Source organism: Anastrepha obliqua, chromosome 6, assembly GCF_027943255.1.
Source record: "Anastrepha obliqua isolate idAnaObli1 chromosome 6, idAnaObli1_1.0, whole genome shotgun sequence".
NCBI lineage: Eukaryota > Metazoa > Arthropoda > Insecta > Diptera > Tephritidae > Anastrepha > Anastrepha obliqua.
In genome coordinates this window covers 15676936-15737883 of record NC_072897.1, presented here as the reverse complement: position 1 = coordinate 15737883, position 60948 = coordinate 15676936, and the positions used below count along the sequence as shown (strand labels likewise).

At 36.0% G+C, this 60948-nt stretch overlaps 2 protein-coding genes and 1 long non-coding RNA gene across 3 annotated transcripts; 1 reads left to right on the top strand and 2 right to left on the bottom strand.

Moving 5' to 3' along the window:
• Positions 1-8133: 8133 nt before the first annotated feature.
• On the bottom strand, positions 8134-8763 carry LOC129250171 (uncharacterized). Its single transcript, XM_054889807.1, has one exon. The coding sequence runs from the start codon at positions 8761-8763 to the stop codon at positions 8134-8136; it is 630 nt and encodes a 209-aa protein (XP_054745782.1).
• Positions 8764-12867: 4104 nt separating this feature from the next.
• LOC129250847 (uncharacterized) lies at positions 12868-13497 on the top strand. The gene has a single exon (XM_054890446.1). The coding sequence runs from the start codon at positions 12868-12870 to the stop codon at positions 13495-13497; it is 630 nt and encodes a 209-aa protein (XP_054746421.1).
• Positions 13498-25902: 12405 nt separating this feature from the next.
• On the bottom strand, positions 25903-27547 carry LOC129250009 (uncharacterized). The gene is made up of 4 exons (XR_008582785.1): positions 27476-27547; positions 26929-26988; positions 26337-26410; positions 25903-26222 (listed from the first exon to the last, which is right to left on the bottom strand). It is a non-coding gene; the product is annotated as an uncharacterized LOC129250009 (long non-coding RNA).
• Positions 27548-60948: the final 33401 nt, after the last annotated feature.

Genomic DNA, 60948 nt, shown 5'->3' with positions numbered 1-60948 from the left:
TTATTGCATTGTCATCGGTCCTTGATAGGTGTGCAAAATTTCAAGTCGATCAGATGTTTAGAAGCCAGTGAAAATTAAGTTCAAAGATTCCGTTACATACATACATACATACATACAACCCGTCCTAATAAAAGTGTGTTAAAAAAGAATGTTACCAGTGTCAGATAGCAATTACAAGTTCCTACAAATTTATTTCATGGCAATTCACCACAAGAAATTGATATACGTTCTTCACATAATAATTCAGAGGTCTATTGCAGAAAGATTACAAACTTTATCTCATGAGCACAATCAATTGATTATGTTGTTTAAAACAGCACTGGATCTGATGCCATTTGATAATCACAAAATTGTAACCAGAGCTGATAAAACACCTGTTGGCCAACATGCAAGACGTCTTAATGCACCAACTATTGTTGATGTTGCCATCGTTGTAGTTGGAGAAAATTTGGAATCCCGTGATATTTCTTTACATCGTCGAAATGATCAATTACAACGTATAAAGGAAACACACCGCTCATATGACGCACTGCAATATCCCATTATATTTTGGCAAGGTGAAGATGGCTATGATTTCTCAAACAAGATGATAAATCCCATTACAGGTAATTGTAATATTAGTTTAGCTATGGAGATATATTATCAGTCACTACATTTTTTTTTTTTAATTTTCAATGTTATGAAAACAAAAATCGCTGAATTGTTCCATATTCACCCATTTCCTCAAATACCTTCAAGGGCACATTAAGGGGGGATTCTACTGTAAAAATCAAATTTTTATGGATTTTGTTTTCATACTTGTATTAATTTATTTAGTAAAAAAAAGTTTAGGGTTACATAAACACAGGTCTTGAGTGTACAAAAAAATTTTAATTTATTTTCATTTCAAAATGGCAGCTGTACAGCCGCTCCCCCGAAACGCCTTTTGAAATCTGCCCACACTGTCGCGCATTTAAAAAAAATCTGAAATGAAAAAAACCAAATTTTTTTTATTATATATCATTATTTTTAGTTGTTAAGCCTATTACTTGCAAAAAAAAAATTTTTTTGTAAAATTTTTGAAGTTTTTTAAAAAATCGACATTTTTTTGTTGTCATTTTGTTATTAAAAAAGGGGTTATAAATAATAAATTTTTTCCCACCATAGCTTTAAAAACTAGTAAATATTGTTAAAAATATACTATCAAAGTTTGAGCTTGATATGTTAATTTTTCACGGAGCTGTGATGTGGGCAATTTTGAAAACGTGGTTTCGAGAAAAACACGCATATGACCGTAAACCGCTCGAGCGCTCAGTTTATACCTGCTTTGCTAAAACTTTTATAACTTGAAAACTATTCAAGATTTCTTTTTAAGATTTTCATGGAACATTCTGGAGTTGTTTCTGAGTATGTTTCAACAAAAAGTAAAAAATCGATTTTTTTTAAGTTTTACAGTAGAGTCCCCCCTTAACGTTGAATTTTGCCATTCAGTGAAATTTATTAAATACATTTGCAAATATGTAACCAAAGGGAGTGATATAGCTGTGATTGGTATTAATGCAGAGAATTCCAATGATGAAGTTACCCAATACCAAAGGGGTCGCTATGTTAGTAGTAATGAAGCAGTTTGGCGAATATTTTCTTTTCCTAGTATAGTTTACCGATGCAATTGGTCGAATTTATTCAGTACATCCAACCAATGATGAATGCTTTTATTTACGACTGCTATTAGTCAATGTACGTGGCCCAACATCATTCCAACATTTACGAACTGTTGATAGTGTTTTGTGTGGATCATACAGAGAAGCCTGCCAACGTTTGCAATTGCTAGAAAATGACGTTCATTGGGATCAGACAGGACTGTGAATGAACATCACAGGAGCAGCACGAAAATAACTTCGAAGGAAAATTAAAAGTACCCCCTGAAAGACTGTAAGGGTACATCACAGAAGAGTGTTTTGAAGGAATATCGAATAAAGGAGAATTTCAATTCCTTACCACCAGGAGCAACATGTTCAAAACCGTACTCTTGATTTGATGAGTAAAAATTGTGATGTGTATAAATAAATATATAATTAAAAAAACAAACCAAAACAAAAAAAAAATTATTACAAACAGGCTTGTACATCCTTAACAAAAAACAATAAACTGAGATTCCTATTGAAGGACCCTCCAGTAAAACTGAAACTCAAGTCTGCGATTCCGTAGCCTTAAAGCCGGACGCTCCAGGTTAGAAGAGCCTATAAAAAGTAAATCAATAAATACAATTAAAAAATTCTTTCATTTCTTCAGGAATTGATTGAAGAAGATCAGCGCAGTTTAAAGACTATTTCCTCAAACGAAATCCTCCAGATTTTAGTAGTGCACACAATTCTGGTTGCACATGAAAAGCTTCGGATAGATTGTCTGCCCTGTTATAACGTCATCCACATAAATGTCGCGAAACAATACTTTTGAGGCTAGTGGGTCTCATCTCTCTGACTCATCTTTACCAAGGTGTTGTAATATCCTGATAGAAAGAAAAGGAGCGGAAGTTGTACCATAGATTACAGTTTTTAATTTATATATTTTTATAGGATCCTTTACAGATTCTCTCTAGAAAATATTTTGAAAATGTTGGTGATCAGGGATTACAACAATTTGCCTAAACATTTTTTCTATGTCAGAGCACATAGCTATTTTATGCCTGCGCCAACGAAGTATTATTTGGTATAAATCGGAATGTAATACAAGTCCGGCCACCAGTTCCTCGTTAAGTGAGCTATTATTTTGGTACTTACTGGAACCATCAAATACAACGCGCAGCTTTGTGGCTGTACTGCTAATCTTTTCTACACCATGGTGTGGCAAATAATATGACTGCAGAGTAAAATTTTTGGGGTACTCTCCAGCCAACTGCATGAGCCCTAAATCTTGATATTCTCTCATGAACTGTAGGTAAGCAATTTGGAAGTTTGGCTTTCTGGCAAGTACCTGCTCCATATTCTTTGGTCTAATTAGAGCACCTATGTGAGAATTATGAAACTCTGGTACTGGTTTCCTATTAAGCTCGGCTCGGAAAGGAAGCGATACAATATATCGACCCGTGAAATCAAGTGCGGTTCAGTGACTATATCTTCAGCAGAATGCGGTCTTGTGTTTAGCAATTCTTCTTGCTCCCAAAAACGGTTAAGCTGATCATCTATATAACAAATATTTGTATTTATTGTTTTAATATTAACCGACGTTGATATTGGTCCGGAGATATAAGATATGAAATATGTGGAACGGCATTGGTACTTTATATAATTGTATTGATTGCTCTGGAACGTTGGAACGCTGAAGTTGGAATAGAAATACAATTTTTTGTGTTGCAGAGAGATGCAGTTGGTGATAGTGAAGTGATTGGGGTAGTGCATTGAGCAGTCCAAAGGAGCGTATCTGTGGGATTTACAGGTGATGTGGCATTGTTTGTTTGTTGACTGCCTATTAAGACGGTAAGAGAGGAGTTTTTTATTCTCACTTGACTTTTTCTGACTACGCGTACTGAGCAAACACGTTTGAGAGGGCGTACTGTGATTGTTTTTATCTGGTGCGAGTTTGTTGTCGATACGAGCACGACTCGGTGTAGGTGGAGTTCGCTCTACTGGCATAATAAGAGAAACTTTATTTTTTTTATTACTATATGTTTTGTTTTTAATTTGATTTATTCTTTTAGTTTGATTATTTTTGTTGACTTAAACTGTATTGCTGTTGGCAATATTGTGATTAAACCGTCTAATTCGCTGCATGTTGTATTGTTAATATAACTTTAAGCACAGATATATGATGTAATATTGGAGCGTAAGAAAAACACGTCCGTAAGTAATTAATAAGGGTTGTAAATTTCAAAAACTCTCAAAATATTCTCTATATTCTTTATTTCTAAAATAAGCTACCCAATGAGTACCAGGACCATCAACATCATCTAAATTAAAAGTTCCACATTCTATAGATTTTGGTTTATTTGGTAGGCATTTCGCGAAAAAAATCTTCTGAAATGTTTAAAATTCTTGCAAAAATTCATTAAATTAACGTCTGTTAAAGGCCTTTTTGGTAGGCTTTTTATGAGTTTTTTGGATAAGGTCGTAAGAATAATAAGTAGTAATTATATGGATTGAGGCATAACCGCTTCCTCATAGCGATTGATTCCATGTATCTGTTATGACGGCTTGCCTCAGTCAATTGTTCTTTTCCATTCCTGATATCATTTAAAACTTTTACTACTGCTGAACCACCAGATGCTATACTACCAGAGAATGTTAATGCAATGAGAAGGTGCAAATGTTACTGTGAGCTTTTTTTAGTACAATTGAGATTTGAAGTAAGGAAATTTAGCACACCGAGTTTATAGACACCTCACTGACTTTTCCCCACACAAAAATTAGAAACACCACACATCTTTCACCTCAACACACAACACATTTCTCACCTCGACATTAAACCAATTAAATTTTTACTATTTTCGTATTTTTGAAATAATAAGCGAATACGTAAAATTTATTACATAATTTTTTTTTTCAATTATATTAAAAAAAACGAATTAAAAAAAAAAAATTAATAAAAAAAGTTTGCGCCGGGAATTGAAATCGAGTCTAACATGTGGCGAGGAAAAATAGGCGGTGCGTTTATTTCTTCGACTGCTTATTTTTTTACCATTTTGTTACTTTCGAAATGATAAGCGGATACATAAAATTTATTACAAATTTTTTTACGATTACATTAAAAAAAAAAAAATACCAGTCTAACGGTTAGACGCGATAGAAGTGAAACCTTCCGTAAAACAAACAAGAGAATAAGACGAAAGCAGCATTAGGAGCGGGATAATTATAGGTTCATTATAATATTGCTATAAAGTTCATATTTTATTTTCTTCATTTTATTATTATTCATCCTCAATGTTTTCAATTTCAGCAAATGATACGAGTGGCTTATGATAGATAAAATATGATACAAATGCTTTGGTTTCGATGTTGTCAACATATCTTTGAAATACCGCGTCAATGGTTGTTTTTGATCGTGTTGTCGATTCAGTGCGATTGTTACACATTTTTAAATTGAATGTTGTATTGAGAACGTCAATTAAAGGAACCGCTGTGTCCAATGCAAAATTTACGTTAAAATCGCCACTTAAAATCATTGGAACTTTATTGTAATCTTTTCTAAGTATCCGCGATACTTCTGGTGTATACTTTATTAAATTTTCGTGAATGAATTCCGTGATGCTATTTATTGATTTTTTTTTCTGTCGATACTCACGACACTTTTCTGTATTATTTTTCGGCATAATTGCGGTAAATATTTAAAAATGAAAATATTTACGAATATAAAAATACACACGCGGTTGCTATTATGAGCGTCCCCAGCAAAACCTGCGTGACCGAAACTCTAACACAATTACATTTTTTTGAATGTTACAAACACATATGCACGCAGGTTTTGCTGGGGCGTGACCGAAACTCTAACACAATTACACATATGCACTCGTATTTGTTTGAAAATCGACTTTTTTTTGAAGTGAAACTTCTTTTGTCTCGAAGGATGAAACGCTGTGAGGAGTAAAACCATAGCGTTTCATCGATATGTGACGCTACGCCAGCGCCATCTGTTAAAAGCGTGGCGTGGATGAAACGCTGTGAGGAGTAAAACTACGCTAAACTACGTAAAACTCACGCTATGCCAGCGCCATCTGTTAAAAGACTGGCGTGGCGTGTCGTCGTGAATGTAATGCGGTCGTTTATTATTGCATTCTTATCGAATGTAATTTGTAAATATGACATTTGATTGACGGCCGCCGTAGCCGAGTGGGTTGGTGCGTGATCACCATTCGGAATTCACAGAGAGGTCGTTGGTTCGAATCTCGGTGAAAGCAAAATTAATGAAAACATTTTTCTAATAGCGGTCGCCCCTCGGCAGGCAATGGCAAACCTCCGAGTGTATTTCTGCCATGAAAAAATCTGCTCATAAACATATCATAATAAAACAAAATGAAATAAATGTATAAAAAAAAAAAAAAAAATTTTCTTGTGATTCGAACCAAGGATTTCGGATCGGAAGCCCACATTGCTAGCCGCTGGGCTATCGCGCTGTGCTGTCGCCGCAAAATAATGTATCATAAATCTGTTTACCATACCAAAGACCATACACTTTGCGAACGCATTTCGGTGGAAACAGTTGACAGTTATCCCAAACACAATATTATTAGTAACGCGAGACGCGTCATAGAGTGTGTGTGTAGTTTTGAGCAAATCTTACAAACATATTTTGTTTTGTTGATTGATTTCTGTTAAATAAGGCATCAAATCAACAAAAACGGAAACCGAAAACAGGTGCTGAACGGCAACGTGAGTATTTGGAGCGTAAAAAATTAAGAGCTACTGTTGAACACCGTGACAGTGAATCCTCCGGTTGTACGATAAGTGATAATTTGTAGTACCAACAACAAGATGCGGAACTACCATTGATGCAGTATTTCATCGATACCTTGATAGATTAGAATGTAGATCATTTTTTACGTATTTCAGTTACCATAAAGCCCTTGTTTCATTTTTGGAAAACGAATCCAATAATGATAATGACAATGCCGAGAACCAAATGTAATTGAGTACAATAAATTCATTTCTTTTTATATTAAAATAAATAAATAATTCTGTTTAATAAAATTCCATTCCATGCTTTCCATGACTTCTGCATGCATTATATTGAAATAATAGTTAAATTATTGATTTGTTGATAAAAGAAGTTTCACTTCAATCGTGCGGGTTCCGTGAACTACCACACACTTTCTTTTTTTGGTTCTCCATCACCTTTGGAAAATGTGTAAACAGTAAGCAAACTTTATTCATATATTTTTCCTCATTTTTGCATCAGTAAAATTAAACAAACGCCGTAGCCGAATGGGTAAGTGTGTGACTAAAATTCCGAATTCACAGAGAGAACGTCAGTTCGAATCTCGGTGAAAACACCAAAATTAAGGAAAACTATTTTTCTAATAGCGCTCACCCCTCAGCAGGCAATGGCAAAACACCGAGTGTATTTCTGCCATGAAAAAAAGCTTCTCATAAACATATCATAAAATAAAATAAAATAACTGTATAAAAAAATTTTTTTTCTTGTGATTCGAACCAAGAATTTTGGATCGGAAGCTCACATTGCTAGCCGCTCGGCTATCGCGCCATGCTGTCGGCGCTGGCCTATAAGTTATTTAGTTCGTCGCTACGTTTATATGTAATATTCGTAGCCAAGAGTGTCGCTTTTTTCGTTTCACTTTTTCTCAAATCACTCCCAACGATTCTAAAGAAGTTTTCACTTCAAAAATTTAAAAACGAAAAAAAAAAAATTTGCGCCGAGAATTGATGGCGAGTCACGTGGGGAGGATAAATACGCAGAGCGTTTATTTCTGCGCCTCTTTTGTGAACAAAAGGTTTGTGATGTCTACGTAGATATGTACGCGCGCGACGCGAATAAGTTTTAATAAATTCTGAAAGTAATTCATGAAGTTTTTCATTACATACATTCACACTCTATATGTACATAAATGATGGTATATGACAATATACATAATATGTATATATGTCATTTGCATTCAGAACGTAAGAACATCATCTTCCTTTCATACCTTCATATGTACATATGCATGTATGCCCAATAACCTTGACTTATGTACATATGTACACATGTCAGGGCACATCACATTCTTACAAGAAATTAAATACACGTACGCACTAGTGAACGAGTTTCATTCTAACAAGTGCAAAAACAATTCTGCTCTATGTATGTATATTATATATACAGTAGACGCTCACAAATTAGAACCACTTTGTTTTTAGGGTGATTCTAATTTCTGAAAAATTCTAATTCCTGGACGTTTTTTTATTTCAATAAAACCTTAAAATTTAAGTCAATTTGCATTGAAAAACTACAATGAAATTTTGTCTTACTAAATTTTATTCATAAAAACGAGAAAACATAAGGTAACAATCCAATATACATATATGTATTTATGCGCTAAGTCAAAAAAAGGTCCAAAAAACAAAAGCTCCAATTACAGTAAATATATTTTTTTTTTATCAAAAATACATAAGAGATCGATAAATATACATTAAAACAGCCAAAAATTAATCAAAAACTTCGTAACTAATTTGCAGGCATGTAGTCTGTTATTGCTGTTTGCTTCTTCCTTTTATTTGTTTCTGCAATAACAATCTCATTGCGAAGAGCTAGCAGATTGCTTGTGTGCTTTGCGGAAAACGATTCACTATAAGTACACCATTTTATTAAATTATTGACGCTTTCAATGGCTGTAGAAGTAGAGACAACTGGTAAGACCTCCCGGTCATCAAATTCGCTGCTACCTGAAGACTCATCATCGCTATTGAGATCATGTGCAGGGTCGTCATCAAGCACATCATTGTTCCATATTTCAATTTCTGGTATGCTAATGTTATTAGTTGGCTCTATTTCTGTTAAAAGTGCTTGAGCTGCCTGAAGAGCTCCATTGCAGTCTTGATCTTTTTGCAGTAGCTGTGCTAGTGGCACATCATCGTCATCACTTTCATACTGATCAGAGTCCCTCCTCAACTTTGATGAGGACTTTTTTATTACTCTTTCTGGAACATCATACCAAGCTTGCTTTAATAGCATGATTGCATTTCGAATTGAAAAGGATTTCAAGCGAACCTTGAGGTCACCTCCTTCAACAATTAATTGAGAAAGAAGCATACTTCTGTAGTTTAGCTTGGTTAACTTAATAGGATTCTGATCCATTGGTTGTTAAGTTGCTGTTACATTTGGTGGAAAGAAAAATGCAATTATATTTCCATCGTCGCTTTGAAGTTTCTCAATTGGTTCATGAGCAGAGCAGTTGTCAATTAGCAAAATTGCCTTCGGAGGCAAATTATTTTCCTGAGAGAAACGAATCACCTGTGAATTGAAAATATTTTGGAATTACTGAACCTAAAAACAAAGTTTTTCTTACCTCATGAATAAATATCTTGTCAAACCAATCTTAAAAAATCCGAGATGTCATCCAAGCTTTTTTTGAAAAGTTGTAATGGAGTGGATTATTGAATCCTTGGAAACTTCTTGGTTTTTTTGCTTTTCCAATTACTAATGGCATTAATTTATGTGATCCATCAGCATTTACACCAAGTAACACTGAAATTCGTTCCTTCTGGATTTTATACCCGGGCGCGGTTTTCTCGAAAAGAGAGACGTATGTTTTGTCAGGTAAACAACGGTAAAATAATCCGGTTTCATCTACATTATATATTTGTGACTCCATTAGCCCCATCTCATCGACTTTTGCACGAAATCTGTGAATAAACGGGGTGATTGAAGCAACATCACTAGAGAAAATCTCGCCACAAATTTTTAAAAAACGTATTCCGTGTCGTTTTTTAAATTTGCTAAACCATCCATCACTTACGCTAAATGTACTTTCATCTTTATCGGGATATTCCACTTTGAATATTTGTTTGGCTTTCTCCTTTAGTTTGGCCCAGTTAATGTACACTTTTTTTCGCGTTGATTTAAAAACCACTCATAAAGACTTGCTTCCATTTTTGGATATTCAGCGATATGCAATGATTTTTTGTTAGCCTTATGATAGGTATTAGAAACAGCGCTTAAAATTGATGATTTCATAGATTTGATATAGGTGATTGCAGATGGCGCCACATCAAATTCTAGGGCTAACCGCTTCCCTTGAATACCTTGGTCAAGCTTTTCCAAGATCTGCACTTTGGTTTCCAAAGACAAAGTATTTTTCTTACGTTTATTTGGCATTTCAACGAACGACTTTTACTTTTAAGCAAACAATGCCGAAACACGTGCACGCGAATCGAATTTCAAACAAAAACTAACAAAAACTGTACAGATAGCGACGAAAATCCAACGACTACCGAGCGTAACATGAATAAATTGGGGATCCCCTTTTTATATCTATTTTGCAACAAAAAAACAAAATACGCTCTGAAATTAGAATCGAAAATTCTAATTTCAGAGCGTGAAATGTATTCGAAAAGTTGATTCTAATTTCTGGAAATTCTAATTACTAAGAGTTCTAATTTGTGCGCGTCTACTGTACCCACTTTATGTCCTAGCATATATACATACATCTTATATATAAAATAAAGTCAACTTTTTGTGTGTGTTCGCTAACCGGCCGTGTGTTTGCACCGAATTAAACCAAACTTACACACATTGTTAAGAAGGTATTGAAGATGGTTTCCGTATAGTTTGGATATCTATTGGTGGATAGGGTTCGAGATATAGGTCAAAACGTGGACCCGGGTAACCTTTGGTTGTGTATGTACAATATGGGTATCAAATGAAAGCTGTTGATAAGTGCTTTAATACGGGGTAATTTTCATACCTATTGATGACTAGGGTCTGGAAATATATGCCAAAACGTGGACCCGCCGTATCTTTGCACCGAATTAAACCAAACTTACACACATTGTTAAGGAGGTATTGAAGATGGTTTCCGTATAGTTTAGATACCTATTGGTGGATAGGGCTCGAAATATAGGTCAAAACGTGGACCCGGGTAACCTTCGGACGTGTATGTACAATATGGGTATCAAATGACAGCTGTTGGTGAATGCTTTAGTACAGAGTATTTTTCATGCCGCTACGTGACTGGGATCTCGAGATATAGGTCAAAACGTGGACCCAGGTAACCTTTGGTTGTGTATGTACAATATGGGTATCAAATGAAAGCTGTTGATAAGATAAGATACGGGGTAATTTTCATACCTATTGATGACTTGGGTCTCGAAATATATGCCAAAACGTGGACCCGCCGTGTCTTTGCACCGAATTAAACCAAATTTACGCACATTGTTAAGTAAGTATTGAAAATGGGTTTCGTAAAGTTTGGTTGTAATTCGGAACACTGGCAACGCGTACAGCGTTCTTTTGAACCAGACATAATGTCGTTTACTTTTTTAACGCTTGGAGCGGAACTGAACTGTCAAATTGACAGTGTTAGTTACAATGTGTCAATATTTCTTTCTGATTTGGATGCCATAAGGAGAAGACGTAAGTGCAAAGTGTAAAAATTGTTTGTGAATTTTTTTGGAGTGGATTTTGGAACAGTGAATAATTTCTTACGAAATTTGAGAATTTAATGTGAAATCTGAATCTTCAAATGAAATTATGTGTTCGTGGAAAAAAAAATTGTTTTCGTTTTTTTTTCTAAAATATAAATGGATAATGGTTAAAAAAGCTCGAATGCTTAATAAAACATATAAATTGAAACGAAAAATTCATGGATGATCAGGAAAAAAGACGATTGTTTCTTAGTTATTCATTTGCGTTGATTTGAAATTTAAAAACAATCTTCTTTTTTGCTGATTTTGAATTTATATTTTATATTTACTCAAAAACAAATAGAAAAACAAAAAATATTGTTTATGCCAAAGCGCTTGAACAAAGAATAAAGAAATAAATAATATGAAAACCATATCTTTTCTGTTCTAAACCATACCTATTCTATTTTAATGTGCCCAGCGAAGCGGGCCGGGTTTGCTAGTACATACATACATATACAGTAGACGCGCACAAATTAGAACTCTTAGTAATTAGAATTTCCAGAAATTAGAATCAACTTTTCGAATACATTTCACGCTCTGAAATTAGAATTTTCGATTCTAATTTCAGAGCGTATTTTGTTTTTTTGTTGCAAAATAGATATAAAAAGGGGATCCCCAATTTATTCATGTTACGCTCGGTAGTCGTTGGATTTTCGTCGCTATCTGTACAGTTTTTGTTAGTTTTTGTTTGAAATTCGATTCGCGTGCACGTGTTTCGGCATTGTTTGCTTAAAAGTAAAAGTCGTTCGTTGAAATGTCAAATAAACGTAAGAAAAATACTTTGTCTTTGGAAACCAAAGTGCAGATCTTGGAAAAGCTTGACCAAGGTATTCAAGGGAAGCGGTTAGCCCTAGAATTTGATGTGGCGCCATCTGCAATCACCTATATCAAATCTATGAAATCATCAATTTTAAGCGCTGTTTCTAATACCTATCATAAGGCTAACAAAAAATCATTGCATATCGCTGAATATCCAAAAATGGAAGCAAGTCTTTATGAGTGGTTTTTAAATCAACGCGAAAAAAAGTGTACATTAACTGGGCCAAACTAAAGGAGAAAGCCAAACAAATATTCAAAGTGGAATATCCCGATAAAGATGAAAGTACATTTAGCGTAAGTGATGGATGGTTTAGCAAATTTAAAAAACGACACGGAATACGTTTTTTAAAAATTTGTGGCGAGATTTTCTCTAGTGATGTTGCTTCAATCACCCCGTTTATTCACAGATTTCGTGCAAAAGTCGATGAGATGGGGCTAATGGAGTCACAAATATATAATGTAGATGAAACCGGATTATTTTACCGTTGTTTACCTGACAAAACATACGTCTCTCTTTTCGAGAAAACCGCGCCCGGGTATAAAATCCAGAAGGAACGAATTTCAGTGTTACTTGGTGTAAATGCTGATGGATCACATAAATTAATGCCATTAGTAATTGGAAAAGCAAAAAAACCAAGAAGTTTCCAAGGATTCAATAATCCACTCCATTACAACTTTTCAAAAAAAGCTTGGATGACATCTCGGATTTTTTAAGATTGGTTTGACAAGATATTTATTCATGAGGTAAGAAAAACTTTGTTTTTAGGTTCAGTAATTCCAAAATATTTTCAATTCACAGGTGATTCGTTTCTCTCAGGAAAATAATTTGCCTCCGAAGGCAATTTTGCTAATTGACAACTGCTCTGCTCATGAACCAATTGAGAAACTTCAAAGCGACGATGGAAATATAATTGCATTTTTCTTTCCACCAAATGTAACAGCAACTTAACAACCAATGGATCAGAATCCTATTAAGTTAACCAAGCTAAACTACAGAAGTATGCTTCTTTCTCAATTAATTGTTGAAGGAGGTGACCTCAAGGTTCGCTTGAAATCCTTTTCAATTCGAAATGCAATCATGCTATTAAAGCAAGCTTGGTATGATGTTCCAGAAAGAGTAATAAAAAAGTCCTCATCAAAGTTGAGGAGGGACTCTGATCAGTATGAAAGTGATGACGATGATGTGCCACTAGCACAGCTACTGCAAAAAGATCAAGACTGCAATGGAGCTCTTCAGGCAGCTCAAGCACTTTTAACAGAAATAGAGCCAACTAATAACATTAGCATACCAGAAATTGAAATATGGAACAATGATGTGCTTGATGACGACCCTGCACATGATCTCAATAGCGATGATGAGTCTTCAGGTAGCAGCGAATTTGATGACCGGGAGGTCTTACCAGTTGTCTCTACTTCTACAGCCATTGAAAGCGTCAATAATTTAATAAAATGGTGTACTTATAGTGAATCGTTTTCCGCAAAGCACACAAGCAATCTGCTAGCTCTTCGCAATGAGATTGTTATTGCAGAAACAAATAAAAGGAAGAAGCAAACAGCAATAACAGACTACATGCCTGCAAATTAGTTACGAAGTTTTTGATTAATTTTTGGCTGTTTTAATGTATATTTATCGATCTCTTATGTATTTTTGATAAAAAAAAATATATTTACTGTAATTGGAGCTTTTGTTTTTTGGACCTTTTTTTGACTTAGCGCATAAATACATATATGTATATTGGATTGTTACCTTATGTTTTCTCGTTTTTATGAATAAAATTTAGTAAGACAAAATTTCATTGTAGTTTTTCAATGCAAATTGACTTAAATTTTAAGGTTTTATTGAAATAAAAAAACGTCCAGGAATTAGAATTTTTCAGAAATTAGAATCACCCTAAAAACAAAGTGGTTCTAATTTGTGAGCGTCTACTGTATACCTACTTGCCTTCTAAACTTCCTACAAAATAATTGTATTCACATGTCACTACCCTGCAAACCAACTACCTGCTATTTACACTGCTAAATTGTGGGTATCGTTCACCTGTGAAGTTGTGAGCTTTGTAGTAATTTTATATTCTACGCCGTGCACTTGCTACCTACTTCCAGCCTATACGTGTGATGATTTTATTCGCACTAACAGAAATTTCTCATATACTGCTGTGCTGCTCTAATTGACATTCAAGTTGTGAATGATGTGGGTAACATGTAGTGAACAAAACCTTCTGAACTCATGAATGTTGTTGTTAACATGTAGTGAACAGAATTTCATGAACTAGTGAATTTTGTTGTTAACATGTAGTGAACAGAATCTTTTGGGCTGGTGAATGTTATTCTTAACATGTAGTTAACAGAATTTCATAAACTAGTGAATTTTGTTGTTAACATGTAGTGAACAGAATCTTTTGGGCTGGTGAATGTTATTGCTAACATGTAGTGAACAGAATTTCATGAACTAGTGAATTTTGTTGTTAACATGTAGTGAACAGAATCTTTTGGGCTGGTGAATGTTATTGTTAACATGTAGTGAACAGAATCTTTTGGGCTGGTGAATGTTATTGCTAACATGTAGTTAACAGAATTTCATAAACTAGTGAATTTCGATGTTAACATGTAGCTAACAGAATCTCATGAATAAGTGAATTTCGTTGTTAACACATAGTTAACAGAATCTCTTCAACAGGGTAATTTTGTAGGTAATACCAGAGAATGTTAATGCAATGAGAAGGTGCAAATGTTACTGTGAGCTTTTTTTAGTACAATTGAGATTTGAAAGATTCGTAATAAGGTCATTTAGCACACCGAGTTTATAGACACCTCACTGACTTTTGCCCACACAAAAATTAGAAACACCACACATATTTCACCTCAACACACAACACATTTCTCAGCTCGACATTAAACCATTTAAATTTTTACTATTTTCGTATTTTTGAAATAATAAGCGAATACGTAAAATTTATTACAAATTTTTTTTTTTCAATTACATTAAAAAAAAACGATTTAAAAAATAAAAATTTATAAACAAAAGTTTGCGCCGGGAATTGAACTCGAGTCTAACATGTGGCGAGGAAAATTAGACGGTGCGTTTATTTCTTCGACTGCTTATTTTTTTACCATTTTGTTACTTTTGAAATGATAAGCGGATACATAAAATTTATTACAAATTTTTTTACGATTACATAAAAAAAAAAATTTAAAAACGAAAAAAAAAAAAAAATTTCCACCGAGAATTGATGGCGAGTCACGTGGGGAGGATAAATACGCAGAGCGTTTATTTCTGCGCCTGCGTTGTGAACAAAAGGTTTTGTGCATGCGCGCCACGTGAATAAATTTTAATAAAGTTCTGAAAGTAATTCATGAAGTTTTTCATTACACACATATGTACATAAATGAACGTATACTTTATATGTAAATAAATGATGGTATATGATAATATATATAAGTACATAATATGTATGTACATGTCAATAGGAGGTATTTGCATTCAGAAAAAAAGAATGGTTTAAGATAAATCAACACTTATTTTATATTGTATGTCAATTTATAGTTTATGTACTCGACAGCATTTACATACATATGTATGTATGTACATTTGTATATGAAAAACAATAATGCACAAGCGCAAGAACATCATATCACATATGCAAAGTATGTCCAAATAACCTTGACTTATGTACATATGTACACATGTCACAGCACATCACATTCTTACAAGAAATCAAATACACATACGCACTAGTGAACGAGTTTCTTCCTAACATGTGCAAAAACAATTCTGCTCTATGTATGTATATATACCCATTTTATACCCTAGCATATATACATACATATACGAGTATACCTACTTGCCTTCTAAACTTCCTACAAAATAATTGTATTCATATGTTACAACATCCATGCACGTTCATACATTCATGCATATATGCGCGAGCACAGCGCTCCCTTCTTGCTTCCGTGTACTTTTGTCTTTCACCAGTCGATATTCCTAATATTATACTTACAAAAACACAATACTTTGATAGACGCAAAAGCAACAGCAAGCGCAACGCGATGGCCGCTTTGCCACCACACATTCTAAAATGTTCTAGAACACAACAAAAACACATACCTCACATGCGCATGTCGCCCAAAGCTAAAATCTAAGCCTAGCGACTACAAAAACAAAATACATTCGTAGACGCAGTCGCAGCGGCCATGATTCTATCAGCGACGGCGCTGACAATTTAGAACAAAAACAAACATTCATAAGTTAGAGCTCATATTTCAATTTCATTCATAAAACGAGCCGCCCATATGCCAATTTTCGCGGCCATTCGAAAATAGTCAATATTGGAATATTTCGCGTGGAATATTTGATAAATCTTAAATTTTTGTCATGTCGTGTGGCCGCGGCTCCGTATGTATGTATGCACCCTTATATGTATGTAAATATGTCTTCTAACTGTGCGACAGTCGCGAGTTAATGCGACTTCCAGCGAATCACACATTGCTGTCCGCAAAGCCGCATATATGTACCTTATGATCAGAAAGTACCGGGAATGTTTAAATTAAACAAAACAGAGTTAAATGTAAGGCAAATTTATATTAATATGATCCGTCTGAAGCAACACACATGTGCCAACGTTTAACCCACTCCTCCAAACACCCCCGGCAGGCCGATTTGTATTCTCTTTGATCAGTGCGATGGCGCGTTATCATCATGCAAAATCTGAGAATTGTTTGCTCACATTTCCGGCGGTTTGCAACACACAGCATATCTCTAAGGTTTCAAAACGAATAAATAATATTCTCTATTGACTGTCTGGCCCGATGGAAGGTACTCATGGACTATGCCTTGGCAATCGAAGAAAACAGTAAACATCACCTTCCCGGTTCTTTTTGCTCATAGGGTATACATATCCCATCTTTTCACTGACGGACAAGAAGACGGTCGCAGTTGTTGTTTTTTGTATGCATACATTTTGCGTTCGTTGAAGGTTTGTATATATTTATATACATATGCGTGTAAGTTATATTGTTATTCTGCTTTCTTCTATGGAGCAGTGATGAGTTCTTTATTACGCCATTGTCTTGGCAAAACTGATTATAAGTAAGTAGAGTATAAAAGACTAAAGCTAAGTACATAAACACAAAACATGGATCTAAACTTAAATACATAATAAATATATAAAGATTATGCCATGGGTTTGTGTGTGGTCAGCAAGACCGACTCAGCACATTTCGGTCAGAACTCCAACGCTTGCGACATAACGGAAACGACTGGCCGTTGCTTTGACCCACATTACTTTGTTTATGTTGCATATGTGGTCGGGTTCAACGACATTGTTTGCGCGCGGGTCGCTCGGTGACTTCATTGCGAGGGAAGTTCGATGACTTGGCTGTTAACTAGCCCCCCTTTAAGATTGTTGCCATCCTCGGTGACACTTAACTCCTTTACCATTTCTTGCAATTTGATGGAAGATCTTCTCCGGTACCAACATTGATAGATGATGCCAATACAGCCAAAGGCAAGGCTGAGTGTTACACCAACCATGAACCAGACTCTGGGAGTCCCTCCGGAAAACATATCGTCTCTTAACTTCTGAATTATATGCAGATTGTGCTCATTCATCCTTTGTAACATTGGTAGGCTGAGCACTTGGTCGTATCCTGTAATATTCAGCAATGGTGACGCCACGATGCCTGGACTCTTGTTTACAACACCATTGTAGTTAATGTATGTGGTCTCGTTTATAGTCGCAATACGTTCAAATGTGATGAGATGCGTGCCTTCAATTGTCATCACTGGGCCGTCATCTACTCTTACTCTTGCTGATACTTCGTTGACAACGATTATTCCTTCGTCTAATAGGGTAATCGGTTCCAAGTGGCTTGGCTGTGTGTGGCATAACGCTGAGCCTCCGGAATGTAGTCCTCTGGCGCATGTGTCGTAAGCAGATTTCTTGCAGAACGTCGCAAAGTTGGTTGTAGCGCATTCTGTCACAGCTAGGACTCCATCGTCGCATTCAGCTACTATGTTATCATGTACTTGCAGAATGGTGTTATTGTGGGCAACAGGATATATCATAACTTTCTTACAAATAGTCTTAACATTAGGATATTCAATTATTATGTGGATTACTCTATTTGATTGAAATATTTTTATATTTGATACTGCCATTAAACTAACTATTGGGACCTCTGCGAGCTGTTCGGTAAAAATTGATTTTAAATCTTCGTGGTCGAGAATTGCGGGGTTTATGATGTTAGATTTGGCGAGCGTTATAGTGAGCATAAGGTTTTGGATTTCAGTGGTTAACATTCTATTTCGTGCAAGTAAAGTTTCATACAAATGAGGAGAGTCTACGAACTCGCCTTTTTTTTCTTTAATTAATTTATTTACTGCATCAGTTAAAAGGTTAATTTGTTTCTGTGCTTCAGTGATTACTATTACTTGTCTGTTGTTTGATTCTATGAGCTCGGCTTCAGTAAGTTTAATCTTTTCTAAGTCTGATGCATCAGGCGTACCTGCAACGATTTTTAAAGCTGTTCCTAGAAAGTCTAAACTTCTGGCCATTCTATGGTGTATCGTTAAGCTAGATAAAATATTCTGAATATGGTCGATATCTACATCTAACAATTTTCGCATGTGTGACTGAGGGAAAAGTTTTGATAATTTAATTGTATCATCTATAATGCTCACGAAATTAGATAAATTTGTAGAGTGTCTCACGTACCTATGTTGTTCCCATACAAAAACGTTTCCGTCCAATACCGGAATGTAGCTTGCGTGCGAGAAATCGGTGATGCGTGCGTGAGTTGTGAATAAGAGTATGAGGGTCACTCCGATGAACCTGTATGAATGATTAAACTGAATTGTAGTAATCTTATACGTTAGAATCTGTAAGAATCTTATGCGTTATGACCTATGTTTACCTCACATTGTCCTTATGGACCACTCTCCCCTTAACAAGTATAGACGTTCCCAGGTCTGCTTGTACGGCGCCCTCTGTGCACAAGGGAGATAGTTTGTTACCTAATCTTTTGTTATTTTTGAGGTAAACTTTTTCTCCTACATCAAACATCCTGTTCTGTCTGTTCGGGTTGCATCTAGCTAATTGATCTTGCTGAGCTTTTATTAGCCGATCTTTGATTTTTTGCTTAATTTCGTCCGGTACAGAGTGAATTATATCGAGTGGTTTTTGTTCTGTTACTGAATGTATGGTTTTATTATATTCTATTGTTGCTCTCATGATAGCCTGAACTGTATCGCTAACTTTTTTATCCAACTTTAAACACCTTGCGATTTCTATTAATGTACTGTGGAAACGTTCCGCTTGCCCATTGGAACAGCTATGTAATGGGGGGGCGTTTACAACGTCAATGTTAAACTGATTTTTTAACAATGAAGTGATCGTTTCGGAATTAAACGCTGGCTCATTGTCGCAATAAACGGTTTTTGTGTTTGGAAATGTATTAATTATAAGTAAAATGGGGTTAACAATATCGACTATTGATCTAGAAGGTAAGGGCTGGACGACGGTGAATTTGGAAAATTTATCGATGCAAGTCAGGAAAAGTTTCTGATCGGTAGAAAATATGTCAATGTGTAACATTTCTCCGACAAATGAGGGAATTGGCGTCTTCCCGAGTTCTTGTTTTTTGGGGTGTCGGTCGTACTTGGCGATAGCGCAAACTTTGCAATTTAGTACAACCTCGTTAGCCAATTTAGTCATTTTTGGGAAGTAGTAGTCCCGAAGTATCTGTTTTACGTTTTCTTGTGCCGCTCTGTGCGCACGATTATGTTCGGTGTTGACTATTTCTACCTGTTCGTCTTTGTTAGTGATGTCTGACACTATTCTTTTGCAATGCCAGAATTTGGTTGTAGGGAAAATTGAAACCAGCTCATGTTGAAATGCAGCTAAAGTTGTGAGTTCGCAATAAAACGCGTTTACAACATCGGGGTTCACAGCAAGTTTTAATGTTTCTATGAGATTAATTTTATCTGTAAATTGAATTAAGTGACGGGTTTTTTTCCCAAATAGAATAAGTCTTCGATGCAACGAATAACGTGATTCTTCCAAAGTTATCTGATTTCTATAGCAATTTAGGGGGTTATCAGTTGTTTGTATAGTGTATGTAAGGGATACCTCACTGTGAATAGTGGCTATGTCTGATCGCGTTTCGTCTTGGAGAGCGTTAAGCTCTTGCCTAGATAAGGCATCTGCGACAAAGTTTTCTTTCCCTGGCTTGTAATGCAATTGGGCGTTATGTTGTTCAATAAACGCCTTCCACCTCTTGATTTTTGCATTCGTATTTTTCTCAGACACTGCGAACGTGAGAGGTTGATGATCTGTAAATATATGTAGCTCTCTTGTACCGTAAAGGTAATTCTGCAGTTTGCCGAGGGCCCATACAATCGCCAACAACTCTCTTTCGTTGGTAGCATAGTGAGTTTCGCACGTTTTTAGCGTTCGGGAAATCATGGTGATGGGTCTACCGCCTTGAGATAATACTGCTCCAATGCCATTTGCAGAAGCATCTGTAGTCAAGTCAAAAGGTCTTTTGAAATCAGGGTACATGAGCATAACATCTTCTGATGCTAGTATGTTTCTCAATCGGTTAAAAGCGTCGCGTTGAGATTCGTCAAATTGGACTGCTATTTTCCTAGACATGTGTTTGCTTACAGTGCCGTTTTCGCCTTTTAGTATATTAGTCAAGGGTCTTGCTATGGCTGCAAAGTCTTTGATAAAGACCCTATAGTAGCTGGCTAGGCCTAGAAAAGATCTCAGAGAGTATAAATTTTTTGGTTCAATGTACTCTTGGATCGCCTTGACTTTTTCTGGGTCTGTTTTTGCTCCCTCGCTAGTAACAATGAAGCCTAGATACTCGACACTTTCTTTAAAAAATTTCGACTTTTCCTTGGAGATTCTCATGTTAGCATCGCAAAGTTGCTGAAGTATTATATCGATATGGCGGACGTGGTCTGCGGCATTTTCAGAGAAGATAATTACGTCATCCACATAGACATAACATATCTTTCCGATCTGTTCTCGCAAGATATCGTCGATTGCTCTTTGAAAAATGCTTCCCGCATTTTTTAGACCAAAGGGCAAACGACAGAATTCGTATTTTCCGCCATTTATCGAGAAGGATGTCTTTTCACGATCGTCCTCCGCTAGGTAAATCTGGTGGTATCCGGATTTAAGATCCAGTGTGGTAAAAAACTTAGCCTTTCCGAGGTTAGCTAAGATTACCTGGATACTCGGCATCGGATATCGGTTGGCGATGGTCTTCTCATTTAGTTTTCTAAAGTCAATGACCAGCCGTTTATTCTTATTTCCGTTGGAATCTATTCCTTTCTTATCAACAACCCAGACTGGGCTATTATACGCAGATCTTGATGGCCTTATGATGCCATCTTTCAACAACTGTGCGACTTTGTTGTTTACAAAATCTAACACACCTACTGGGTATGGATAGGGCTTTGAATATACCTCCTTATTGTCTACAGTCCGGATCCTGGCGACGACTGAAATATTGTAAGGCAGTGCCTCGTTAGAGGTCGCGAATGCACTAATTCTCTTCAGTATCATTTTCTTGAATTCGCCTTTTACGGAATTTGGGACTACGATATCATCAACACGTGTAAAGTTCACGTTATCGCACGGATGGTGATTGAGTATTTCCGAAGTATTACCGTAGTTTATGCTGTTTTCCATCAGGTCAATAGTTACCCCCGCCTGCGTGAGCAGATCGAAGCCTATTATAGCATCAAAGGTGTCAAGGGTATCTAATATGAAAAACGTGGCAACTTTCCCAAAAATTACTATTGAACATTTCTTTTGAATTTTACTGGACCCGTGAATGGAGTTCACAGTAAAAGGGGTGTCGACCGGCGTTACGTTTTTTAACTCCTTTACGGGTTTAATGTAACTTTTTGCCGCCCCGGTGTCGATAAGGATCTTTAATGTTTTGCCAGCCAATTGACGCTCGACGAACGGCAATCGGGAACGATCTCTAAAAAATTCAATAAATCGTTGTCCTCGGGTTCGCCACTTTCGTCATCTATTTCAGCACGCGCAGTTTCGGCCATTTCTTCGTATTCTTTCTCGTCTTCGGTAGGCGCTCGTTGCGTAATATTGTTAATCTTTTGGCGCCTATAGCCTGACGTGCGTTCTGAAGTGTTATGCCTTTTGCGAGCCCCGTCTTGTGTAGAATAGCCCTGTGGCTTTCCCCAATTGGTCTGTTGTCTTAACTTGGATATCGAAGGATCAACGTCCATGGGTTGAGCCTGATACTTTGATTGTGGCTCTTTGTCATTCGCTAGCGTTTTAGGGTCAGCTTGCTGTGCCCTGCTTTGGCCTTGATTTCCCACAAAATGTGGATTTCTTTCCTGGCCCCTGCCTTGTCTAGTTTGGTTACGATTGCCAAATCTAGTATTATCGCCGCTATGGTTTCTTTCTTCAATTACTTTAGCATAAGATGCAGCAAATGCGCTTCTTTCGATGCTATTTTCAGCCTCACGGGCCACTGCTAATGCAGATGGCAAATCCTTGGGCTTCGCTGGGATTACTAAAGATTTTAGGGGCCTCCTAAGTCCTGCCATGAAAGCGTGTAGTGCATCGTCTCTAATTTCTGCACAAAGAATGGACGCAGCTTGCTCGTCATGAGTCATTACTATTTTATTTGTGACCAGAGTGAGCTTCTTTTCTACCTCATCGTAATATTCCATTAAGTTTAGGTCACCCTGCCTAACCAGTTCTAGTTGCTGCCTAAGTACGCGCAAGGATGTTTTGTCTGCGTACGAGCAGTCGAGCCTAGCGATAATGGCGTCAAAATTAAGCACTGTATTGTGCGACGTAAGGATGGCACGAGCTGGACCAGTTACTTTGTTTTTTAAAATGGCCACAGCCTCGTAATGCGCCTCGCTGCCTACGTATCTTTTGAAAATCTCGTATGCGTCTATAGCCGCCTGTCGCCACGACACGTATTCCTCATGATTTCCATTGAAGTTAGGCACTGATTTTACAATGTCTAACTTCACCTCACATCCCACACTAGGGTCAATTGTTACTCTCTGGTATGTTTCAACTTGTGGAGTCTCTATTCTTAATGCATTAACCTGACCTCTAACTGTTTCAAGTTCCGCTCGGAACTCGTCTTTTAGTCTCCTCTCTTGTTCGAGGAGCGCACTGTTTACCGCACCTTCTATTAACGCTTTTAGTAATGCCGGCTCCATTCCTAATTGACTGTTACTTCCTGGCCTAAATCCTATTTCTTGTTCTTCGTCACTGTCGTACTCTATCTTTATATTTCTATAAGCCCAAGTCATGAGCAGCCAATGAAGCGAAAGTATCAACTTGTTTCTTTTAACAACAAAAAAAAACTGCACTTGCACGTCAATAATTTCGCGATTATACCGTAATGGTCACTTTCGCATTGCCAATTTATTCACAAAATTAAAATAGTTTTTCGTAAATATATTACTTTTTCTAATTTTTACCGAACAGTCACTTACATGTTCTTGTTTAGGGCCATGGTGTTCCTAGCTTAATAGATATCGTAAGATTATCTAATTCCAGTTAACTCTGTTGGGCGCCAGTTATATTGTTATTCTGCTTTCTTCTATGGAGCAGTGATGAGTTCTTTATTACGCCATTGTCTTGGCAAAACTGATTATAAGTAAGTAGAGTATAAAAGACTAAAGCTAAGTACATAAACACAAAACATGGATCTAAACTTAAATACATAATAAATATATAAAGATTATGCCATGGGTTTGTGTGTGGTCAGCAAGACCGACTCAGCACATTTCGGTCAGAACTCCAACGCTTGCGACATAACGGAAACGACTGGCCGTTGCTTTGACCCACATTACTTTGTTTATGTTGCATATGTGGTCGGGTTCAACGACATTGTTTGCGCGCGGGTCGCTCGGTGACTTCATTGCGAGGGAAGTTCGATGACTTGGCTGTTAACTTGTATGCGCGTTTGGCTTTCTGGATGCATCCATGGATATTAGAATATTTTCTCATCAATATGTGTATGTAAGTAATTCAGATTTGACTGAAGAGATTAAATATAGGAATGCATATTCATATGATTGACTTTATGGATGTTTTACATATAAATCAATTCAAATGAATAATGTTATATAGAAAATAAATTTCTAAATAAATTTCTAAATAACTGGTATTAGAAAAACCTGAATACACTATTTTAAATCAATTTCAATTAAACCAAATATAAAAAATGAAATAAAAATATCGAACAAAAAACTGTGCACAGGATTTGAACCTGAGTCAAATATGAGACGATGTACTGCATATACGACACGTCTTTCACGATTGCGCTAATCTACAATTATTAATGATTTTTCTAAATCACTCATTTATTCGATTCGCAGTTTTATATGCACATATTCTGCGTTAGTTGAAAGTTTGTATGCGTAATTATATGAATATGCATGTGTGTATGCGCGTTTGGCTTTCTGGACGGATATTAGAATGATATTTTCTCATCAATATAATTTGGATTTGATGAAATAGATTATAGATATATGTACATATTTTCTGTTTTAATTGATTTATATAAAAGTCAGGTCATATCCAGTATGAACTATTTTATACCGCAAAGAAATTTCCATTTATGAAATACAAAAAAAAACAATATTTTAAAGAAATTTTAATTAAAATAAACTCAAAAATTTTACCAAACTTTCCTGGTTTGAATTGTAAAAAAAAAATGTGCAAGAAAAAAAATATGACTTCAGGACTTGAACCTGAATTATATACGTGCCAAAAAACAAAACGAATAATTCCGTCGACTTTAGCTTCTGCACCACAAACTAATCTTAATCGCAAATTTATTCGCTTCGAGTTCCTTAGTAGTGTGCCGAAAAATCTTATGAACTTCCTCAGTAGTATATCTGAATTCTTGTCCTAGCGTGGTAAGTAAATATAGAAACCCTCCACTCGCGTCACTCGCGTGGTAAATATCTGCAACTCCCCACTCGTGAAGATAGTTGAATTTGAAATGACCTTATTATGAATCTATAAATTAGAACTCGAAAAAAGCTCATTTAACATTTGCTCCTTCTCATTGCATTAACATTCTCTGGTAATACTTACGGATCCTATATACAATAATCCTTCAAAATTAATGATACAAATGGTTATTTATTGAATATTATTTATTTAATGAATAATTTTAATATTTATTTAGTTAATTTTTAGTTTCTAAAGAAAATTAATACAATATATAATAATTTTTTTAGTATGTTCTATTTATGTACAGCTATTTATATTAATTTACTATTTACATTATAAAATTACGTTAAGTTTTAGTTATTTATTTTAATATTTACATTGTAAAATTAGGTTTGGTGTTAGACAAATTTAATTTTTAGTTTTAGTTATTTATATACATTAATTAGTTTAGTTATTAGAAAAGTTTACGTTTTAGTTTTTATGTACATAAATTAGTATAATATTTACATTTGATTTCTCTTTTCTAATAAAATTTTATTTAGTACCTGAAGAATAGTTTTGGCTAAAATGGTAATAGTTTGCTTTTATGCCGGTATTTAAAATATCTATTTTACAGAAATTTAAATTGATGCCTAATTAAATAAATAACAATTGCATGTTTTTTCTATTTTCGCATAAAGTTTAAAATTGTTCGCATTTTACTTCTAACTCCTCTGCGGGGTTTCTCGCACTGTTTTCTTCAATTGTGGCCGCTTCGCTTTGAATGTTGGTGTGAGTAGTCCAATTTGTACCGAAAACGGATCGGGATGCAAATATATATCCTTGACCTGGTATATAAATACAAAATTTGTAATTATTATTAATTTTAAATTATGATATATTAGCTGACAATGGCAAACCTTCTACACCCATAAGTTTTAGAGTCCTAAGCAAATCGTCTACGCTATTCTGAAGAATATTATTACTAACCGCCCAGGTGACAAAAGGAACGCATTTTCTAAATTACTATCCCTATCCTCTGAATAACTATCTACCTCAACATCTTCTACATCTAAACCTTCAAAAAATACACTGTCATCTCCGCTATCTATATCATATTCTAAATTTTGCAAAGCTACTCTACTTGTTGATGGAAAATCATCGTCGTCTAATCTGTTGGGAAAGTTTTCATTTGCTTCTACGTTAACATTTTCATTTAATTTGGGAAATTTCGCTACATTTTCCTCATAATTTTTTTTTTTCTTTTCCCAATAAATTAGACAACTTTCTTTTACTCATTTTTCTAACTACGATACTTAACAAATACGTCCGCTGCGTGTACGTGTGTGTGTGTTAATGTGTTCTGTAAGAAAAATTAAACAAAAATTTCAATAATTAGAAAAAATATATACATTTGTGAAAGATATAATATCAGACTAAAAATAAAATAATAATTGAAAAATTACAAAATACTTACTGAATCTGCCCTGGTAGCTGTGCTGGATGCTGGTAAATGTTGCACGTCTCCCTTTTAATTAAATCGCTTACGAGCTACAAGTTAAGGTTAAAAAAGATTTATTAGTTTAATAATATGGATTATTTACATAACATATGTAGATATACACAACTTTTCACAAAATGCTTATATGTATATGCTTATATACATACATATATTGCATATTTCTTATGCATAAATGGAAAAGTGTATGCACGTTCGTGTATATAAATATTTACATACATATATGTATATCACAATTTTATTCTTATCCTACAAACGTGCATACATTTTTTCCATTTACTTACACTGCGCAGGCGAGTGCTATTAACCAAACCACAAATAGAAGTTTATAATGCAAACAATTGGCTTATTTAACTATGGCATATGCACATCTTTCTGGTTTGGATTAATCGCACTGATCCTGTGACACATTTCTTGGCCACACAATCATATCAATTCATTGCACAGTGTATAAACAAAAGCTATGACCAACCGCACTGGTCATGCCTTTCCATATCTTCATTTTCTCTTCCCATATCTTCCATTTCACATTCACTGATTTAATACTTACCGAGTCAGATGCAGATCCCTTTTAAATTTCCTGATTGTATCGCCGTTTATCTTGCTGTACCTACATACATATATAGTATAAAAAAGATGTTATTAATACAAAATGGAAAAGATTAAATTAGAGGTTTTATACATATTTCATGCACCAACCGTGCATATTTACATACAGTGTATGGAATGCAAAGTATGTATGCACATGCATAAGAATTTTACTTCGCAGTATATGTATATGTACATACATATATTGCATATTTAATTAATATACACTACGCAGTGGACTAAGGGAATATTAAAATAGTTAAATAATTTTCTTTAGACATATTGAAAAGATTTGTTGCCCATAGCTATGAGAACACATATGTATGTATTTCAGGTTAGGATCCCCGCACTGATCCTGTATGGGCAACAAATTGCTTTTCAACCCTTATTTCTCACAAAACACACTGCGCAGTGTACGTATGGATGCAAAAGCTATGACCACCGGCACTGGTCATGCTTTTGCACATTTTATAAGCGAAAAAGAATTTGTTTACATTGAGCAAACTTACCAAAAGAAAGATGCCCGCTTTGTTTTCTTCTTTAATTTTCAATTGAATTGCTTTTGATGCACCTCTTGAAGTTGTGAATACGTTTTTCTGAAAATAAAAATACATTTTATTAGTTTAAAAAGATATATAATAGCAAAATTTACAAAAAATTGTTCAACTTACCTTTTCGCTTGGAGATTTTCACAGAATTAAACGCGATTCATTTTTGTATTTGACATTTGCAACTTGTTTTTTGCTGTCACTTTCGCACTCACTATTGTTAAGTTTAATAAGTATTCACGAAAATTATGAGATAAATATATGTATAACCCATCAAAAATGACAAAAGAATTAAATGTGATTGTGTGGGTATTATTGGAAAAATTGAGTGAATGTGTTGGTAAAATTGGAAAAACTGGTGAACGTTGGTTTGCAGGGTACATCCAAGTTAACACAGTCAATATTCGACAATCAATATTCGCTGCTCAAAAAAATGCAAGAACAGCAAATTCACATTTTGTGTGTACGGAAGTGATCGCAACAAAATGTGAAGAGCCCTACTTGCCTGTTCCATTTGCAATTAGCCAATACTTACTTACTTCCAGCAACAACAACAACAATAGTAATATTGAACTACACAATAAGCAACTTTGTAAATTGTAAAAAAGCAATTTATTGACCTAATTCGAGTAAGAATTTAGTAAGTAAGCAAAATTGTATTAGCGAGTAAACAATATAGTAATATCGAATGACACAATTAAGAATTTAGTAAGTAAGCAAAATTGTATAGTAATATCGAATTACACAATAGTAAATAAACAATTTATTGTAAATTGTAGCAGAGTAAGAATTTAGCGAGTAAGCAATTTTTTACTATTTAAGACATCAGTGAATAAAGTAATCAGGTTCAGTTGAAATCAAAAGTTCATTTTCAATGGTCGTGGCCCGCAGTCGATAACTGGCGCCCAACGTAAAAAAAAAAAACACAAAATTCAGTGTGGCAATGAAAAGTGTTTAAAAATAATATAGTTTTACAAAAATTTGCAACCAATTTGCATAATTTATTGCGAGAAAAATACGCAGAGAGGAAACATAAAGTGTGCACTTACTAACGATAACTTGCACATAGTATACGTACATGTGGACATGCAAACACATTGTGCGGATTAATAAAACTTCAATTAAGGCAGTAAAACTCGCTCAAAACTAAACAAAAAATTCATCAGGATCAAAATATCCAAGAGACTGCATTGAATTGTACAACCGCCTACTACCGTGACACAACCTGTACCTGAGTACGGAGATAATCCCTTCGAAAACGGAAGAACCAGGACGTCCAATGATGACCAAGGTGGAAGTGACGCTGTTCCTCGTTTTATTGTAAGTCATTAAGAAATTATCTTTACTCTTTTCTTAAAAATTATAAATTTTGAAAACATAAACAGTTTTAAAATTGGTTTTAAACTTTGAAAAATAAAAACTGAAATACGTGTATGTTAAAATTTTAAAATTTAAATTAAAAAAGTTTTAGAAATAGTTTTGAAAAAAATAAAAAATTTTTCAAAATTGGTCTTAAACTCTCCAAAATAAAAACTTAAGAACGTTTTTGTTATAATTTCTAAATGTTTGAAAAAAGTGAAAATTTTTTGGGAATTAGATATAAACGCTCACAATTGTAACTTTTTAAGAAAAAATTTTAAACTTTCAAATATTACAACTTTTTTATATACAAAAAACCACAACTAAATTATTATTGTATAATTATATATTAGGGGTGGGATTATTTTCGAATAATATTCGAATAAACATTATTCGAATAAAACGAATAATACTATTCGTTTCAAATAATTCGAATAGTTCATTATTCGAATACCTTACTATTCGAATACCTCACTATTCGAATAGTTTACTAATAGTAAGAATACCTTACTATTCGAATACCTCACTATTCGAATACCTTACTATTCGAATACCTCACTATTCGAATACCTCACTATTCGAATACTTTACTATTCGAATACCTCACTATTCGAATACCTTACTATTCGAATACCTCACTATATATTCATTTATATCAGGGAGAAAATGCTTTTAAAAATATAAAAATTACATTGGCCCTTCTCATGGTGCTAATCAGTTTTTCTCGAATTTTGAACATTGTGATTTTTTGATTTGACCGCTTCATGTTTCAATTAGCTAATATGATAATATTTCTTTGGTATTGTTCTTGATAAAACATCGACAGGTATACATACTTATATGTATGTGCATAACTAAATGTGCATAAAAACATCAGAGCGTTTCTAAAAAAATATTTGGTTTTCCCTCGTAACAATTCTTGTGTTTAGACGCCTTAATATTAATATTAGGGTGGCCCGCACCGCACTTTTCAATTTCCCATATAAATTCTATGGAGAAATATGATTTCACATTTTCTATGTCCGCATCGGTTTTAACATTGTCGGTAACGGATCGAAATAATGGTTTTCTCTCAAACGATAAATATGGAGCCTTAAAATCTTCTTTTGCTTAATCTACAGATTTAGAAGTTATTCAAGGCCAATAATAGGATAGAATTATATACATATGTACTTATTTATGTACACATGCAGATTGCTTTGAAATCGGATTGATGCGCAAATGCATGTGTGTATGTATCTATGTATGTATGCAATTTCAAAAAATTACGCAATAGAAGAAATTAAATAAAAATATCACTTACTTTTTGTTGCTAATGTGTGTACAACAGATACATGACAACAACAACAGATACATACATGACATATGTATGTATATGTACATGTACCTACCCTGCTGAGTGGTCAATAGTAGGTAGATATTTCTTTGTATATTTAGTTATAAGACACTATTTGTGATAAATAATTATCATAGTAAATGGTTTTTGAAGTATTTATGTACGTATGCTTTTGCTAACGCTCTTCCTTTTAAAGTAAACAATTTTTTTTAATTCGATAATAAAATATATATTTTTTATTTCTCTTAAAAAGAAGTCTGAAATATATTACGTATTTCAGTGTCACATGCAGTTTATTGCCTGAAATGTCCATATACATACATACATATATAATTCTCATCGCCAGTTACCTAAGCGTATGCATGGTCGTAGGACTGTCTGCACTCGTTTATCGGGCTTAGGTCAGTCAGTAGCAGGTAGAGTATATGGGTATATGTATGTATGTGCATATAATAGTACTGCGAAAAGCAAAAAACCTAAAAGAAAATAATTTCATGCCTCAAGCAAGAGTAGTCCGCTAATCTAAGTAAATATTTACCAAAATATGAAACAAAAACAAAGCGCCGACACAATAAAAAGTAGGTAGTATTCTCATTTAACACGTTCCCTGTACGCTTAGCCACATATGGTTCAGTAAACGTGCGCCTGATAAGCACTGATACGTTCCTGAGCCATATGTGTGTCAGCATAGAAAAAGTTCCCTGAACCACATGTGTTTCATGAACATGCAGAAGCAAAAATGGACCATATGTGTTTCAGGTAGAAATACCCTGCATCCGTTTTTTTGTTTAGTTATTATTATTACTAAAGCTATCCTATGACTACAAAAAAACAAATTTTTCAAAAAACCCTGTTGGACTTGACGGTCAATTTTGCATTTTTGTATTGGGACAGGGAACGTGTTAATATAAGCCTTTGCGTGGTTTTTGAATTTGCATACATAGGTACATGCACTTGTACAGAAACCGATTAGTAGTCCGCTTATCTATAATAAGTAAATATTTACCAAAAATATTCGAATAGTGAAGTATTCAAATAGTAAGGTATTCGAATAGTGAGGTATTCGAATAGTAAGGTATTCGAATAGTGAGGTATTCGAATAGTAAGGTATTCGAATAGTGAGGTATTCGAATAGTAAGGTATTCGAATAGTAAGGTATTCGAATAGTGAGGTATTCGAATAGTAAGGTATTCGAATAATGAACTATTCGAATAGCATTATTCGAATAAACGAATAAAAAATTCGAATAAATATTATTCGAATTACGAATACCTCTCGAATAAAAGATTTTATTATTCGAATAATTTTTATTCGAATAGTCCCACCCCTATTATATATAAATTAATAATTAAAAATAAAAATGGAAAGTATTGAGAATGCAATAACGCAATTAACAGGCGCGCTCAATTTGCAAATCGAGCAGATGAGGGTAATGAGCAGTAGGATAGGTGAATTGGAGAATAGGATTAGCCCTCCTTCGACAAATAACTCCGTACCTATTGCGCCAGCAACAGAGGCAGAACTCAATGAAATGAGGAGGTTGCCAGACTGCGTGAAAGATCTACAAATCTTTGACGGAAGTCCGATCCAATATATTTCATGGATCTCTAGCGTAGAATCTATCTTAAAAGATTACGAGGTAGTTAAAACCAGACCCATCTTTCGTGCTATAATGCAGCATATTAGGAATAAAATAAGAGGACCGGCGGATACAGCCCTAATCTCTTATAACATATTCAACGATGACTGGGAAAAAATTAAGACCTGCCTTTAATTACACTACGCAGACAAACGTGATCTCAGAACTCTGGAATACGAACTTACAACATTAAGCCAGAGAAATTCTAGTGTAGACCACTTTTACGCCAGGATCAACTACCAACTCTCACTAATAATAAATAAGATTAAGGCTCAGGTACATTCGGAGGAAGCTAAAAGCGCTCTGATAGACAGCTATAGGACTAGGGCACTCGATGTTTTCATTAGAGGAGTGCAAGGTGAGCTTTCGAGGATATTAATATAATAATCCAAAAGCCGGAAACATTACCTGAAGCCTATGCTTCCTGCTTAGAAATCCAAAACATGAACTTAAGAAATCATTCGATTTACCCAAAAAGTTCCGGCAATGCGAACTATAAAAAAAACAATTATTCCGCAATACCAAATGCATCAAACGAATTGAACGTTCGAGAAAGGAATAAAATGTATAATTTTAAAAATAACGCTAGGCAAACTCAACTACAAGGACCACCTCCACGGCCTACACAGCCAAAACCACCTGTCCCAATGGAGGTTGATCCATCATTACATTCTCAAAGGGTAAATTATATAAACAGACCAAACAATGCACACGCTACGAGGTCACAGAATACCTCAAATATACCAAGGAAACAACCAAAACTGTATAATATTGAGTCAGAAGGCATAGAAGTTGATGAACAAGAGAATGGCGAGGAAATAAATTTTATGATAGATGCCGATCAAGCCTTCCTTACATAAATTACCACATAAAAAACAATGGAATTTTAAAATTCCTAATTGATACTGGAGCTAACAAAAATTTCATTTCTGATAAAATTTCTGTAGGTTCCAAAAAATTAGATAAACCATTTACCGTGCAATCTGCAGCCGGACAGGTACTGATAACCCACAAAGTAAGTGGTCAATTTTTTAAAAATTTGGGCATTATGACTAAACTCGACTTTTACGTACTGCCAAATTTAAAATCTTTCGATGGCATAATAGGGGACGACACCTTAAAAAATTTAGGAGCTATAATCGATAGGAAAAATAATACGCTACGATTAAATGATACCGAAATTAAATTACAAGAAAAAACGGGTAGGCAAGTAAATACCTTAACCACTGCTACTAATGATATAGAAATTATTAAACAAAAGTACGCAGAAATTTTTGGTCCTGTTTCGGACAGCGGCACTATTGACACGAGTGTCCGCGCAGAAATTAAAACAGCAACAGAGGAACCCGTTTACACAAAATCATACCCCTACCCAGCGAATCTTAGAGAAGAGGTGGATTTTTTTTTTTTTTTTTTTTAACTTTTTATTTGTTTATTGAATCTGCCTTTTCAAAGGCCTCACAATAAGTATTCAAATCTTAGAACTAAAAAGAAAAATTTTATTTTATCTCATTTTCTACAATAAAGAATTATCAAATGGCCCTCTACTCATCGGGGTGGTAGGTCATTTCTTCGAAGCCTGGTCGTATGTTGCGTACTCAGGAGTTGACGTGCGAACGGGTTCGGGTGATCTTGCAATTTCAACTGATAGTTTTCACGAACTTTTTGAATACTTCCTTCACCATCGGTACATCTAGGTCCCTATGGATGTTGTCGTTTCTTATATACCACGGCGCTCCAGTTATGGTTCTTAAAATTTTCGACTGTGCTCTCTGTATAAGATCGATACTGGAACTGCTGGCCGTTCCCCACAATTGGATTCCATAAGTCCAAATTGGTTTCAAAATTGCCTTGTACAAGAGGACTTTACAGTCAAGGCTCAATCTTGATTGCTCATTAATTAGCCAGTGAAGGTTTGAAGCTTTGATTCTCATATTAAGCCGCTTTGCCTCGATGTGGCGTCTCCATGTTAAACGCCTATCTAGGTGAACGCCAAGGTATGTGACGTGATCAGACTGTGGTATGCGTACGTTGTTAAGGGTAACCGAGGGACAGTCTCCTCTTCTAAGCGAAAATGTGACGTGTTTACTTTTTATTTCGTTCACTTTTATTCTCCATTTTTTCAGCCACTTTTCTAAAAGTCTGAGATATTTATTTAGCTCTCTAGATGCCAGAGACGGATCATTTTGAGAACTAAGCACAGCGGTGTCGTCAGCGAATGTAGATATAGTCAAACTATCGCACTCGGGCAGATCAGAAGTATAAATTAAATACAAAATTGGGCCTAGTACACTGCCTTGAGGGACACCAGCTTCAATTTCATATTCATGAGTCACATAATCGTTGCATTTTACTCTGAATTGTCTGTTTGTTAAGTACGATTCCAGAACTTTGTGTGTAATAGGTGGCAAACAGCGTTTTATTTTATGTATGAGACCCTCATGCCAAACTTTGTCAAATGCCTGTGCCACATCTATAAAAATTGCTGAACAGTATTTTTTAAGTTCAAAACATTTTCTTATTTCCGCAGTTAACCGATTTACTTGCTCGATTGTCCCATGTTGTTCTCGAAAACCAAACTGATGTGGAGGGATTATATTCTTCTTCTTAATTGGCGCGATAACCGCTTACGCGATTTTGGCCGAGTTTAACAAAGCGCGCCAGTCGTTTCTTTCTCGTGCTAACCGGCGCCAATTGGACACACCAAGTGAAGCCAAGTCCTTCTCCACCTGATCTTTCCAACGCAGAGGAGGCCTTCCTCTTCCTCTACTACCACCAGCTGGTACCGCATCGAATACTTTCAAAGCCGGAGCGTTTGTATCCATTCGGACGACATGACCCAGCCAACGTAGCCGCTGGATCTTTATTCGCTGCGCTATGTCTATGTCGTCGTAAAGCTCATACAGCTCATCGTTCCATCGTCTACGATATTCGCCGTTGCCAACGTGCAAAGGTCCAAAAATCTTACGCAGAATCTTTCTCTCGAACACTCCAAGCGTCGCTTCATCGGATGTTGACATCGTCCAAGCTTCTGCGCCATACGTTAGGACGGGCATGATGAGAGTCTTGTAGAGTGTTAGTTTTGTTCGTCGAGAGAGGACTTTACTGCTCAATTGCCTACTTAGTCCAAAGTAGCACTTGTTGGCAAGAGAGATTCTACGTTGGATTTCAAGGCTGACATTGTTATCGGTGTTAATGCTGGTTCCTAAATAAACGAAGTCCTTTACAACCTCGAATTTATAACTGTCTACAGTGACGTGGGTGCCGATACGCGAGTGCGCCGACTGTTTGTTTGAAGACAGGAGGTACTTCGTTTTGTCCTCATTCACCACCAAACCCATTCGCTTTGCCTCTTTATCCAGCTTGGAGAAGGCAGAACTAACAGCGCGGTTGTTAAGGCCGATGATATCGATATCATCGGCATACGCCAACAATTGTACGCTCTTATAAAATATTGTGCCTGAGCGATTAAGTTCTGCGGCTCGTACGATGCTCTCCAACATCAGGTTAAAGAAGTCACACGACAGCGAGTCACCCTGTCTGAAACCTCGTTTGGTATCAAACGGCTCGGAGAGGTCCTTCCCAATTCTGACGGCGCTACTGGTGTTGAGCAACGTCATCTTACATAGCCGTATTAGTTTTGCGGGGATACCAAATTCAGACATCGCGGCATACAGGTAACTTCTTTCCGTACTGTCGAATGCAGCTTTGAAGTCGACGAAAAGGTGGTGTGTGTCGATTCTCCTTTCATGGGTCTTTTCCAAGATTTGGCGTATTGAGAATATTTGGTCGATGGTAGACTTTCCAGGTCTGAAGCCACACTGATAAGGTCCAATCAGTTGGTTGACGGTGGGCTTCAGCTTTTCACACAATACGCTCGCTAGAACCTTATAGGCGATATTTAGAAGACTAATCCCGCGGTAATTGGCACAAATTGCAGGGTCGCCCTTCTTATGGATTGGGCAGAGCACACTTAAATTCCAATCGGCAGGCATGCTTTCATCCGACCATATTTTGCATAGGAGCTGATGCATGCACCTTACCAGCTCCTCGCCGCCATGTTTGAATAGCTCAGCCGGCAGTCCGTCGGCGCCCGCGGCTTTGTTGTTCTGTAGCCGCGATATTGCTATTCTCACCTCGTCATGGTCGGGCAACGGAACTACAATTCCGTCGTCATCGATTGGGGTATCGGGATCTTCACATTCTCTACGACATGCGCAGCTGTCACTGTTTAACAGGTTCGAGAAGTGTTCCCTCCATAATTTAAGATTGCTCTGTACGTCAGTCACCAGATCGCCGTCTTTGTTCTTACAGGAAAACGCCCCGGTCTTAAAACCTTCTGTAAGCCGCCGAACTTTCTGGTAAAATTTTCGGGCGTTGTTCCTGTTGGCCAGCATCTCAAGCTCCTCGCACTCACGTATTTCGGCCTCTCGTTTCTTCTGTCGGATAATACGTCTCTCTTCCTTTTTCAGCTCTCTGTAGCGATCCCACATGGCTCGCGTTGCGCCCGATCGCAGCGTAGCTCTATAGGCGGCATCCTTTCTTTCTGCGGCAGCATGACATTCCTCGTCGTACCAATTGTTTTTTCGGGCTCGCCGGAATCCGATTTCTTCTTCGGCGGCGGTACGTAGGGAACGAGAAATGTTGCTCCATTGCTCGTGCATGCCGGTTTGTTGGGAAGTGCTCTCTGAGAGCAGGAGTGAGAGTCGAGTGGCGAATCTTCTGGCTGTCTGTTGTGATTGCAGCTTTTCGATGTCGAACATTCTTTGCGTAGGTAGATGTACGTTTTTTGCTGCACAGAGGCGTGTGCGCAGTTTGGCTGCAACAAGGTAATGATCCGAGTCAATGTTGGGTCCTCGGATCGTACGTACATCTAATACACTAGAAGCGTGTCTTCCATCTATCACAACATGATCGATCTGGTTTCGCGTTTTTCGATCAGGGGACAGCCAGGTAGCTTGGTGGATTTTTTTATGCTGGAATCTGGTGCTGCAGACTACCATGTTTCGGGCCCCGGCGAAGTCGATCAGCCTCTGTCCGTTACCGGATGTTTCGTTGTGCAGGCTGAATTTTCCGACTGTGGGACCAAAAATTCCTTCCTTGCCCACCCTGGCGTTGAAGTCGCCAATCACGATTTTTATGTCGTGGCGGGGGCAGTGCTCATACGAACGCTCCAAGCGCTCATAGAAGGAATCTTTGGTCGTATCGTCATTCTCTTCCGTCGGGGCGTGGGCGCAAATTAGCGATATGTTGAAAAATCTGGCTTTGATGCGGATTATTGCGAGACGCTCGTCCACCGGAGTGAACGACAGTACTTGGCGACGAAGTCTCTCTCCCACAACAAATCCGACACCGAATTTGCGCTCCTTTACATGGCAGCTGTAGTAGACGTCGCAAGGTCCTATGGTTTTCTTGCCTTGCCCCGTCCATCGCATCTCTTGGATGGCAGTGATGTCAGCCTTTGCTCTTACGAGGACATCAACCAGCCGGGCAGAGGCACCTTCCCCATTAAGGGACCGGACATTCCAGGTGCATGCCCTCAAATCGTATTCCTTATTTCGTTTGCAGGGGTCGTCATCAGTTTTGGAAGTTCTCATCCGAGGCTTTGTTGCTGTTTTCATTGGGGGGGATTTTTAAGTGGCGGGTCCCAAACCCAGCGCACAACCAGCTATGCTGGGATGCTTCGCCTTCTCACGTTAGCTCACTCCCGAACGGGTGTTCGAAAGCTAACCAGAGGATACGTGGGCTAATCCCGGACGTTGTGAGCTGCTTGAACCATATGTAGAAGAATCGTCCTGGCCACTCCCAAGTGAATGGCGATCAGTAACTTTCCCCACTTGCGTGGACTTCTACACATGGAACCATCCTCCAGGGATTATATTACGTTCGTTTAAAAACGGCATCATTTTGTTTCTCAAAACTTTTTCAAATAATTTTGACAAACACGGCAACAAACTGATTGGTCGATAGGACGATGGCACATTTAAGTCTTTGCCCGGCTTAGGAATCATTATTATTAAAGACGTTTTCCAGCTCTTTGGAAAAATGCCTACCTCGATGATTGCATTAAATATTACAGACAGCACAATTATAGCGACTTGCGGTAGATTTTTTATCATTAATGGTGTTATTGCGTCATAACCTGGCGCCTTTTTCACCTTAAGATTCTTGTTAATAACTGCCTGAATATCTTCAGGAGCTATGTTGATTGGTTCTGAGTTTAACGATGCGTTGCCACTACTTTCTTCTAGTATTTGTTCATTTGCAGAAGAATTGGGTTGGAAAACATTACTCAGATGATCGGCGAATATCGACGCTTTATCTTCAGCGCTACGAGCCCATGTACCGTCAGGTTTTCTTAGGGGGCTTTGTACTTCTACTGGCGTCTTAATGGTCTTAGCTGCTTTCCATATAGAAAAATTTGTGTGCTTTGTATTGGATAAGCTCTCAATATAGTTTTTGTTTTTACGATCTTCGTCCAAGTGAAGTGCACTTCGCAGTTTTCTATTTGCAGCAGACAGCCTTTGCTTAGCACCAGGGGATCTGTTTTGTTGCCATTCTCTTCTTAACCTTCTTTTTTCTAGTAGTAGTCCTTCAATTTCAGAGTTGGAGACATTTGTGGCAAATTTTGGACTTAATTGGTATTTAGAGTGCTCTAAAGCTGATGTCATCACAAACGTGAAGTCATCAACAGATTTTTCAATTTCAGCCTCGCTATGAACTACAGGATTTGTGTTAATGTGGCTGCTAATAAATTTTTTGTACTTCAACCAGTTTGTTTTATATTTAGAGTCAGTTGCAGAGCCAGGTATATTAGCGTAATAGGTTAATATTACTGGGGAATGATCTGATGATAAATCATACGACGTTTCTGTAGTGACTGAGTTTCGATTTATATTTCTCGATATAGCAAAATCTATGAGGTCAGGAACTTTTTTAGGATCAGAGGGCCAATAGGTGGGATGTCCAGGAGATATGACATCCAATTCGTTTTTTCGATCACCTAAAGTCTTATATAACTGCCTACCTTTGGGATTCACTAATCGAGAGCCCCAATACGTGTGTTTTGCATTATAGTCTCCACAAGCTAGAAAACGTTTCCCCAATCTGCTAAAATATTCCTCAAACTGCTCTTTTGTAACAGCAAATCTTGGTGGACAATAAACTGAGCTAATTGTTAAATCACCATATCCGACCTCAAGGTGAATGGATATTGCCTGCAGATAGTCTTTTGCAAATGCATCTAAAACGTAGTGTCGTATTCTATTCTTTATTAGGATGCCTGTACCGCCATGTGCTTTACCATCGGGGTGATTTGTAAAATGGAACATATATCCAGGAATATTAAAATTGTATCTATTTGTGAGATGAGTCTCAGATATCAACATTATGTCAATACAATTTTTTTGTAAAAAATGGCAAACTTCTATTTTATTTTGGTTTAAACCATTTGCGTTCCAAAAAGCCATTTTTAAATAACTCATTTCTTTGCCAATAGTATTTGGAGCATTTGGTTCTGCGTTCTCACAAGCTCTTGAAGAGTATTTTGCATGGAAGACATAATGCTGGTAATATTCTGGTTAAAAGCGTTCATATTTTGGGTAAGTGTATACATTATACCCTCCAAACCTCCAAAATTCTGGGGAGCACTAGCTTGTTGGGTACCTGATTTTACAATATTGGCATATGAGATGGCTCCTGACTGGAGTGGAATTTCTTGATTTTGTTGTTGAATTTTTCCTCCGATACCAGAAACTGTAACGCTTGTAGGTCTGGTAGATGTTGCTACTTCTTTAGAAACAATTCAACAATTTCTCCTCTAGCTTGCTGCTTTCTCTCGTTTAACCTTTTCAACAAGTCTTTATAAACGGGGCACCCTCGATAGTTTGCAGTGTGATCACCACCGCAGTTTCCGCATTTTCTACTTAGGCCTTCTTTAGCTGCAGTGCATTCGTTAGAACCATGCTGATCACCACATGCAACACACACTACAGGTAGTGTACAGTAATTCTTTGTATGGCCAAATTCTTGGCAATTTCCGCACTGTACAGGCCCATTACGCTTGAGGGGCTCCTCCACGTGTATTCTTCGATTTAATAAATATCTCAAGGAATAAATGGGATGCGTTTCATTCCCTTTCAACTTCCTTGTGTCAGGCTCCAACTCAACCTTGAACATTGGTTGTGGAATTTTATTTTTGTTAAAAATGTTAACGACGCTCTTGGTTTTATACCCGAGCTCTTCCAGGGCCTCTTTGATTTCTTTGGAGTCCACAGTGTGCTCAATACCTTTAAAAACAACTGAAAGTCCCTTGCTACTTTTCAGTTGGTAAGTATAAAAATTTTTATTGCTTTCCTCCAAAAGTTTCGAAATTTTCCTATAGTCAACTTCGTTGTATATGACTATTTTAGTTTCATGGATATGACCTTTTCTTATCGGAACAATGTGGAAATTATTTTTCCCAACTGTATCAATAATTTTTTTCACCAAGTTATTAGAACTATGTTCACGAAGGAATATTGGCGGTGGTTTAAATGATTTTTTATTTTCATTCGCATCTACAACTTTATCATTGTTGTCTTCACTTAAAATAGCAAACCTGTTGCTATTATTATTGGTACTGCCTTCGACTACCTTTTGTTTTTTCATAGTTGGAACTTGTTTTTCAGGGCTTAGATTTCTTTTATTTATGTTGATGTAACGAAGTATACCGGATTGAACCTTTGGTATTGCACCCTTTGATTTATTGGTATTATCGATACTTAATTTCTCACTTGTTATACACTTCTCTGTTTTTTGCTGTATATTTATTTCTTTATTTTTAGACACCGTTGTTGTTGTTGTTTGTTTGTTTTTATTCTCATTGATTTGTGTAATGTCCAAACACTGTTTTTGCATGATTTCGTGCGTTGATTGTAATTCTGTTTCTTTTTCACATAACAGTAACGCGGGAGAACAAGAGCGTGTTCTAGCTGGTTTTACCGTTAAATAATTTTTATTGATATTCGTATCACTTTGATTTTTTTGCAATTCTTGAGAATTTAGAAATATATATGCATTTCTGCCGTTCGTACTGAGCCTAGTAGTCTCCTCTTGAGAAGACATATGCTCCACTTTTCACTATATATTTGATTTTGATTTTTTTTTTGTTTTTTTGTTTTTTTTTTGTAGTAATATATGAACAATTGTTTAATTTTATTTATTCGCTGATAACTTTATCCGGCCACTCTAATTAGCTATAATGTGCAGGAGTTCACAAAACTTTTGCATATTTTTAGGCCGAGCTTATTAAGCTGGCTGAGTTCAGAAAGTAACTGCGTTTTGTGACTCAGCTGCTTTCTTCTTTGTTGATTTTATTATTTATTTTGTTGTTATTGTATCTGCTTCACTTCAAGCGCCAAATGATTAAAACAGCAAGAAATGCTTGTCTATTCGATATTTTCACCAAACTTCACACACTACCGAATGAGGATTCTTTCACCATTCGAATTAGTACAAACTTTGTGAAATTTTCACTTTAGACACAGTGTTTTTAAAATGTTTAATTATTCGCTTAAATGTTCACTTGTTCGACGTTCTAAGGTTGCCAGATTTGGATAAACAGAGGTGGATAAACAGATAAAAGAGTTGCTAAAGGACGGCATAATTAGGCTTTCAAAAAGTCCTTATAACTCTCCCTTATGGGTAGTGCCGAAGAAGCCAGGCCCATCTGGGGAAAAAAGGTACAGGGTGGTTATAGATTTCAAACGCTTAAATGCAGTAACCATTCCTGACACATATCCCATACCGGATATAAATAACACATTAGCAAGTTTAGGCAAATCCAAGTACTTCACCACACTAGATTTAACATCTGGATTTCACCAGATCAAAATGAAGGAAAAGGATATAAAGAAAACAGCGTTTTCAACGGCCAATGGTAAATACGAGTTTACCAGGCTACCGTTTGGACTTAGAAACGCGCCATCAATTTTTCAAAGGATGATTAATGATGTTCTGAAACCCTTAATCGGCAAAAGCTGTTACGTCTACATTGATGATATTATCATCGTAGGGAAAGATATGGCAGAACATATAAAAAATTTAGAACTTGTGTTTGAATTACTTCAAAAATCAGGACTAAAAGTCAACTACGAAAAATCGCAATTCCTCAGGACACACGTAGAATTTTTAGGGCATGTTGTCACACAGGATGGAATCCTACCCGATCCTGAAAAAATTTCCTCCATAAAGAGGATATTGCCACCCAAAAATTTGAAGGAACTAAAAAGCTTCCTAGGGTTAGCTTCTTACTACAGAAGATTTATAAGGGATTTCGCGAAAGTTGCTAAGCCCCTTACAAACCTAATAAGAGGTATTTACGCTCAAACAAAAGCAATAGTGGACATATACGAATACAAAAGCCCATTGGTGACTATAAAACAGGGCACAGGAAAAATATCAAACGGTTACTACAAAATCATACACGCCATCGACTTGGACGATTATGAACGTATTCTCAATGACATTAAACCCATTATACGCTATCAGACTAGCAGAACAAGTCCTCTAACTCCGCAACTCGACTACCAAATTTCACAAATCGATAACCTTTTAGACCAGTTACGGACTAGAAACGTTAAAAAGAACAAACGATCAATCAATTGGATTGGCTCAGCCTGGAAATGGCTCGCGGGTAATCCAGACGCAACCGACTGGGACGAAATCGTGACTACAACGAATGACCTCACAGGAAATAGCAACAAACAGTACACGATCAATAACTACTTAATTAAAACGACTAACAAAATACTGGACAATTACAGTAGAATACTTGACGAAATCGACGCAAACGATACAGTTAGATTCGAACAATCTTTATATAATAAGTTAGGATTAATAAAATATGAAATCTCGCAAATAGTTTTAGCTACTCAACTTGCAAAAAAGGTATAGTTCATTCTCATTTATTAAATAAAGCAGATATAGCCAATATAATTTCCCAAACCGAAACTCTACCTTTCAAAACTGAATTAGAAGCTCTCAGATACGCAGAACCGTCAATGATAGTCAAAGATTCGCTTCTCCTATACGTCATATCCTTGCCACAAACCGAAGATATTTTGTATAACAAAATTCTCATCCGGTCGACAGTAAAAAATAACAAACAAATTTATCTTCAATTTAATAATTTTTTTATTGCACAAGAAGGAAAACACGGCATTCGTGAAAAATGCATGATCATAGACGACATAACAATTTGCAAAAGAAATCAATTAGAACCTTTGGATGAAAACCATTGTATTCCACAAATCCTTGCGGGAGGGAAAGCAACTTGCGACTATCAAATTCGAAATGATCCTGTAATAGAATTAATCACAGATGGAACAGTCTTCATTTCTAACTTTATAGGAAATTTGACCTACAATAATTTGACGCAGGTCTTAAACGGGACCTTTATCATAAATTTTTATAACCAAACTATTACTATAGGCGGTATAAATTATACAAATTGGCAAACCACGTCTCAACAAATCCTACCTCCTATACTCTCAACCGACTTAACTGAAAAAGAGATAAAAATAGATTTAGAATACCTTCACCCACTCCATCTGACGAATGTAAAAAAATTAAATTACATCTCATCCAAGTTTATTATGTCAATAAGTTACAGTTTTTTAGCAATACTTCTTGGACTTGTATTATTTATAATACTCTATTTCCACACCAGATCAGCTTACCACAGAAAATTTCAATTCACTCCTCCAATAATAGATTTTACACCAATCGCAATAAGTAAATGCTAGATTATATCATCTTTGTTTATTTTATCAGCGAGACGCTGATACTTAAAAAGGGGGGAGTTAACACAGTCAATATTCGACAATCAATATTCGCTGCTCAAAAAAATGCAAGAACAGCAAATTCACATTTTGTGTGTACGGAAGTGATCGCAACAAAATGTGAAGAGCCCTACTTGCCTGTTCCATTTGCAATTAGCCAATACTTACTTACTTCCAGCAACAACAACAACAATAGTAATATTGAACTACACAATAAGCAACTTTGTAAATTGTAAATAAGCAATTTATTGACCTAATTCGAGTAAGAATTTAGTAAGTAAGCAAAATTGTATTAGCGAGTAAACAATATAGTAATATCGAATGACACAATTAAGAATTTAGTAAGTAAGCAAAATTGTATAGTAATATCGAATTACACAATAGTAAATAAACAATTTATTGTAAATTGTAGCAGAGTAAGAATTTAGCGAGTAAGCAATTTTTTACTATTTAAGACATCAGTGAATAAAGTAATCAGGTTCAGTTGAAATCAAAAGTTCATTTTCAATGGTCGTGGCCCGCAGTCGATAACTTCCATGCACGTTCACATATTCAACAGAGAACGTGAATGTATAGAGAAGTCTCAATGACAGGAACGTATGGAATTTTCAGGGGTACACCACACCCCGGCGGCGGTTAGACTTCATTTTTGACAATTCACTCTATTCGTAGCTCGTGAGAATTCTCTATATTTAACGTTCTCTGCATTCAAGCATACATATATGCGCGAGCACAGCGCTCCCTTCTTGATTCCGTGTACTTTTGTCTTTCACCAGTCGATATTCCTAATATTGTACTTACAAAAACACAATACTTTGATAGACGCAAATGCAACAGCAAGTGCAACGCGATGGCCGCTTTGCCACCACACATTCTAAAATGTTCTAGAACACAACAAAAACACATACATACCTCACATGCGCATGTCGCCCAAAGCTAAAATCTAAGCCTAGCGACTACGAAAACAAAATACATTCGTAGACGCAGTCGCAGCGGCCATGATTCTATCAGCGACGGCGCTGACAATTTAGAACAAAAACAAAAAGTTCATTCATAAGTTCGAGCTCATATTTCAATTTCATTCATAAAACGAGCCGCCCATATGCCAATTTTCGCGACCATTCGAAAATAGTCAATATTGGAATATTTCGCGTGGAATTATTTGCCAATCTATACTAATATTATAAAGAGGAAAACTTTGTTTGTTTGTAACGAATAGGCGCAAAAACTACTGGACCGATTTTAAAAATTCTTTCACCATTCGAAAACTACATTATCCAAGAGTAACATGGATTATATTTTATTTTGGAAAAAAATAGGGTTCCGTAAGATATTTGGACTTTTCGGACACAAACTGAAAAAAATCTTATATATAAAATAAAGTCAACTTTTTGTGTGTGTTCGCTAACCGGCCGTGTCTTTGCACCGAATTAAACCAAACTTACACACAATGTTAAGAAGGTATTGAAGATGGTTTCCGTATAGTTTGGATACCTATTGGTGGATAGGTCTCGAGATATAGGTCAAAACGTGGACCCGGGTAACCTTCGGATGTGTATGTACAATATGGGTATCAAATGGAAGCTGTTGGTGAATGCTTTAGTTCAGAGTATTTCCATCCGCTCCGTGACTAGGGTCTCGAGATAGAGACCAAAACGTGGACCCGGGTAACCTTTGGTTGTGTATGTACAATATGGGTATCAAATGAAAGCTGTTGATAAGTGCTTTAATACGGGGTAATTTTCATACCTATTGATGACTGGGGTCTGGAAATATATGCCAAAACGTGGAAACGCCGTGTCTTTGCACCGAATTAAACCAAACTTAGACACATTGTTAAGAAGGTATTGAAGATGGTTTCCGTATAGTTTGGATACCTATTGGTAGATAGGGTCTCGAGATATAGGTCAAAACGTGGACCCGGGTAACCTTCGGATGTGTATGTACAATATGGGTATCAAATGGAAGCTGTTGGTGAATGCTTTAGTTCAGAGTATTTCCATCCGCTCCGTGACTGGGGTCTCGAGATATAGGTCAAAACGTGGACCCAGGTAACCTTTGGTTGTGTATGTACAATATGGGTATCAAATGAAAGCTGTTGATAAGTGGTTTAATACGGGGTAATTTTCATACCTATTGATGACTAGGGTCTCGAAATATATGCCAAAACGTAGACCCGCTGTGTCTTTGCACCGAATTAAACCAAACTTATGCACATTGTTAAGTAAGTATTGAAAATGGGTTTCGTGAAGTTTGGTTGTAATTCGGAGCAGTGGCAACGGGTACAGCGTTCTTTTGAGCCAGCCATAATGTCGCTTAATTTTTTAACGCTTGGGGCGGAACTGAACTGTCCAATTGACAGTGTGAGTTACAGTGTGTCAATATTTCTTTCTGATTTGGATGCCATAAGGAAAAAACGTAAGTGCAACATGTAAAAATTGTTTGTGAATTTTTTTGGAGTGGATTTTGGAACAGTGAATAATTTCTTACGAAATTTGAGAATTTAATGTGAAATCTGAATCTTCAAATGAAATTATGTGTTCGTGGAAAAAACAATTTTTTTCGTTTTTTGAAAAATATAAATGGATAATGGTTAAAAAAGCTCCAATGCTTAATAAAACATATAAATTGAAACGAAAAATTCATGGATGATCAGGAAAAAAGACGATTGTTTATTCATATGCGTTGATTTGAAATTTAAAAACAATCTTCTTTTTTCCTGATTTTCAATTTATATTTTATATTTACTCAAAAACAAATAGAAAAACAAAAAATATTGTTTATGCCAAAGCGCTTGAATAAAGAATAAAGAAATAAATAATATGAAAACCATATATTTTCTGTTCTAAACCATATCTATTCTATTTTAGTGTGCCCAGCGAAGGGGGCCGGGTTTGCTAGTATTTGATAAATCTTGAATTTTTGTCATGTCGAGTGGCCGCGGCTCCGTATGTATGTATGTAAATATGTCTTCTAACTGCTAATCCAGCGACATCACACATTTCTGTTCGCAAAGCCGCATATATGTACCCTATGATCAAAAAGTACCGGGAATGTTTAAATAAAACATAACAGAGTTAAATCTCAGGCAAATTTATATTATCTCCTTCAAAATATGACCCGTCTGAAGCAACACCCGTCTAACCCAGTCCTCCAAACACCCCCGGCAGGCCGATTTGTATTCTCTTTGATCAGTGCAATGGCGCGTTATCATCTCGCAAAATCCAAGAATTCTTTGCTCACATTTCCGGCCGTTTGCAACATTCAGCATCTCTCAAAGGCTTCGAAACGGATGAATCATATTCTTTATTGACTGTCTGGCCCGATGGAAAGTACTCATGGTGGACTATGCCTTGACAATCGAAGAAAACAGTCAACATCACCTTCCCGGTTCTTTTTGCTCATAGGGTATACATATCCTATCTTTTCACTGACGGACAAGAAGACGGTCGCAGTTGCTGTTTTTTATATGCCTACATTTTGCGTTCGTTGAAGGTTTGTATATATTTATATACATTTATATATATTTATATACATTTATATATATTTATATACATATGCGTGCATGCGCGTTTGACTTTCTGGATGCATCCATGGATATTAGAATATTTTCTCATCAATATGTGTATGTAAGTAGTTCAGATTTGACTGAAGAGATTAAATATAGGAATGCATATTCAAATGATTGACTTTATGGCTGTTTTACATATAAATCAATTCAAAAGAAGTATGAATAATGTTACATAGAAAATAAATTTATAAAAAACAGGTATTAGAAAAACCTGAATACACTATTTTAAATCAATTCTAATTAAAATAAAAATAAAAATATCGAACAAAGAAAAGTGTGTACAGGTCTTGAACCTGAGTCAAATATGGGACGATGTACTGCATATACGACACGTCTTTCACGATTGCGCTAAACTATAATTACTAATAAACTTTTCTAAATCAGTCATTTATTCGATTCACAGTTTTATATGCACACATTCTGCGTTAGTTGAAAGTTTGTATGCGTAATTATATGCATATGTATGTGTGTATGCGCGTTTGGCTTTCTGGACGGATATTAGAATGATATTTTCTCATCAATATAATTTGGATTTGATGAAATAGATTAAAGACATATGTACATATTTTCTGTTTCCATTTATGAAATAAAAAAAACAGTATTTTAAAGAAATTTTAATTACAATAAACTCAAAAGTTTTACCAAACTTCCCTGGTTTGAATTGTAAAAAAAAATGTGCAGGAAAAAAAAATATATTAGTTGTGTGCCGAAAAATATTATGATATTCCTCAGTAGTTTGGTAAACGCAGAAAAAATCTGAATTCCTGTCCTAGCGTGGTAAGTAAATATAGAAACCCTCCACTCGCGTCACTCGCGTGGTAAATATCTGCACTTCCCCACTAGTGAGGAAAGTTGAATTTGAAATTACCTTAGTATGAATCTACAAATTAGTACTCGAAAAAATCTCATTTAACATTTGCTCCTTCTCATTGCATTAACATTCTCTGGTATCAGAGTGCAAATGTTACTGTGAGCTTTTTTTAGTACAATTGAGATTTGAAAGATTCGTAATAAGGTCATTTAGCACACCGAGTTTATAGACACCTCACTGACTTTTGCCCACACAAAAATTATAAACACCACACATCTTTCACCTTAACACACAACACATTTCTCACCTCGACATTAAACCAATTAAATTTGTACTATTTTTTTTTTTTTTTGAAATAATAAGCGAATACGTAAAATTTATTACATAATTTTTTTTTTTTTTCAATTATGATACTTAAAAAAAAAACGAAATTTTTTACATTTATAAAAAAAGTTTGAGCCGGGAATTGAACTCGAGTCTAACATGTGGCGAGGAAAAATAGGCGGTGCGTTTATTTCTTCGACTGCTTATTTTTTTACCATTTTGTTACTTTTGAAATGATAAGTGGATACATAAAATTTATTACAAATTTTTTTACGATTACATTAAAAAAAAAACGATTTAAAAAAAACAAAAATTTATAAAAGAAGTTTGAGCCGGAAATTGAACTCGAGTCTAACATATGGCGAGGAAAAATAGGCGGTGCGTTTATTTCTTCGACTGCTTAGTATTTTACCATTTTGTTACTTTTGAAATGATAAGCGGATACATAAAATTTATTACAAATTTTTTTACGATTACATTAAAAAAAAATTTAAGAACGAAAAAAAAAAAAATTTCCACCGAGAATTGATGGCGAGTCACGTGGGGAGGATAAATACGCAGAGCGTTTATTTCTGCGCCTGCGTTGTGAACAAAAGGTTTTGTGCATGCGCGCCACGTGAATAAATTTTAATAAAGTTCTGAAAGTAATTCATGAAGTTTTTCATTACACACATATGTACATAAATGAACGTATACTTTATATGTAAATAAATGATGGTATATGATAATATATATAAGTACATAATATGTATGTACATGTCAATAGGAGGTATTTGCATTCAGAAAAAAAGAATGGTTTAAGATAAATCAACACTTATTTTATATTGTATGTCAATTTATAGTTTATGTACTCGACAGCATTTACATACATATGTATGTATGTATATTTGTATATGAAAAACAATAATGCACAAGCGCAAGAACATCATATCACATATGCAAAGTATGTCCAAATAACCTTGACTTATGTACATATGTACACATGTCACAGCACATCACATTCTTACAAGAAATCAAATACACATACGCACTAGTGAACGAGTTTCTTCCTAACATGTGCAAAAACAATTCTGCTCTATGTATGTATATATACCCATTTTATGCCCTAGCATATATACATACATGTGGGGTTATTATTTTAAGACGATAGAATTCATTATAACGAAGCGATAATGCACTTGAATTAATGTTTCTTTATGTGAAATGTTTATTAATGAATATGTTTGAAAACTTATAACTATGAAAATACAAATGATTAACTCAATATAATTGGATTCAATTTTAGCGACAACCAAACGTTTACAAAACTCAAAGAGGAAGATCAAACTCGTGTTAGTTCTTTCTTTTTCATCGATATATTACTATTGACAACAGAGTTGCATTGTCGATAAATGTTTATTAGTAAACTTGACCACTTCTAGTCTTTTTACCGATTCCTACATTCGGCCATCCTGACGCTTCGTTCGACTCGAATGAACCATTTTCCAAATCAACCCACTTCTTCATAAATTCCGCCACAGTTGTGGTTTTACCTGGGCCTTCATGTTCTCCGACTTTTTCCACATCGTATCTACCGTGTGCCCTAATCTTTGTAATTTTATAAGGACCAAAATATTTAGGTTTTATCTTTAGTCCGGTACCATATTGAGTACGTTTAATAGCTACTAGCTCATTTAAAATGTACTTTAATTCTTTCTTGCGATTTTTATTAAATGTCCTACGATTTTCCTGTTGTATCTTTGCAATATTTTCCAGTGCTTCTTTTCGAACTTCTTCCCTCTCTTGATTTATTTCACTAATTATTTGTTCATCTAAAAATTCTTGTAAGTCCGGTATTTTGTTTAATCTCATTTCAAAACCTGTAAGCAATCTAAACGGAGATATTTTGGTACTTCTAGGCGACGTGTTGTTTATTGTCTGTTGTACGGAATCAACGTGCTTATACCAATTACAAGGATTTTCGTGACATAATTTGGTCAACATTGGTATAACGATTTTATGGATGCGTTCTACTTGTCCGTTACCGCGAGGAACTCCAGTAGCTATCATCAAGTGTTGTATACCCTGCCCTTGACAATATTCCTTAAATTGGTTCGAAACGAATGCTGCTCCTCTATCTGAGATTATGCGCTTTGGATTACCAAACACTCCTGCCTGCCTCTTAAGACGATCTACAACTGCATCTGCCGCTGTATTCTTGGTTGGATAAAGCCAAACGAATTTCGAGAAAGCATCCACTACTACTAAAATATAGTTGTAATTTTTGCTAGTTTGCTCTATTGGGCCAACATGATCTATATGATAAGTACCTAACGGCTTATCTTCTTTGTTGATCGGTGTTAGAAATCCCTCCTTCTTTCCTGCTTTACTATCCGAGACAATGCATTCAACGCAACTCTTGACAATTTTAGGCACTTTCGTTGATAGTTGTGGAATAAAGAATGTTTTTTCTACTGCTTCTTGAGTCCGTTTTGCTGAGAAATGCCCTTGCTTATGAGCTAATCGAATAATTTCCTCTTCCATAAGCGATGGTACAACTATAAGTTCCTTAATGGGATCTTTATATAAAACACCATGCTTAATATAGAAATCTTCGTACGTGCTGCTATCTAAGACTGTCATCACTGCTCGGACCCAATCATCCATTGTTTGTGCCTGCTTAAGTCTATGATGCATTGAATCTTCTAGCATAAGACAAGATACACGACTCAGAGCATCAACATGTCTCATTTTGCTTCCACTTCTATGTTCGATTTCAAAATTAAAATCTTGTAAAAATAGTGCCCAACGCGAAACTCTTAGAGGAATATCACCTCGCTTTTTCATTGTCATTGCGAAAGCATTACAATCTGTGATTATTTTGAATTTAATACCAAGAAGATAGACTCGCCATTTCTTCAACGCCTCGACAATTGCCAACACCTCAAGCTCATAAGAATGGTATTTTTCTTCTGCTGGTTTGGTTTTGCGACTAAGGTATTGAATTGGACGATAAAGTTGATCATCAGCATTCTTTTGCAGAAGTACACCACCATAGCCATGCATAGAAGCATCTGTGTGTACCTCGGTTTCTGCTTTTGGATTGTATAAGCTCAATACTGGAGCGCTTACTAATGCTGACTTTAACTGACTAAACGCAACCAGTTGGTGTTCGACAAATTGAAATTTTGCATCTTTACGAAGTAGATCTGTCAAGGGTTTAGCTACTAAAGCATACGATTCTATAAACCTTCTAAAATATGAAGTCAAGCCAAGGAATCGCTGTAAGCTTTTTCTATCGTTTGGTACGGGAAAATTTTGAACGGCTAATGTTTTTGCCTTGGATGGTTTTATTGTGCCATTTTCAATTATATATCCCAAAAAATCAACTTTTTCCATTAGAAACTGACACTTGCTCCACTTAATTTGCAAACCAAACTCTGCGGCTCTAGCTAAAACACGTCTCAATTTTTGAATGCCTTCATCCGTATCCTTAGAGGGAATAATGAGGTCATCCATATAAGTAACTACTGTTCCATCTTGTACCAAATCTGTTAGAACTGCGTGAACATAGCGTGAAAACACAGCTGGTGAATTCGATATGCCGAAAGGAACGAAAAGAAACTCAAACTGACCACTATGAGTCACAAAAGCTGTATATTTCCTTGAACTCGGCTCGACTGGAACATGAAAGAATCCATTCGCAAGATCAAGCGTTGTGAATACCCTATGACCCTGCAATCTTTCAACTACGTCATCTAGCAATGGCATTGGAAAGTTATCCCTTACAATTTTAGCATTCAAGCGTCTGTAGTCACAACATAGTCTTTTATTACCATCCTTTTTGGGAACGAGAACAATGGGAGAATCATACTCCGATGAGCTGGGTTGAATTATTTTATCGTCTAGCCATTTTTGAACTGGAGTGTCAACGATACACTTGTCAGAGTATGACATACGTCTTGGACGTTCAAACACGGGAAACTCATCACTGAGCAATATTTTCATTTCAACAGGGCTTTTCTTTTTGTTTTCTGGTAAATATGTACTAATGAGGGTTTTGATTGTCTCGACTAAAGGTTTATCAAGATGAGATAAATCAATCTCAGCATCTTGCGTTGCAGCAAATAAGCATAAGTCTTTATACTCTTGAAATAGTTCGAAGTCTTGTTCTGCAACTTTATCTGACAACTCTAGTGTACCTATTTTCTCTAACTCGTTGGTTCCTTTGTGGCGAAATTGTACTGAATTTTTGGAAACAACTAAGTCTACAACGTCCAACACACTATTTCCGATGACTGCTGAGTATTTAATATCATTCTTGCTTGTGACATGAAAGGTAATTTCCAAAAGCTTACCATCAACCTCAACTTCTGTAACAAAGCTTCCTAGTGTTTTTAATTGACTGTTGCAAATACCTATTAGACAATGCTGTTCATTTTGTAATTCGACATTTCCCAATTTTTCAACCATATCATCTCGAATCAAACAAAGGTCACATCCTGTATCTATCAACGCTGAGAAAAGTACATTCTTGCAGGTAATATCTTTGGAAATACATTTTCCACTACTATTGTTTGAAAGAGTGCTTGCATTGTTGATTTCTTGCTTGACTACAACTCGTGGTCCTGAACAATCTGCTGCTTTGTGCCCTGGCTGATCACACTTGAAGCATTTTGCAGGTTTTTTACAAGCGTTTGCCAAATGGGACGGATCACCGCACTTAAAACACTTTTTAGGCTGTCCCTTGTTGTTGTCACCTATTTTTCCCTTATTTTCACCTTGAGACTTTTCTGAAGAAGATGCTTGAGGGCGACTATTTCGGATTTTCTCATACACTTTAATCTGTTCTTTTAACTGCTGAACTGTCTTGGCCTGATACAAATTACTCTTGTTGCTTCTCGAATCTGGTATGCCTTCTATGAAATATTCAATCAAACTTGTCTCATCCAATCTAACGGGCTTTCCAATTTCCATTAAGCTATACAGATACTCGCGATAGTCCTCATTCTGTCGTTTACGCCTATTTCTCAACATACGATGTACTTCTATTGCAGAAACTTCTGTACCAAACTCTGAAAGTAACGCTGACTTTAATGACATCCAATCGCAAATGCCACTTTGACTACGGACATATATTTTTGCTGCACCCTTCAACAGTAGTTTTGAATATATGAATTTTTGAAGACCACTCCACTGCACAGCGGAAGCGCTATCTGCAAGTTCCTCAATCCATTGTTCAACAGATGGCTGACCTGATCCATTAAACTGTGAAAGCGAATCCTCAATATCACGTAAAGTAAAAGTTGATCGTACTGCTCCTACAGCCTCTACTGAACTATCAAGGATTTCATCAACGACTTGCAACTCATAATGCTCTAATAATCGGTCTTGCAATGATTGTTTTCTACCGGTTGTTGATAAATTTAATGCCGACAACTTCTCTTTTAACTCGTTAACTGTACACGCCAATATTTCGTCTCTGTTCATTTTGTGCTCGTTTGTGCTTGTGCTTTACATGTACTGAAATATTCAATTATTTTTATAAACAGTTTTATAAATGCTTAACTTAAAGGTTTTTGCTATGATAGTTTTGTTAAATGTTTAGTTGGAATTTTTTATAAAATGTATGTACTTCAAATAGGAATTCAAATTCAATTCCACAACTGTTAAGGTTATGTTAACTTTTTCCAACTAGACTCTCAATTTATATGTAATGTTAACATTTGCCGATGCTAATTCGAAACCATCAAGTTGATATTTACGTTACGTTAATTTCCAAGTATTTCATTTAGTTTTAACAGTATTATCAAATCAATATTTAAACTTTAAAATATCTTCGGATAAAATTTCAATACGATTTTTTTCTACACCTTACACGTGTTTTGGTGTTACCACTCCAATTTCTTCCTCTTATTTTTCTTCTCTTTGCACACGCTCTGCATTCGCTGCTGACGTCACCGATCTGCTTTCCTCTAAGTGTCGCACCAAGTTGAGACGTCCTCCGATGATTTTGCTTACAAATTTTCGTTTCCAGCCTCTGCCACGTAAAATTTGCAAATTTGTAAGATACTGCGATATCAGCCTTTGCCACGCAAAATTTGCAGTTTCTCCTTTTGTTCGTGCTTCCCAGCCAAATGCCAACACGACTAGTTGTCTCTCTCTCTCTCCCAGTTTGCTTCGTTGCCACTGCCACAATTGCATAAAATTTCGCAATTTCTTAAAAGTTTAACGATTTATAAGAAATGCTTCACAAATATATCTTGCAATATCCTCGGCAATTTTTGTTCGACGGTCTTGTATGTTTTAGTTTTCAATATTCATTTTTTTTTAAGTTTTTCACGATTTCATCGTCTATCCCACTTCTGACACCAAATTTGTGGGGTTATTATTTTAAGACGATAGAATTCATTATAACGAAGCGATAATGCACTTGAATTAATGTTTCTTTATGTGAAATGTTTATTAATGAATATGTTTGAAAACTTATAACTATGAAAATACAAATGATTAACTCAATATAATTGGATTCAATTTTAGCGACAACCAAACGTTTACAAAACTCAAAGAGGAAGATCAAACTCGTGTTAGTTCTTTCTTTTTCATCGATATATTACTATTGACAACAGAGTTGCATTGTCGATAAATGTTTATTAGTAAACTTGACCACTTCTAGTCTTTTTACCGATTCCTACATACATATACGAGTATACCTACTTGCCTTCTAAACTTCCTACAAAATAATTGTATTCATATGTTACAACATCCATGCACGTTCATACATTCATGCATATATGCGCGAGCACAGCGCTCCCTTCTTGCTTCCGTGTACTTTTGTCTTTCACCAGTCGATATTCCTAATATTATACTTACAAAAACACAATACTTTGATAGACGCAAAAGCAACAGCAAGCGCAACGCGATGGCCGCTTTGCCACCACACATTCTAAAATGTTCTAGAACACAACAAAAACACATACCTCACATGCGCATGTCGCCCAATGCTAAAATCTAAGCCTAGCGACTACAAAAACAAAATACATTCGTAGACGCAGTCGCAGCGGCCATGATTCTATCAGCGACGGCGCTGACAATTTAGAACAAAAACAAAAAGTTCATTCATAAGTTCGAGCTCATATTTCAATTTCATTCATAAAACGAGCCGCCCATATGCCAATTTTCGCGACCATTCGAAAATAGTCAATATTGGAATATTTCGCGTGGAATTATTTGTCAATATTTGATAAATCTTAAATTTTTGTCATGTCGAGTGGCCGCGGCTCCATATGTATGTATGCACCCTTATATGTATGTAAATATGTCTTCTAACTGTGCGACAGTCGCGAGTTAATGCGACTTCCAGCGAATTGGCCTCGGGAGACGGTCCAGCATGCTTGACTGAGCTTTGTGTGTGTTAGTGCAGTCGGGTGTCGTCGTGTCACACATACTTGTTGTCGGCTTTTGAATGATGAAAATCAAAAATTTTTGATATTAGCGTCAATCAGCCGACACGCACACATATAAAGTTCTTCTCAAACAATGCTTGACCGTCACCCGAGGCCAAATCACACATTGCTGTCCGCAAAGCCGCATATATGTACCTTATGATCAGAAAGTACCGGGAATGTTTAAATTAAACAAAACAGAGTTAAATTTAAGGCAAATTTATAGTATCTCCTTCAAAATATGACCCGTCTGAAGCAACACACATGTGCCAACGTTTAACCCAGTCCTCCAAACACCCCCGGCAGGCGGATTTGTATTCTCTTTGATCAGTGCGAGGGCGCGTTATCATCATGCAAAATCTGAGAATTGTTTGCTCACATTTCCGGCGGTTTGCAACACACAGCATCTCTCTAAGGTTTCAAAACAGATAAATAATATTCTCTATTGACTGTCTGGCCCGATGGAAGGTACTCATGGACTATGCCTTGGCAATCGAAGAAAACAGTCAACATCACCTTCCCGGTTCTTTTTGCTCATAGGGTATACATATCCCATCTTTTCACTGACGACAAGAAGACGGTCGCAGTTGTTGTTTTTTATATGCATACATTTTGCGTTCGTTGAAGGTTTGTATACATTTGTATACATATGCGTGTATGCGCGTTTGACTTTCTGGATGCATCCATGGATATTAGAATATTTTCTCATCAATATGTGTATGTAAGCAGTTCAGATTTGACTGAAGAGATTAAATATAGGAATGCATATTCATATGATTGCCATTATGGCTGTTTTACATATAAATTAATTCAAATGAAGTATTAATAATGTTATATAGAAAATAAATTTATAAAAAACAGGTATTAGAAAAGCTGAATACACTATTTTAAATCAATTCTAATTAAACCAAATATAAAAAATGAAATAAAAATATCGAACAAAGAAAAGTGGGTACAGGATTTGAACCTGAGTCAAATGTGGGACGATGTACTGCTATACGACACGTCTTTCACGATTGTGCTAAACTATAATTAATAATGATCTTTTCTAAATCACTCTTTTATTCGATTCGCAGTTTTATATGCACATATTCTGCGTTAGTTGAAAGTTTGTATGCGTAATTATATGCATATGTATCTGTGTATGCGCGTTTGGCTTTCTGGACGGATATTAGAATGATATTTTCTCATCAATATAATTTGGATTTGATGAAAGAGATTAAAGACTTATGTACATATTTTCTGTTTTGATTGATTTATATAAAAATCAGGTCATATTCAGTATGAACTATTTTATACCGCAAAGAAATTTCCATTTATGAAATACAAAAAAAACAGTATTTTAAAGAAATTTTAATTAAAATAAACTCAAAAATTTTACCAAACTTTCCTGGTTTGAATTGTAAAAAAAAAATGTGCAAGAAAAAAAATATGACTTCAGGACTTGAACCTGAATTATATACGTGCCAAAAAACAAAACGAATAATTCCGTCGACTTTAGCTTCTGCACCACAAACTAATCTTAATCGCAAATTTATTCGCTTCGATTTCCTTAGTAGTGTGCCGAAAAATCTTATGAACTTCCTCAGTAGTTTGGTAAACGCAGAAAAAATCTGAATTGCTGTCCTAGCGTGGTAAGTAAATATAGAAACCCTCCACTCGCGTCACTCGCGTGGTAAATATCTGCAATTCGCCACTCGTGAGGAAAGTTGAATTTGAAATGACCTTATTATGAATCTACAAATTAGAACTCGAAAAAAGCTCTTTTAACATTTGCTCCTTCTCATTGCATTAACATTCTCTGATAATACGCACTCTCCAGCGCTGCTTACTTCGTTGCTATCACAAAGCAATCAAGCAGTGCCTTCGGATAACCCTTCTCTTACTGATTCGCAGCAGCAGTCAGTTAATGATGAAATGTTTACAACTGTTGGGGCTAAGAACAGAAATCCAAAACGTAAACCGAAAAACACTGTTGTTGGCTGCAATGCAAACCGTGAACTGGATGTAATTGTAGCTATGAAGTGGGTACATTTGTCATATTTCAACCCCACAGTGACCGCTGAAAGCATAATCGAATATGTACGCAACCACGCAGCGATCGATAAGAGCGACCTTTCTTGTCATATGTTAGTAAAGAAAGACGTCGAACTTAAAGGACTAAAGAGAGTATCGTTTAAGCTTGGTGTGTCTGAAAAAAATTATAACAAGATTTTCGACGCTTCTCTTTGTCAAGAGAATATAAGAGTGCGTCCGTTTAAAAATTTTCAAAGAGAAGAGACGAAACCGCCGCACACCTAGCGTGTACCGACGTTAATGAGTTATCAAATACGGCAGATTTTCTACTGTATTATCAGAATGCTGGCGGCATAAGAACTAAAATGCTACCATTGTTGTTTTTCTCCACTTCATCTGTCTATGATATCATAGTTTTAACAGAGGCTTGGCTTTCTGAATGCCATTATACTGCAGAAATATTTGACTGTCAACTGTATAATGTATTTTGTAAAGACAGGTGCTCCCGCACTACTGGTCTCTCTAAAGGTGGTGGCGTACTTGTTGCTGTAAGTTCGAGGCTACCCAGTACACAAATCACTTTGTCACCAAGTATGAGTTCCGACAACGGATATTTTGATGTTGATCAAATAATAATTAAAATGAATTTAGGAAAATCGAATGAATAATACATTAGTGTAAGTTATATACCGCCTTCAAGCCCCATTGAATTATATAAAAAGCATGTAATTAATTGTTGTACAATACTGGATAGTCTAACTGGCGGTCAAAACATAATTATTTTTGGTGACTTCAACTTACCCAATGTTAATTGACGTTTCGACGATGATGCTAAGAAATTTGTACCATATGGAGTATCAAGCGAGAGTGAATGTGAGGTGCTTGACACTTTTTCCGAATATAGCCTCTGCCAGATTAACAGAGTACACAATGATATGAATCGCTTACCTGATTTAGTATTCATAAGCAATGATCTAAAGTCCGATGCCGAGTCCCTCTCTTCACCCCCTCTTCCTAACTCCATACACCACAAAGCGTTATGTGTACGTTTTAAACATAAAGGCTATATCAAATCAGTTATTAATAATTGCATAAATTATAACTTCTATAAAGCCAATTTCAACCAGATATCGCGGTCATTGGATTTGGTAGATTGGGAAATTGTCTTAAACAAACCCGTACTATCACAGATGTATGATGATTTCGTTGGAAGACTAGAAAGGGCAATTCATATGTTTGTTCCAATAGTTCAAACCGGCCTGGTACAATTCTAGGCTCATTAATCTTAGCAATAAAAAAACCAAAGCATACAAACTATACCGCAAATCTAAAAATAACGCAAAACTTTATGAAGCGTACAATCGTTTGCAAAAAGAATTCGATGTTCTGAACAAATTTTTATATCAGAACTACATTTCTAAAGTAGAGAGTGGTATCAAAGAAAATTGTAAATCTTTTTGGCAGTTCGTTAACGGTAAAAGGAAAACCACTGGAATTTCAGAAAAAATGCATTATTTGGGGGAAACGTTGTCGGACATTTAAAAAATTATTTATTTATTGTCTTTGAATGGATACATTCTTACAGACTATATTAAGCTAATGTACAATAGTTTATTAATTACTAAGAAAAGAACGATTTAAGATGATTGACTAAGATGCCATACGGCCATGTAAAATCAGCACCAGAAGAATTGAAAAACATATTTAAATCTGAACATGCCCTAGGAATCGGAGCATTCATCCCATAGTTGGTTCTCGAGAAGCCAATTTTAAAGGTTTCGTACTGTCGGAGCCTCATATTGGGTATATTAAATTGAATTTTACTTAAAAGGGAAGGACAATCAATAGATCCAGAAATAATACGAATAATAAATAAGCACGATAGAATAGAGCGTCTGCTATCAAGTGGTTTTAAGTCAATTAATAAACATCGAGAGCGGTACGATGGTATAGGTTCAGAAAAGTTTAAAGATCGGAGCGCAAAACGAAGAAAGACTTTCTGAACCCTCTCAATCCGATTAGACAGACCTATTTGGTACGGTCTCCAAATAATAGCGGCATACTCTAATCTTGATCTAACAAAAGCACAATACAATGTTTTGAGAGTGTGTGGGTTGGTAAATGCAGAAGAATTTCGGCGAACGAATGCTAGCATCGCATATGATCGTCTTATGACGTGGTTAACATGGCTAGTGAAATTCAGCTTAGAGTCGAAAATAACGCCTAAGTCTTTAATTTCCTCAACGGATTGCAAAGGTAAGCCAGCAATATTATACGAAGTATGCAAAGTATTGTTTGATTTAGCATATTTTACGTGAAAGCATTTACTAATATTTAGTGACAGATGGTTTAAATAGCACCAGTTCCGGACATTGTGCAAGTCGGTTTGCAACTTTTCAGAGTCCCTAACATTGTTAATCACCGCAAATATTTTAAGATCATCAGCATACAACAAGTGTTCTGCAAACGAAAAGCAAGAACCAATATCGTTAATAAAGAGTATAAAGAGGAGGGGTCCTAGAATACTTCCCTGTGGGACACCGGAGGATGCAATAAATGCACGGGATGTCGTATTATCGACGGCTACAACGCAGTGTCTGTTGGACAAATATGATTTGATCCAAGACAAAAACGTGGAGTGTATACCCAATGATGCAAGCTTCGACAAGAGTATTCGGTGCGAAACTTTGTCAAACGCTTTAGAGAAGTCTGTATAAATTGCATCAACTTGAGATCTGTTCTGGAAGGCTGAAATGCAGTAATCAGTGAAAATAGACAAGTTAGTGACAGTGGAGCGACTTGCGACGAAACCATGTTGGTTGGTAGATATTAGGCCTTTGACAGCAAAATATAACTTATCATTTACTGTTATCTCAAAAAGTTTTGAGACAGACGAAAGCTTCGAAATCGGTCTGTAATTGCTAACATCGTTTTTATTTCCACTTTTAAATATAGGAGTAATGGAAGTAAATTTCCAATCGTCAACAAAGATACCAGTGGACAACGATTTATTGAATATAATTGTAAGAGGCTCAGCGAGACACAAGCAATTCTTCAGCAAAATGCCCGAAAGGCCATCTGAGTCAGTTTTCGTTGTAGACTTAAGCTTCGTAATACCCTTGACGACATCAG

What these genes read in the sequence shown, in the direction of transcription:
- LOC129250171 (XM_054889807.1), bottom strand. Translation starts at nt 8,763, where the DNA reads ATGGATCAGAATCCTATTAAGTTAACCAAGCTAAACTACAGAAGTATG.
- LOC129250847 (XM_054890446.1), top strand. Translation starts at nt 12,868, where the DNA reads ATGGATCAGAATCCTATTAAGTTAACCAAGCTAAACTACAGAAGTATG.